Source organism: Nicotiana sylvestris, chromosome 2, assembly GCF_000393655.2.
Source record: "Nicotiana sylvestris chromosome 2, ASM39365v2, whole genome shotgun sequence".
In the NCBI taxonomy this organism is placed as follows: domain Eukaryota; kingdom Viridiplantae; phylum Streptophyta; class Magnoliopsida; order Solanales; family Solanaceae; genus Nicotiana; species Nicotiana sylvestris.
Window position 1 is genome coordinate 186,278,369 of NC_091058.1, and position 72,089 is coordinate 186,350,457.

A 72,089-nucleotide genomic window follows, 5' to 3' on the forward strand; every position below is an offset into this window, starting at 1 on the left:
TCCCTTGCAACCCAAGGGGACTGGACTAGGATTCACATTGAATCCGAACCAGTATAAAAATTCTGGTGTCTTTAATTCCTGTATTTAATTTCAACATCTTATATTCTATTGTTATTGCTGTCAGCTTATTACATCTAGTCGATTGATTGAAAAACTAGTCAACTATCATCAATTAAGTTTAAAAATAAACAATTCACCCCCCCCTCTTGTACTTCAATTGGTATCAGAGTAAGGCTCACATTTTTCTTTTGCTTTACAGATTGTGAAAAAAGATCATGGCAAATCAAGTTATTGTAGGAGCACTCTTCCAGGAAGAAACTTCGCAAGTAAGGCCACCATACTTCAATGGATAACATTTCTCCCACTGGAAAGTGCGTATGGAGATATATGCAAAGGCATACTACGTTAAAGTTTGGAAAGTCATCAAAAAGGGAAATTATCCTCTGCCAGCTCCCGCTCAACCACTTGCTGATCCTAAAGATATAGATTCATATACAAACGAGCAAATGGCAGTGGTATAAGTCAACAATAAAGCAAGAAACTTGTTTTATAATGCTATAAGTGGTGAAGAGTATGAGAAAATCTCAAGCTGTGACACAGCCAAAGAGATGTGGGACAAGCTTGAAGTTACATATGAAGGAACCAGCAAGGTAAAGGAAACACACATCAACATGTTGGTTCGTGATTACGAACTCTTCCAAATGAAAGAAGAAGAGCCTAATGAAGAGATGTTTGCCAGATTCAGCAGAATAATTAGCGATCTAAAGGCCTTCGGCAAACCATATGCAAGTGGTGATCAAGTCAGAAAATTCTCAGAAGTCTACCAACTACTTGGTAGACCAAAGTGGTCACACTTGAATCTCAGGATCTGGATAAGTTATCCTATGATGAACTACGAGGAGAACTCATAACTTTTGAAAAAACACATCTTAAGAAAACAAATCATGAAGAAAAAAAGAATACAGTCGCATTCAAGGCCATAACTGAAATAGCTGAAAATGATATCGATGATAATCCTGAAGCCCTTCAAGAAGAAATTGCTACGATGTCAAGAAACATGGATGGTTGATGATAGGTTATAATTACGTATTTTAGTCGCTTATTACACTTTAATTTACTGCACTTTAATTGAGTTTGAGCTTTAATCGCTAGTGTTTTGCACTAATGGTGTGTTTTACGTCTTGTAGAAGTGATTCCGAGCTATGTAGATATTATGGAATGAATTCAAGTGATTTGAAGCTTTGAAGTCTGAGTAAAAGCCCAAGGAATTAAGTCGGGATCGTGTTCAAAGATCAACAGATGATAGTTAGAACGAACGAAGAATCGAGTAGGCATATCGTGCACTGTCTAGTAAAATACACATAACGTTTTTCTCAGAACTCCATTTGGACTGCACAATATATGGTTGGAAAGCTAACTCAAAGGGATACAACTTGCATGTTTTACATTTTTTCAAATTCCCAACAGAACAGGGTGAAAAGTGCGCATCACGTGCACGGCCGCGCTTGGACCGCGCTCAGGCTGTGCTTGTCATATAGAATCAAAGTGGATATGTGCGGTCTGAGCACAGTCCAAGCGCGGCCGCACACGTCCTGTCCGAAAAATGTGTCTTTTTTCGCGTAGGAGAAGGTGTAATTTTTTGGGCCCAACCCTACTTGGTATCTATACATGGAAAAATGGTAGTTTGAGGAGGTTGGACATACTTTTGACATAATTTAGACCTAAGGAGGCTAAGGAGACCGGGATTCGACCTAAGGAGGCAGACACAATAGGAGAAAGGCGGGGAATTCTTCTACGAGTTTTTCCTTCCTCTTCCTATTTTTCATTGTTGGTTATGACTTTTAATATTGTAACTTTACATACTATTATGAATAGCTAATTGGTTATCTAGGGTTTTGATAGAACCTTTTGTAGGATAAATTCTTGTTATGTTTTTATATAATTGAGCCATTGGATTTCTCTACTTGTTCAACTATGTGTTTATTATTGTTGATTGAATGGTCATCGATTGACTGTGCCTATTTATTATGTGTTGCTTGAGAAAGGATACATATTTAGGTGATTGTTGAACAATGTCACTCCTAACGTATGTGAGAAATCAATACAGCGGGTTTAAAGGCAGGTTTAGAAATAACAAAGCCTTGACGTGGATAGTGAGCGGTTAGATAAAGCCAACTAGCGTAATTCGAAAGAATATGTCTAGTAAATTGTTATAGTTGCTCGAGAGAGAATTACGGCACCTAAAGTGCTCACAATCAGTAGAGAATACATTGGCAAAATTGTAGGGAACATAGCTAGAAGGATTCCGACAATTGGGAAAATCATAACTGTAGACCTCCTTAATTTAGTTTCCAACCCTTTGTCTCGTTAGTTGATAATTTTACCGCTTTGTAGTATTTGCTAGTTAATTAGTTAGAAATATAAATCTCAATCTTTATAATTTAGAAAATTGTTCAAACTTGTCTTCTTAGTGATATTAAACAGATATAGCTAAGCCTTAGTTCTCTGTGGGATTCGACTCCGGGCTTTTAGATCGGATTATATTTGCAACGACCGCTTATCTTTTTTAGGACTAGAGTTTGGCGTGATCAAATTTTGGCGTCATTGCTGGGGAACTAACGGTGTAGTTGTAGCTGTATATATTGCTAGGGTTCAAGTTTGAACTTTTATTTTGTTTTTGTTTTTTATAACTATTGATTTGAGAAACATGACATCTTGGAATTATGGGAATTTAGTTGTAGATAATTCCACTATTGATCTCCATACATATTGTGAAGGAAATCACCAGTGACAAAATTTTCAAAACGTTCCTGAGAGCGAGTTATGTGCACCAACTCTATCTTATTTGTGGAATATATGTGATGTGGGTGGTGGTAAAAATGGTCACTTTTATGGTTGTGCTTATATTTCTTATCTTTCCTCAACCCCTTAATATGATGGTTCTACCTTTTCTTGTAAAGTTAACAGGAACAAAGAACCTAGGGATGCAGACCCGAAGGAGATCAAGGATATGTTAAAGTGCCTTTTGAAACAAAATAATGAAAATAATTGCAGATAGAAAGGCAAGAGGCAACTATTCGCAAGTTGGAGTCTCAATTGAGTCAAGTGGTTGGAGCTTTTAATGCTCAACAAGCCAATATTGAGGATAGTAGCCAAGAAGAGTATGAATTTGAGGTGTTAATTAGGTAGATCAGAGTAGAACATGAACAACCTAGCCAACTACAATTTGAGGATGTCAATGTTGAAGAAGTGAGACTAGAGCCAACCAAGGACTTTGAGGATATAAATTTTGTTGACTCTAGTATCATTGATGTTGAGGATGTTGAAAGTCCTGAAGTTCATGTGTTTGAGCGCATTAGTCCACACTCCAAGCATTTTTTTACATTATGTGTGATGATGATATGGAAATAGAGTCATCCGAACCATATGAAGAGTCAAGGAATGAGGAACAAGGTGCATATATTCTGGAATTCTTCTTACCAGAAAGTCAGGATTACATACCTCATACAAAGGTTAAGGAATGCAGAATACTACATTATTTCCTTGGGCCAATTAGATTCGTTCCATAGCCCTATGACCATAATCATAAGCTTGAATCAAAACTTGGGGTTTAATTCATAAGCTCGAGGTGGAGACAAAAAGTGATTCATGTCATGCCGCGACGTTAAATCAAGTGCTTGTTGAGAGGCAACCCAACTTTCATGCTTTTTTATTTTATTTTTTAATTGTATTATTTTTGTAGTGTCAATTTTTGATCTTCTAGGAACATGGAAAGCAAAGCTATTGGAAGGATGCAACAGCAAACCAAATGGTTGGAACTAAGTGTGAGGTACCCGCACGAAGGACCAAGCTTGGGAGAAGTCTGAGTACCCCATGAGCTGTTAGTGCTTCAGCCTTTGGCCTACCAGTGAGTTTCTTTTACCCTTTTATTAGTTATGGTGTGCATTGGGGACAATGCATAATTTTAAGTGTGGGGTGAGGAGATTGTCTAGGTGACTTTCTATGCTATTTTAGTTGTGTTAGTTTAATTGAATATTATTTTTTATTTTTTTAGAAAAACGAAAAAAATAAAGATTGGACTTTGTCCGACGATGGATCTATTAGACAATTTCTTGAGGGATTTAAGTCTAAAGAAAAAGACAAAAAGATTTTCTTTTTAGGCAGTATAATAATTTCCCTTTGGTTTTCTTTGTGCCACGGTTCTTTTTCAAGGGTTTTATTTGAACCGGGTGTAGTTAGTTTTATTTTTTTAGGAATAGGAGCCATTGTGTTATGTTTTGAATTGAAGCAATATCTCTTGACTTTGTTATGCCTTGAGAATATTGAGTACTTTGGTTGTGACTCTTAGCCTCAGTTTTTGACTCTTGTAGAAGTATCTTAAATTGTATGATTTTAAATTTGCTTAACTGCTTTAACTAGAGTGTCTTGATGAATCCAATTTTGTGTGAGTCATGTGCCATGTGTGTGTGAGGTTAGGTGTTATTCTGTGCATTGCATTTGATGCCTAAAACTTGTCCGGTGTGTTTGCAAAGCAAAATAGTAGTTTTGTTCAGTTTTGGAAGTGATATAGGCATTTCTTTGTTGAGCCAGATATGTATATTTTACCTGCCTAATTGTTATGTATCGTAGTTAACCCCTTTGAGCCTGTAATCTTGTTTCTCTAGCAACCATATTACTAGCCTTACCCATTTGTTTGAATTAACCATCTATTTGAACCAGTGTAACCTCTCATGAGCACTTGAATTATTTATGAACTATGTAAAAGTTAAAGTGTGGGGTGACTGGTTTGGCTTTTGAGTGAAACCAATGAAATAATGAGAAAGGTGCACTGTTTTGAACAAGTAAGAGCCACTTGAATTGAAAAAAAATAGTTGGATTGCTGTGGAAAAAAAAGTATTTCTTAATAAGTGATAACTCTTGATGTAATTGTGCTTAAATAAGTATGGGATAATGTCCATTGATGTGAAGGTGGAGTTTGGTTTGACATAAGTATGGGGTTTGAATGTTAAAGTATATGTATTAAAGTGCTTAGGGAGGTGTAGTCACTCTTACATCTAAATATATCCTACCCGTCCCGCAACCTACATTACAATCAAATAAAGTCCTACTTGATCCTAGACTGAATGAGCTCGATTAGTAGCGTAGTACACTACGGGCAAATCTATGGTGCATCTTTTGTGGCATTTGAATGTTATTTCTGAGAGTGAGTGAATTCTTTCTATCTTGAGTTCTTAAGTGCTCTTAAATTTTATTGTGTGGAACTACTCTCTTTTGTTGTGTGAGGGCACTTGATTCATGAAGGAAAGGTAATGTCAGTGATATCTATGTTAGAGTAAGTGGGTGAGTTGTGAATAACGCGTGGTACTTGTGAGTCAAATCTTGAGGTGAAGATGTTACGCTTTTGTGTTTAGTCTATTTTAAATATTCTTGGTGTGATGAGTTAGGAGAATTGTTTAAAAAATGTCGTGTATATATAAAGTGTAGTTTGATTGCTCGAGGATGAGCAATGGTTTAAGTGTGGGGTGTTGATGATAGGCTATAATTATGTATTATAGTCGCTTATTACACTCTAATTTACTGCACTTTAATTGAGTTTGATTTTTAATCGCTAGTGTTTTGCACTAATGGTGTGTTTTATGCCTTGTAGGAGTGATTCCAAGCTATGTAGATGTTATGGAATGAATTCAAGTGATTTGGAGCTTTGAAGTTTGAGTAAAAGCCCAAGAAATTAATCGGGCATCGTGTTCGGGGATCAACGGATGATAGTTAGAACGAACGAAGAATCGAGTAGGTATATTGTGCACTATCTAGTAAAATACATATGAATTTTTGCTCAGAACTCTATTTAGAATCTACAATATATGGTTGGAAAGCTAACACAAAAGGCTATAACTTTCATGTTTTACGTTTTTCCAAATTCCCAACAGAACAGGGTGAAAAGTACGCGTCAAGTGCAAGGCCGTGCTTGGACAGCGCTCAGGCCGTGCTCGTCAGGCAGAATCAAAGTGGATATGCGCGGTCTGAGCGTGGTCCAAGCACGGCCGCACACGTCCTATCCGAAAAATGTGTCCTTTTTCGCGTAGGAGAAGGTGTAATTGTTTGGGCCCAACCCTACTTGGTATATATACATGGAAAATGGTAGTTTGAGGAGGTTGGACATACTTTTAACATAATTTAGACCTAAGGAGGCTAAGGAGACCGAGATTCGACCTAAGGAGGCAGAGACACAATAGGAGCAAGACGGGGAATTCTTCTACGAGTTTTTCCTTCCTCTTCCTATTTTTCATTGTTAATTATGACTTTTAGTATTGTAGCTTTACATACTATTATGAATAGCTAATTGGTTATCTAGGGTTTTGATAGAACCTTTTGTAGGATAAATTCTTGTTATGTTTTTTATATAATTGAGCCATTGGATTTCTCTACTTGTTCAACTACGTGTTTATTATTATTGATTGAATGGCCATCGATTGACTGTGCCTATTTATTATTTGTTGCTTGAGAAAGGATACATATTTAGGTGGTTGTTGAACAACGTCACTCCTAACGTATGTGAGAAATCAATACAGCGGTTTAAAGGCAGGTTTAGAAAAACAAAGCCTTGACGTGGTCATAGTGAGCGATTAGATAAAGCCAACTAGCGTAGTTCGAGAGAATATATCTAGTAAATTATTGTAGTTGATCTAGAGAGAATTATGGCACCTAAAGTGCTCACAATCAATAGAGAATATATTGGCAAAAATTTTGGGAACATAGCTAGAAGGATTCCGACAATTGAAAAAATCATAACTTTAGACCTCCTTAATTTAGTCTCCAACCCTTTGTCTCGTTAGTTGATAATTTTACTGCTTTGTAGTATTTGCTAGTTAATTAGTTAGAAATATAAATCTCAATATTTATAATTTAGAAAATTATTCAAAATTATCTTCTTAGTGATATTAAACAGATATAGTCAAGCCTTAGTTCTCTGTGGGATTCGACTTCAGACTTTTAGACCAGATTATATTTGCAGCGACGCTTATCCTTTTTAGGACTAGAGTTGGGCGTGATCAAATTTTGTGATGGTTTAATGAGAAGATTCAGGAATACGAGGAGAGGAAGGATTCCACCTAGGCGATCCAGGCAATACAATGAACAAGACAAGAATGATGGAAAATGCTATGAGTGTGAAAGATTTGGACACATTCAAGCTGAGTGCCCAGATCTAAAAAGGAAAATATCCAAAGGCTTTAACAAGAACAAATCATTTCGAAACTGGAGTGATGAAGACAGTTCAGAACACAAAGAGGTTGCAAATCTTTGCTTCATGACAATTCTGGAAAACAAGATAAACAAATCTTCAGGATACTGGACAGACGAGGACACTTCAGATGATGATTTCAAAGACAACAATGAGAACTGTTTCATGGCACGAGGTGAAACAAGCGAGGAACACCACAGGAGAAGCCACAAAGGAAAATGGTATTTAGACAGTGCATGTTCTGTGAGCACGTGATTTTTGTTTTACGCGACAATCACTCCAAAAGAAGCAAAAAATAATAGCGATCGGTCTTGCTGTACAATTTTTGGATTTTTCACGTGGCATTTTGTTAATTATCTATGATTTTTGTCCATTTTTTATTATTATTAAAACAAAATACAAAAAATGTGTGTGTCATGTGCAGTTTGAACCGTAATTCGGTTATTAAATAGAAAAATCATAAATATGCATCTTTGTCCGTGATTGTTATTTTGTTTGATTTTACCTGCTTTAAATATTTTAATATATGTGTGCAAATAATTGTATTAAATGTTTAAGTAATAAATTTTAATTTGATTTACTTAGGTTTTGTTTTAAAATAAAAAATATAATAAAAAGAGAGTGCAGAATTGGGTTGAAATCAGTTTGGGCCTGTTTTCGTTTTAATTCGAGGCCCAAAATCAAACCCAAACCCCATGTGTACCCGGTCCACACCAGCTGACATCCAGAGCATCCAAACGACGTCGTAGTGATCGAGTCTGATATAGACCGTTGATCTCAGATTGATCAACGGCCAAGAATCACTTCCCCATAACCCATGATGAACCCGACCCATTCCACTCGGACCGACCCCAACCCTTTACACTTGAAACGACACCGTTTCCCGTTAGCTGAAGGATCCTGGCCCTTCATCGTGTCTCATCCAACGGCCAGGATCCATTCACCCACTCCATATATAAGCTTCCACTCGTACCCCACCCCCTATCCAAATACCCCTACCTTCCATCGTCCTCACCACAGTCCCCCAAACCCTAGCCGCCCCTGTACACCTTCACCATGAAAGCCGGCGGCATGGACGCTGGTGACCCCCTCTTTGACACCATAGGACCACCTCATTATCCTGAGCATAGAGCTGTTATCCTTTTCCCTCGAATCAGTTCCTAGCTGCTCGAATCTTCATTTAAAGATTCGAGCAGAACCTCAACTTACACCGATGCACCCCAGTTTCATACCAGATAGTCCCCGGACCTCCCTCGTGACCAAACCATGCTTGGTTTGGTCCGAATCTAACCATGGAAGCCCAAGTCCCAAATCTACCATCTACGAACCTTAGAAACCCCAAGCCTGGTCCGTGTCCGTTTAAGCCAAGAGATTAGGGTCTAATGGACCTTAATCGAAGTATTTCTCATTTGAGAAACACTTCGATTAAAGTCCGTTCAACCTTGAGAAGGGTCTGTTCAAACACAAGCTGATTTTTCCAAGGATTTTTAAGGTAAGCTTGTTTCTCTTTGTTTTTATTCATGTCATGTGTTTGTTAAAGGTCTGTTTGTATGGCCGAAATATCTTGTTTAGTTTGTGTTTCGGATTTTCATCAACTGTTGTTGTCCACCTTGCCCGGGCCCTTGCATTTGGTCAAGTCCTTCTTCATTCACTAATAATGTGTGTGTGGTTAAACTGTATAGTCAGTTGAATTCGAAATTGTTCGATTATTTAGTTCCCAAGGGCATTTTGTTTTGACAGTGTAATTTGAATCGCATGTTTGATACTGTTAGATTTCTGATCATGGTCTTTGATTGTATATGTTATAATTAGTATAGTCGAGTCGACAAATGTCGTCAATTAATCTCAGTAGTTAGAATGTTAATAATTGAATCTGTTGCCTGCTGCAACTTTGTTTGAATCAAAGTAAGAATCAAGTATGGCTACTTATAGTTGCTGTATTTGAATCTGAAAATAAAAAGGTTAGATTGTTAGCTGCAATCTGAATTGGAGGGCATGTGCACTTGTGCACAACATGTGCATAAAGGCCCTTTTTGGTTTAAAATAGTTTGACAGCATATGCTGTCAGATTACATTTTGCTGCCCATATTCTGCTTTAGTTCAGAAATAATAAACCTTACTCAAAAGGTAAGTCTGCCAGGGAATATCATGGGGGTGTGTTTTTATTTAAATAGTAAGTGGAAACTGAAAAGAAGACAGCACATGGGAGGGGTTTTCTGATTGATAAACAGGCTGTTAAAGGGTTGAGTTTTAGGCTTATAAGAGGGGGATACACATTGAGATACACACACAGACACACATAGGGAACTCAGATTGAACATTGAGAGCTGAGTTCTGAAAAACAGAGAACACTGAAAAAGAATTCTTTTTGATAGCTCAAATAGATTTCAAGACTGAAAATTGACATTGGATTTTGAAAAGAAAGGAGATAGTGAGAGGGATAAAATATACAAAATCAGAGACTGTTTTCTTCCTGCTGTTTGTTCGATTCTTAGTTGGTTCAACCTGTTCAAATCAGTTCTGTTTTCTCTCAAGTATCAGCTAAGTTTGTTGTTTGGTTCGTATTGGCTGTTTCTCTTGGAATTGGATTGTCTGAATTCTGATTCTACTTCCCTGCTTATTGCTGTCATTTTGCTGCCTCTTCCCTCGTCTATAATTGCATCTTGCACTGGAATTTGTCCTGCTGCTATTTATCTGTTACTGCTGCTGTTTCGTTTACACTGCAACTCAACTGACTCCCCTGCTTTCTTCATTGTAAGCATTTCCTCAGGTACACATTTCGAATCTGTCTGATGTAACTGATGTCGCAATGAAAGTTGAATCGAAAGATCTGAAGGAATTATAATCATCTGTTGCTTCACTTGCAAATTTTTATAAATGTTGTTAAGCTGTGTAAGTTTTAGTCTGTTAGTCTAATAGAGAATACATTAGTAAGTTTGTACTTAATTAAAGTTTATGCTGATCTGAAACTGCGACATTTGACTCGTTTAGTAATATACAGGATGTAAATACAATTCATGGAATGTGCAACTATTTAATACGATTGTTAAAATTAAACTCACTCTTTTAGCATGCTTTGAATAGGTAAGGGCGAATGGCTGTTAAATCTAGCCAAATATAATACAGTTTTGAATCACCCAGTTTCGACTTCCTTAGGCAGTTTATAGGACGAGTTTTGAACATCCTCGGTAACATCCTTTAATAAGGAATTCTATTAATCCTGTTTAAGCAAGTTAATTTAAATCTGACTTAAGGATGTTGTTCGGATTAAGTGTTATATTTCGTCAATCTCGTATGTAACTTCTTTGTCCAATTAAAGCATTTTTCATAAGGTATGACGTCTCTTCATTTTATAAATAATTAATCAAAAATTGATAAGGATCCGGATTAGGCCAAAGCATATACTTGAATTAGCATGTATCTTTCTTCTTCTATTTTTAGAGACAAACGCATTAGAAATATAGTCGCTGTAGGTTTATCCTTTTAAATAAAAATGAGACGAGCCTCGACAAACAAAAATGCACAAGCTGCGGGGCCCTCTAAATGTATATATTAAAATACTTAGAATTCGGGACAGGCCGTTTAGCGAATTTTACGGCCTTCCCAAAATAACAATACGCTAGTTGCTTTAGGCGCACCTTTAATAATTTAACCTTCTTAAACACGGGTGCACATTGATGTGACCCAAATCCGAATCTCAACGGAGTCAAAATGTGTCGACGACCACGGGTGCATTGATTGTGACGTGGTTCGAGATGCATTTTCACGACGTTGCAATTCTATAAAAATAAATGATAATAATAAAAGCGGTTTAAACTTAATAAAAGCACATAAGTCACAACATGTATTTAAATCAGATATTTAGCCATTATAACAATTTAAGCGACCGTGCTAGAACCACGGGATTCGAGGGTGCCTAACACCTTCCCTCGGGTCAACAGAATTCCTTACTTAGAATTTCTGGTTCGCAGACTTCATTTGGAAAAGTCGAAAATTTCCTCGATTTGGGATTCAAGATAAACCGGTGACTTGGGACACCAAAAACCAAACCTTTCCCAAGTGGCGACTCTGAATTAAATAAATAATCTCATTTCGAATATTGTCACTTAAATTGGAAAAACTCCCTCGCGCATTTAACCCTTCGGGGGCGGGCGCGCAAAAAGGAGGTGTGACATGTTCCAGTCACATGACAGGTGATAAAAACCTGTTCAAAGAAGTTATAAAAACTGATGGAGGAAGCGTTAAGTATGGAGATGACTCAAAAGGAAAGATAATCGGTACTGGAACAATTCCTTTCAATAACAATTGCGATATTACTGAAGTTTATCTCGTCGATGGACTTAACTACAATCTCTTGAGTATAATTCAGCTATGCGACTCAGGATATAAGGTAAACTTTAAGAAAACAGGTTGTGCTATTGAAGATGAGACAGGTAAAATAATCCTCCCAGGTAAAAGGTATGGAAATATTTATATTCTTGATGATTTTGAAAATATAGATGGTCATATTTGTTTGACATCCATGTCTGATGATCAATGGTTATGGCATAGGAAACTTGGTCATGCAAGCATGCATTTGATAGAAAAATTATCCAAGCATGATTTGGTTATTGGTCTATCCAAACTGAATTTTTCTAGAACACATATCTGTGATGCTTTTCAAATAGGAAAACAAACTAGAAGCTTTTTCAAAAATAAAGATATTGTATCTACTTCTAAACTTTTGCAATTGCTTTATATGGACTTATTTGGGCCCACTAGAACTGTCAGTATAGGAGGAAAAAGATGTGCTTTTATTATTGTTGATGATTATTCACATTTCACTTGGGTGATTTTCTTATCTCATAAAGATGAAGCATTGAAAAATTTTAAGATCTTCTGCAAAAAGGTTAAAAGAGAAAAGGGATATCTGATTGCAATAATCCAGAGTGATCATGGAGGAGAATTTGAAAGCAGAGCATTTGAAGACTTCTGTAATGAACTGGGATATACTCATAACTTCTCTGCACCATGATCACCTCAACAAAATGGAATTGTTGAAAGGAAAAATAGAACCCTTCAAGATATGGCAAGAACTATGTTACTAGATCATTCACTGCCAAATCATTTCTAGGCAGAAGGTATAAGTACAACATGTCACATTCTCAACCAATATCTCATAAGGCCCATTCTGAAGAAGACTCACTACAAACTATGGAAAGGTAAACGTCCTAATATCAGTTGTTTTCATCCCTTTGGAAGTAAGTGTTTTATTCACAATAATGGTAAGGAAAATCTTGGAAAAATCGATCCAAGAAGTGATGAAGGTATTTTTCTGGGCTACTCATTAAATAGTAGATCTTTTAGAGTCTATAATAAACGCACATTATGTGTGGAAGAATTTGTACATGATATATTTGATGAAAATAACCCCTTGGCCAAGAAAGGAATTACTACAGCTGATGAAGATCAAGCTCAAGAAACTCAGGAGACAAACAAATCTCAAAAGTCGACTGATAAATATGATGCTACGATAGAGTCAACTAATGAAATCAGCAATAGTGTACCAGATCATCCGAAGGAGTCAACTACTCATGTAGTCCGTCCAAATGAATGGAGAAGTGAACCTGAATATCCTCAAAAATTTATCGTAGGGGATCCAAATAAAGGAATGAAAATCAGGGGAGCTCTCAAAAATAAAGCAAATAAAGCATTAATCTCTCAGGTAGAACCAAAGAAGATAGAGGAAGCTCTAAAAGACTCAAGTTGGATACAAGCAATGCTAGAAGAGTTAGATCAATTTGGCAAAAATCAAGTATGGAAACTGATACCTAAACCTGAAAATGTTTCTGTAATTGGAACAAAGTGGGTTTTTAGAAATAAGTTGAATAAGGATGGAAAGGTTGTAAGTAACAAAGCCAGACTAGTTGCTCAAAGATATTCACAACAGGAAGGAGTCGACTATGACGAAACTTTTGCTCTAGTAGCTCGACTGGAGTCTATACGAATCCTTCTGGCATATGCATCATTGAAAGGATTTAGGTTGTTTCAAATGGACGTCAAAAGTGCTTTCTTGAATGGATTTATTGAGGAAGAAGTATACGTGAAGCAACCTCCTGGGTTTGTAGATTCAAAGTTTCCCCATCATGTATATAAGTTAACCAAAACTCTATATGGACTAAAGCAAGCTCCTCGAGCGTGGTATGATAGACTTAGTTCATTTCTTATTGATCATGGTTTTACAAGAGGTAAAGTAGACACTACTTATTTATTAAAAGATCATCAAAAGGTAATCTCATTATTCAGATTTATGTTGATGATATTATATTTGGTAGTGCTAACCCTCTTATGTGCAGAGAGTTTTCAAATCTTATGCAAAGTGAATTCGAAATGAGCATGATGGGAGATCTAACATTTTTTCTTGGATTTCAAATCCAACAATCTGAAGAAGAAACATTTATATGTCAGACCAAATACACAAAGGAACTGATTCAAAAATTAGGCATGAGCAATGCTAAAGCCATTGGCACACTAATGAGTCCTTCAACGAGTCTTGACAAAGATGAACAGGGAATCCCTGTTGATGAAACTAAGTAATGCAGAATGATTTGCTCACTTCTTTATCTAACTGTCAGTCGACTGGATATTATGTTTAGTGTCTGTAAATGTGCCAGGTTTTAGTTAACTCGAATCACACCTGACTACAGTAAAGAGAATCATTCGATATCTTATTGGAACTGTCTCTCATAGACTATGGTATCCTCGCTCTAACTCTTTTAAATTAGAAGGTTTTTCAGATGTTTATCTTGTAGGTGATAAGGAAGATAGAAAAAGCACAAGTGGTACATGTCAATTACTTGGAAAAGCATCGATATCCTGGAACAGTATAAAACAAGCATGAGTTGCATTATCTACCACTGAAGCTAAATACATCGCTATTGGATAATGATGTGCACAATTATTATGGATGACCCATCAACTTGGTGACTATGAACTTTCTTTTAAACCTATACCAATTTTCTATGATAATTCTAGTGCTATGTGTCTTTCTAAAAATCATGTTCATCATTCTAGGGCAAAGCATATAGATATCAAGCATCACTTCATTAGAGATCATGTTCTTAAAGGAAATATAGAAATATATTTTGTTGGAACAACTGATCAATTAGCGGATATTTTTACCAAGCCTTTGTTAGAAGAGAGATTTTGTTCACTAAGAAAATTACTTGGCACTACTTGCATTAATAGTCAAAATTAGGTCCTATGTGCCATTATTTAATTTTGTATGCAAAATATTCCATATCTTTTTTTTCATTAATTACGCCTCCATTTGTCCCTTTCTTTTCACATCAGTCACAAAGTTCAAAGAAGGAAGACGAATCATCGTGTCTGATCACTGAAACCTTTTCCTTTTCTGTACTCAACCGTCAAAAAACCCCTTTTTATGTTGAACTCTCTTATCAATCTCCATCGTCTCTGTCGCCTTCAAACCCTTCTCCGAAATCTTGCTCAACCACCAACCTCCTACAATGGCTAAAAAAAATCCAAAAATCCCTCTGCCTCCACTAGAAAGAGCACCCGCTCAAGGGCAAAACCCCCTTCTCAGCCCTTGAACAAGTAGACCCAGGGTCCGATCACTCTGAGAGGTTTGCTTATTCTCAGGCGGACTTCTCTGATCATTCTCAACCCTTAGGAGAAAAAAACTTGGGTAAAAGACCCATGGAAGAACCCCCTGTCTCCTCCACTCCAAAGAAATCAAACGTCGACCTTTCCAGTTCTCTTGAGTCTTAACTCAATTTCTAGGATTCTCCAAATAGGGACTTCTTTCTTGCCCTAAAAGACAAGCCTATTGCTCATGGGAGGGTAGTCGACCTTGATGACATGGAAGCCCTAAATTGTAAGGTAAAGGACCTTTTCGTCTATCAAGGGTGGTCGAAGTTCTTCTATGTTCCCCCGCTTAAAGTAGAACCCCTAGTAAGAATGTTTTATGCCAAACTTCATTCTAGTCGGTCTGATAAGTTGGAGTCCTTAGTACTAGGAAAGCGTATTGTTCTTGACTGTGCCATATTTGATTCGATTTTTCAGTGCAAGTATTCTAGTTTCCCTATGCTCTTTAAAAATTTCTAGCCCGATGATTTTGAAATTTCCTTTGATCAAGCCAAAAGATGTATTGCTGAGTGTCCCTCTGAATCCCTTCCAAACCAGCTAGGTCCTAGTAATGTTAGTTTTGAGACTCGTGTCCTAGCCCACATTGTGGCAACCACTCTGCTTCCTCGTACTGGTTCTTTTTCAACCTTCTCTCTGTGAGATACTTTTCTAGTTTATTGCCTTGTGACCAAAATCAAAATCAAACTATCCTTCTAGGTCATCAATTTCATGATTGAAAGTGCAGAAGATCCCACTAGTCTACCCTATGGAATGATCATCACTCACATTCTGGAAGCTCATAATATTTCCATTTCTGCATATTCCTTTACCTCTGTTTCAAAATCGTATAACTCCAGAGCCTTTGCAAGTATAGGGTATGTGTGTGTGTGGAGGGTTCATGGGTCAAGAAATAAGAAGGTGATGTCAAAATTGCTCATACAGACTCTAAGCCTAAACCTTCTACTTCCTATCCTAGCCACAGTGACTCTGACCTTGCTGAGAAACTTAGCAACATTGGCAATCAGCTCTCTGCAATCAAAGATCTTCTCGTTGCCACTCAGTCCACTGTTGGTACCATTCATATTATCTCTAAAGAAACAGGGTCTGATGTCTCCAAGATACATGTTGCGGTTCTCAGAGTAAGGGAATACACTGTCAAGGCTTTCAAAGAGGTTCATGACAGGCTTGATGGAATGATAGTCTCATCCAACGCCAGCTTTGATCGATTGAGGGAGGCCATCTGCAACACTCTTACCTATTTTCTACGTCGTTAATGTGGAAGTTTAAGACAATTTTTTTGATGTGCTATTTTTGGACTGAGATATCAGTCGGTGGATAATTTTTCTTTTCTTTCTTTTGTTATGTTCTAACTCTACCGGTACACTCTGCTATAAATTCTGTTTATGCATGCCATTTTTTTATTCCCTCTTTGTTGATGTCAAAAAGGGGGAGAAAGGATATATGTATTGTGTAGGTACTGTATTGTGCAGGTACATAATAAGTCGACTATATATGCCTTAAGCTACTCAGTACAAAACAGAGTTAACTGCTCTTATTGAGGGGGAGCAAACTACAGGGAAGTCAACTTATGTTTATACATATATTATTTTGTCATCATCAAAAAGGGGGAGATTGTTAGATCTAATTTTAATGATGAAAATAATATATTTGCTCTTTGTATAGGAACTCTTGGATTGGAAAAATCAAATAGCAATGATCAACGAACGTATGAATTGACATACATGATTGACCGAATATATCAGAGGATATCAAGGATAAGAGACGCGCTTAAAGGAAGAAGGAATCAATCAGAGGATACTGACGAGATCAATCAAGGCTAAACTAAAGGAATCAAACAAATCAAGTATATTGAATATCCGGCCGAATATTCAATCAAGCATCTAAATATGGAAGATCAATATTCTGGGCTCACACACAAGGAAAGGCTTTACAACCTCTTATTCAAAGGAGCCGCTGCAGAACAACTTTATTCTTGGAAAGAATCAATCTCTTTCCAAAGATCAAATCTCTTGGGTTGGCAAATCTTTCCAGAATTCAAGCCTCTCTCAAAGTCTTTAAACTTGTAATCACACCTTAGCACATATACTTCAATCGGACCAAACACCCTTTCTTTGTTCTACTGTAAACAAACATTGTAGCTCTCTAAGACCTGCTGTGTAACAAGATAGAGAAGAAAGAGAGAACAACACTAGTGAGGCGTTGTATCAAAAGAGACGAGTGACATAGTAACTGAGCTATCACACCATTCTCATTGTACTCGAAGAAACTCATTCACTGAAAAGAACGCCATTGCAACCTAAGGGGGCTGGACTAGGATTCACATTGAATTCGAACTAGTATAAAAATTCTGGTGTCTTTAATTCCTGCATTTAATTTCAGCATCTTCTATTCTGTTGTTACTGTTGTCAACTTATTACATCTAGTCGACTAATTGAAAAACTAGTCAACTATCAGCAATTAAGTTTAAAAACAAACAATTCACCCCCTCTTATACTTTCACCTGTTGCCACGTATTGATGATTTGTTTGACCAGTTGCAGGGTGTCAGGGTGTTATCTAAGATATACTTGAGATTGGGGTACCATCAGTTGAAGATTCGAGATTTGGATGTTCTGAAGACTGCTTTCCGGACTATATATGGCCATTATGAGTTTCTAGTAATGTCTTTCGGTTTGACTAACACCCCCATGGCGTTTATGGATTTGATGAACCGAGTGTTCAGGCTGTATATTGATTCGTTCATCATCGTCTTCATTGATGACATCTTGATCTACTCACGTAGCATGGAGGAGCACGAGCAACATTTGAGAGTGGTGCTTCAAACCTTGCGGGAACATAAGCTATATGCTAAGTTCTCCAAGTATGAGTTTTGGCTAGATTATGTAGCATTCTTGGGGCATGTTGTATCAGGCGAGTGTATTAAGGTGGATCCCAAGAGGATCAAGGCAGTTCAAAGTTGGCCTCGTCCTACTATGACGACTGAGATCAGGAGATTCTTGGGGTTAGCAAGTTATTATCGCCGGTTTGTGGAGGGCTTCTCATCTATTGCAACACCTTTGACTAGATTGACCCAGAAGGGTGCTCCATTTCGATGGTCTGATGATTGTGAGGTGAGATTTTAGAAGCTCAAGACCGCATCGACTTCAGCACCGGTGTTAGTGTTGCCTTCCGGTTTAGGGATGTATATTATGTATTGCGACGCTTCACGCATTGTTTTGGGTTGTGTATTGATACAGGAGGGGCGAGTTATTGCATATGCTTCACATCAGCTAAAGCCCTATGAGAAGAATTACCTTGTACATGATTTGGAGTTGGCCGCGATTTGTTCATGCTCTTAAGATCTGGCGGCACTATCTTTATGGGGTGTCCGGTGAGGTTTACACTGATCATTGCAGCTTGCAGCATTTGTTCAAGCAGAGGGATCTCAATTTGAGGAAGTGCAGGTGGCTTGAGTTATTGAAGGATTATGATATTACTATCCTTTATTATTTGGGCATGGCGAATGTAGTTGCGGATGCCTTGAATAGAAAGACGGAGAGTATGGGTAGTTTGACATTTATTTCAGTAGAGGAGAGGCCACTAGCTTTAGATATTTAGTCTTTGGCCAACAGACTTGTGAGGTTGGATATTTCAGAGTCCAGCCGAGTTCTTGCATGCATTATCAATCAATCTTCACTAGTTTGAGTAGATCAAGGCTCACTAGTTTGATAATCCGCACTTGTTGGTTCTTAGAGAGATGATACTATAGGGTGGTGTCAGAATTAGTTGGAAGAATGAATTTCATGATTGAAGTTTTAAGTTGGGAATTGACCAAGTTTGACTTTTGTGTATTTGAACCCGGAACGGAGTTTTGATGGTTCCATTAGGTCCGAATGATTATTATGGACTTGGGCATATGCCCAGATTTGCATTTGGATATTCCTAGAAGGTTTCGTCACTAATTGGCAAACGTTGAAAATTTGAAGGTTTGAAATGTTCATAAGTTTGACCAAGAGTTGACTTTTATGATATCGGATTCGAATTTTGGTTCCTAAAATTGGAATAGCTTTGTTATGTCATTTGGAACTTGTGTGAAAAATTTGGGTTCATTCCGGGTTGATTTGATACGTTTCGACACGACTTTTGGAAGTTGGAAGATTTAAAAATTCATAAGTTCGATTCGAGGTGCGATTCGTAGTTTTTACGTTGTTTGATGTGATTTGGCTCGAGTAGGTCTGTGTTACGTTATGGGACTTATTGGTATAATCGGATGGGGTCCCTAGTGGCTTGGATGAGTTTCGAACAAGGTTCAGATCGTTTTGGAGCATTTTGGTTAAGGCTGATTTGGCAGAGTTCTGGTGTGTCCGCATCTGCGGAGAGTTGGTCGTAGATGGGAGCCCGTAAATCGGCACTTTGGTCGCAGAAGAGAAATTGGACCGGATAGGGGAAGCCCGCAGAAGCGGAATCATCGATCGCAAAAGCAAAAGGCAGCGCAGAAGCGTGATTTTGGTCGCACCTGCATTTGCGCAAAAACGAAGCTTTTTCCGCAGGTGTGAAAGGCGGGCCTCCGGTGCTTCTCCGCCAAGGCGGAATTTTGGTCGCAAAAGTGACACCGCAGAAGCGGCTAATGTGTCGCAGGTGCAAACATGGCTGGGCAGAAGCATATATTTCGAGGGTTTGAGGATTTTATCATTTTGGAGTTGTGGACCTCGGTTTTGGGCGATTTTGGAGGGGTTCTTCACGAGTTTGATTTGGGTAAGTGTTCTTTATCCGAAATTTATATATTTTATGTTTCCATTCTTATTTATATACTTAAATTAGTGAATTGAATGGAATAAAATGGGAAATTTTGTAAAATCTTTCAAAATGTAAAATGAGGATTTGAAGGGCGATTCGATATCGGAATTTGACAATTTTAGTATGGTTGGACTAGTATCGAAATGGGTGTTCGGATTTTGTAAATTTTTATCAGGCTTCGAGGTGCGGTCCTGGGGTTGACTTTTTAGTTTTAATTAAAAAGAAGCTTTATTATCCTGAATTGTCTCCTATGAGTTTTATTTATGTTAAGAAGTTATTTTGGCTAGATTTGAGCCGTCCGAAGGTTGTTTCACTCGAGAAGGTTATTTTACAATATTGGTCTAGCTTCATTAAGGTAAGTATCTTGTCTAACTTTGTGTGGGGGAACTACCCCTTAGAATTTGAGTCGTTTGTGATATTTGTGTAATGTGAAAGCCTTTTACGCGAGGTGACGAGTGCATACTCGGGCTTATATGTGAAAATTCTATTGGTTTAAACTCTTAGGCATCCTTTATGTATTTATTAGATTTGTTAGCACATGTTATATCTTTTATTCGTCATGTTTACTATTACCTGTCTTATTTGAAGTTGTCGTTATATGTCACATTATTTACTTGCCGAACTTGCTCCTATATGCTTTATTTGGAGTTGTTACCACTTTTACCATTACGTTATTTTCTTTATTTGTTGAGTTGCCATCTCATGGAGATATTTTCACTAATGAGTATATATTTAAATAATTAATTGTAATTGAAGTTATCGAGAGGCATAAATCTATTTTACTTGAAGTGGTGTTTAAAAGAGGTGTGGTTCCTTGTTGAGTTACTTTGCCGTTTATGTTATTATTATTGAAATTCTATACTCGTTGTGTTGAGCCGTGGGCTATCTATTGTGAAATTATTGATATCGTTGAATCTTTGGAAAGGTTGTGGTATACGGGCACTTGTGATACGAGTTGATTATATTGTATTGTTGTGACGATATTACATGTGAATTATTGTGTGATTGGGTTGTTGGTATGCATAATATAAGGGTGGCATTTCATTGTTGTTGTTATACTGGGCATAAGGGTGCATCTCAATGTTGTTAAATGTACGGAGTGATACGGGTGTCTATTGTGTTATTATCCGGGCAGAGTGATAAGGGTGACTATTATGCAGAGTGATACATGTGGCTATATGAGAGATAAGGGTGGCTAATGATATTGTCAGGGCGGAGTGATAAGGGAGGCTATTACACAGAGTGATACAGGTGGCTATTACACAGAGTGATACAGGTGGTTATATGAGAGATCGGGTGTCTAATAATAGTATCAGGGCGGAGTGATACGGGTGGCTATCAGAGAGACAAGGGTGACGAATATCAGGTGGCGAATGTAAGGGATGATATATGACGGTCTGGAAACATTGTGGTGGTGAATTTTGTGTGATGGTATGATTTTTCTTGTATTCGACATACACCTTGCGTGACCTGTTTTGTGGTTTCTATGAGCTATTCAATGTCCTTGATATTACTTGTTGACTTGGGCTGCAGTAGTATACTTGCACAAGCATACATTGTAACATGCCACTTATACTAGCTTGTGAGTACGAAACTTGACATTTATTGATCATGCCCATGTATTCTTGTATTATCCATTTTCATGTCGTTATTGAGCCCGTGACTATGCCGGGCGGTTTGTGATTTGTGAGTCTGTGATTATGCCGGACGGATTGTGATTGTGAGCCTGTGATTATGCCAGGCAGTTTGTGATTTGTAAGCCTGTGATTATGCCGAGCGGATTGTGATTGTGAGCCTGACATTATCCCGAGCTATTTGTGATTGTGAGCATGTGACTGTGCCAGACGGATTGTAAGTATGAACCTGTGACTATGCCGGGAAAATTATGATTTTGGCACGTGAGTTGTCCGGTAGAGCTGTTTGGTCGTCGCAATCCCTTGGAGTTCTTTCCTTCTTTGTACTGTCAGCTTGTATTTGAACAGTACTGTATTTCGATCCTTGAGATTATTCCATGCATTTAACTAGAGTTTGTGACTCTATATTGCCGGTCATGGGAGATTGTTATGATTATTGCCGCGTATGCCTATTTCCACTTTTGTTTCGGTACTTGTATTAAACTTTGTTTAAAAAAAGGTGGCTTAAATTGTTATAGGATCAGCTTACCTAATCTTAGAGAGTAAGAGCTTGTTTGGATAGTTGTTACCTGTTATATTGTACTGTATCGTTACTTTAAATACAATGTTTGTTTTGATTATTACTTTAATTTTATTGTATCATATTGTTAAATCCGTCGTTACGTAACGACGAAATGTATCATTTTATGTAACGACCAATTTGGTGTGGTTGCGTCGTTACCTCGTCTTTTTCTCTCATCTCACCCTTCATTATTATTAAATAATTTTATTTTATTATTTGCCCTAACTTTTTATATATAATAATTTTACCCTGTATCATAATTTTTTTTATAATATTGCAAGTTTATTTTTCATATTGCTGGTGTAGGATATCATGAAACAATGGCAAACGATATAATCTTTCCAAATATTGTATTCATCAAACAATACAGTACCATACAATACAATACAATACGATACATTATGAAACGATATGTAACAACTATCCAAACAAGCGTAAGTGCTATCACGTGGATTTTTGGATGGTGACAGTTGAAGGTTATTTACATTTTGGTGAGTTGCGACTGAGTTTTACATGGCTGAAAATAATGGTATGAGTTTTGAGAAAGAATACGTGAAAATGAAGATGGGAGCAAGGTCTGCAACGACCTCTTTTTTTTTTTGGAGAAGGCTATATAAGCTAGCTACTCCCCCCCCCCCCCCCCAAGTTGGTGAATTAAGGGCAAGAAAAGGAGAAAAATATGGTGTTCCAATCTTTGAGTGTAATATAACGTGTACAAGTGAGAAAAATTCAAAAAAACTAAAATATTTATTATCCTATGTGAATGGGGCGTATGTGCGTGTTGTGCATGTGATTGGTGGAGGAAGGTACCAAATAAAATTATTAATTATCCTATGTGAGTGAGATGCAAGAGAAGTGATAGTGCATCTTTTTTCATTTGTTTTCCCTTTAAAATACTACTCTACCAAATACGCAATATTTATTTGTTAAACTTCTAACTTAGAAAATTACGCTAAACCAAATAAAGATATATTTTTGGAAACTTTTTTTAATCTTTTGCAAATTGAAAGAAAAGTCATATCTAAAAATGCGACTATTTTGTGAGTTTCGATTTCTTTAAACAAAAACTACTAAAATAAAATAATAAAAGGTAAAAGACGAGATTAATCCTAAAAGAAAAATCTAACCGCTAAAAGATAAAAAAATTCAAGTATGGTCAAATATCATGCGTTCACAACTAACTATTCCAGTTTTATTTTATTTTTATATATAACTAAAAAATTTAACCTAATTAATAGCATGTTTGGCTAAACTTCTCAAGACAAAAAAAGTGCTTTTTTTCCAAAAGCACTTTTTTTTCCCTAATTTGAGGTGTTTGGCCAAGCTTATTTGGGGAAAAAAGTGCTTTTGGGAAGAAGCAGAAGCAGTTTCAGAGAAGCAGAAAAAAATAGTTTCTTTGCAAAAGCAGAAGCAGATTTGGCTTTTCTTCTTACCTAAAATACCCTTAACAAAATATAGTATATACCAAAATAACCCTTAAACCTAATACTTAGGATATTAATTTATAAATATTTCTTCTTATTTCTAGGAATCTTTCTAATATATAGTGACATTAGAGGTGAATGCTTTTATATTTGTTGAAGGAATTTTAATATATTTAACTTATATTAAAAGAATTAAGTACTTTTTAATTTTATTTTCATGTTTTACTTAAATAAAATGATTTTTTTAATTATTGCATGTAATAACAAAATTTTGATATTATTTATTTACTTACAATATTAATTATTAAGTAAATCTATTCATATCCTTATTCGTTATTTGACACTTAAAAGCACTTTCTAAAAAGCTTGGCCAAACACAAATTATTTCTCAAAAATGTTTTTCAGACTGATTAGCCAAACACAAATTGATTCTCTCCAAAAGTACTTTTTTCAAAAGCACTTCTCAAAAGTGATTTTCTCAAAAGTACTTTTGGTGAGAAACAGTTTGTGTTTGGCTAATTAATTTGAAAAGCACTTCTGAGCAGCAATTAGTATTTGGCCAAGCTTTAAAAAACTGCTTCTAAGTGTATTTTTCTCAAAAGTGCTTCTCAAAAAAGTGCTTTTGGAGAGAAACTACTTTTTTCTGCTTCTCCAAAACTGCTTCTGCTTCTCCTCAAAAGCACCTTTTCCCTTCCAAAAGCTTGGTCAAACACCTCAATTTTTGCTTTTGGCCAAAAAAAAAATACTTTTGGCCAAAACTAATAGCCCGTTTGGCCAAGTTGCAAAAATGAGCTTATTTTGAGAAGTGCTTTTCTCAAAAGCACTTTGGTGAGAAGCAGTTTGTGTTTGGCTAATTAGTTTGAAAAGCACTTCTGAGCAGCAATTAGTGTTTGACCAAATTTTAAAAAACTGCTTCTAAGTGTATTTTTCTCAAAACTGCTTCTCAAAAAAGTGCTTTTGGAGAAAAACTATTTTTTTCTGCTTCTCCAAAACTGCTTCTGCTTCTCCTCAAAAACACTTTTTTTCCTTCCAAAAGCTTGGCCAAACACCTAAGTTTTTGGTCAAAAGTGCTTTTGGCAAAAAAAGAGGAGAGAAATTCAAAAATAGCTAGATTTACAACTGGTCGTTCAAAAATAACCCAGTTTTAAAAGTAATCGAAATTTAGCCACTTTTCATGTAAAGATAAATCTGAGCGAAAACACTGTTCGAAACCTAAAAAATACGCCAGTATATTATACTGAAGTTCCAGCATAAGTATGCTTGAACTCCGACATATTATACTGGAGTTCCAGGATAAGTATGCTGGAACTCGAGCATAATATGATGGAGTTCCAGCATAAGTACACTAGAACTCCAGCATAATATATTGAAGTTCCAGCAAGTATAATTGTCCAGTATAATATACTGGAGTTTGGAGCACCGGTGCTCCAGTCTCCAGTATATTATACTGGAGTCAGCAAAGTATACCGGTCCAGCATAATATGCTGGAGTTCATACACAGGTGCACCATACTCTAATATATTATGTCGGACTGGTCTCTGTTGCAGCAAAATAGTGGTTATTTTTCATTGACTTCTTAAACACTGGTTATTTTTAAATTATCAGTCCGAAAACTAGCTATATCGTGCTATTTTTTCAAAAAAAAAAAGTACTTTTGGCCAAAAAGAAGCTTGGCCAAACAGGCTATAAGCTTGGCCAAACAAGCTATTAGTCCTACTCCAACTTCTTTTTTGTCCTAATTTTATATGTTGACCTTAAAGTATTAATTATAATTTTTCCTACAGAATTTTCTAATGGACTTTAAGTACGTGTTGGACAAAATTGTAACTTTGAAACCTATTCCTAATATGAAATTGCATAGAATTGTAATACCAATCAATTACTATCCTCTAACCTATTGCGGTAAAAATTAATTATTTCTTTAATACAATACACAAAATCGTAAACTAAACAGATTCATCTTAAAAGTCAAATAACTCCAAGGTACAGTTGTCATCCAAATTAATTCACTTTTTAGTTTGTTTTGTCCGTATATGTTATCCATGATTTGTTTTATATTTGTTTAGGTTTGTTTTAGAACAAAGACTAAAAAGTCATGTGAAGTCCAAGTTAAAATATCTAATCACTGAATTTACTTTTTTCCTTTTTTACAAGAATAGTAATGTATTACCAATACAAAGAATTCTTATGAAATTAATTTTATTAAATATTCATACATATTATTAATAAGAATTTAAATAGAAAATTTTATTAATCTTAAAATCTTAAAAATTTAAAAGTTTAACATAAAAGGTATTATAGTCCAAAAATAAGTTATTACAGTTATGTCTGTTCCCATAAAGTTATTTTGTTTAATATTTTAGAACTATTTTAGTCTATCAATATTGTATTCATACTTTTACAATAATAATAATAATAATAATAATAATAATAATAATAATAATAATAATAATAATAATAATAATATAAGCTATCCTTTTTCTAAGTTGAAAGACTTAATAAAATTAATTTCACAAGAATCCTCAATATTGGTATACATTACCACTATATAATATTCATACCAAGAAAAAGTAAAAGAAATGCTAAACAAACTGCATAAATCGTTGAAATTGAGAAAAAAATTTCAAACGATAATATCTTATTATATTATATTTGAACTGCTTTTCTGCTCAAATAATATTTTTTTAATTATTAATTTTTCATGTAGTATATAAAAATATACCAAATTATTAAAGAACAACTAAGAAATTTTTTAAGAATATAAATGTGAGAGAAAAGAAAGAAAAAGATTGGTAAGAGTCAATACTACTAATATAATATTAATAGACCAAAATAACTGTAAAATATTAAATGAAATAACTCATAGGGAAAGGATATAACTGCAATAACCTATTTTTTTGGACTGCAATACCTTCTATACTAATTTTTAATATTTAAATATTTAAAATTAATAAAATTTTATCTATTAAATTCTTATTAAAAATATGTAGGAAGGTTTAATAAAATCAATTTCATAAAATCCTCCGTATTGGCAATACATTACCACTCCATAATGTCCAGTAGCAAGAAAAAAATAAAATTAATATTAAATGAAATGTAAAGAGTTGAAAGTAAGGAAAAAAATATCCCCACGATAATATATTTGTATATTATATTTGAACTATTTTCCTACTCAAATAATATTTTTTATTAATTTTTCGTGTAATAATTAAAAATACCCAATTATTAAACAATAAATAAGAAAATACTTAAGAATATAAATGTGTGAGAAGAGGAAAAAAATAGTTGATAAGAGTCAATACCACTAATGATTCTACAAACATAAATATCTAAAGTGAAATGTCATATCAATCTTTTACTTTTTCAAAATAAAATTTATGATGGGTAAAATTATAATTAAGATTAAATATTCAAAACAAGAGATGAACTAATATTGAAATCTGCATCAACATAGAATAAAATTACTTTTTATGGTAAAATCAAATAATTAGATCTTTTAATTAATTTAGCAAGGGAATCCAATTTAATTTTTTTTTAAATTCATCATATGAATAAAATTCTTATTCAAGTTTAGAAAAAATCTTGGGACACATAAATTTATTCCATAATAAGAGTGTTAGAGGTTTAAAAAATTAGAACACAAAGTAAAAATATTAGTATATTACTAAGAATCAAAATGATATACAAGTGTCTGAGGAAGTACAATCAAAGCTAAATCCTAAACAAGAACAAGCTTTCAAGACAATATTATAAAGAGTTGACTCTGGTATAGCGGGATTATTCTTTGTAGATGCCTCCGACGGAATCAAAATAATATTTCTATGTCATGCATTACTTGCAAATATCATATCAAGAGGCATGATAATGTTAGCAATAATAGCAAGTAGTGTACCAACAACGATTTTATTGTGAGACCACACACTTTAGATTAGATATACCTCTTCAAATAAATTAAATAACCATCACAAATATATCAAAGCAGAGTAAAAATACTAAATTTATAAGGAAAGTAAAATTGATATATGGGATGAAGCACTTATGGTTAAGTATCAAACGATCGAAATAATTGCTCGGAGTTCTAGAGATATACGGGATATTAATGAACCGTTTGGTGAAAATTAATGGTTTGGGAGGTGATTTCTGTTAAATACTACCAATAGTTCCAAAATCGACAAAGGCAGAGACTGTAAAAGCTAGCTTGCCAAAGTTATACTTCTAGCCTCAAATGAAAAAGATTCAACTAACAAGAAATATAAAGTAAGAACAAATCCGGTATTCAGTATCTTCTTGCTTCGTGTCAGAAACGAAGAAGAGCATCCAATAAAAGATGATTTGGTTCTTCCTGAATACTTGGTTATCAATCCCATTGATAATAGTAGTGCATTTAATAAGAGAAATATTTCTATCATTAGATTAAAATGTAATTTGCGCAAATCGCATGCTAGATTAAAAAACAATCTTAGCTATCAAAAATGAATATGTTGACCAACTAAATAAAAGGTTGATTGCAAAATTTTATAGTAAAAATAAAATATTTTTCAGTTTTTGACTCAACAGAAAATAATACCAATAATTACTACCAAGAAGAATACTTAAATACTTTAATATCAAATGGCTTTCTACCATACATGTTTGTTGTCAAGTTTATTATTTCTTACGCATGTTAGTGTCACTGTATATATAATAGACTAAGTTAAAATTGATCTTCCGTTGTATATAAGTTGATTTTGAAGAAAATATGTCTGTCATGCTACTGAAAAACTTAGATAAGCTAAATAACTTTTGTAATAACACACAAATGGTATATAGAAGTTTTGACAATAACGTCATACATGTAAAATTTATGATACTGGTCAACGTGCTTCTAAGTATATTATTATCTCTGAATTAAACTTTGGTCTTCCGAAACTAAGGAATATATTTTTAAATTTGTGTGAAAATAATTTTTAGTATGTTTATGTTTTGCAAATATAATATATAAAGCACAAGGACAAACATCCTAAATATTGAACTATATCTACCACAATATTTTTTCTTGCATGAATAATTATATGTTACACTTTCAAGAGGGATATCAAGACCGACAACCAGAGTTCTAGTTAAGGCAGAACAACTAAATCATTAGGAGGAAACATACACACAAAAAAATTTTGTCCACAAAGAAGTGTTCAGTAAGATACCATCATATTAAATACTTTTAAATTATACTCCCTCCAGTCCACTTTAAGGTTAATGTGGTTAATTATATTGTTAAAGAATGTTAAAAGGTGGATTCCTTAATATGTGCGAAAGCAACCTAAAAATCACTTAAAGTGGACCAAAGGAAGTAATACATAATTATCTAACTAACATGACAAAATTGATCATTTGTGTAAGTTTTGATGATGTCCTTTTATTTTAAATTCATGTATTATGCTAATTAATAATATTTTTCAGCATTTAGATGTTTGTTGTATTATTATACATAAAATTTCTTTCATTAATTAAATTTTATTATTCCTTCATATAAATAAATGTTTAAACCATCACGTGCCATTATTAACGTGCAACACAAGTTCATAGATACTAGTATATATATATATATATATATGCAACGCACGTTCATATATATGAACGTGCGTTGCATATATTTTTCTATGAACAAGCCGCTAGTTATCTATGAATATATATATGTGCGTTGCACGTTAATAATGACACGTGATGATTTAAACATTTATTTATACGAAGGAATAATATATAGATATATATATATATATATATACCAATTAAGATAAAAAGAACAAGAAACAGAGAAAAACCAAAGAGTAATCAAACTTTAGTTTTGATATTATATTCCCAAACGTAAACTAAGAAATATCTATAGTTTTATCGAAAACATAAAAATAAAAAAGGGAAGCACTTGATGGGTAATTGCATGGGAAGGATTTCCCTAACATACATCAAAAAGCATTCTTTACCCAAATTATTTGGAGCAGGAAATTACTCCAAATTGTCCAAATTACAAGACCCATAATCACAATTTGCTATCAAAGTAAGTATACTGACTATACACTACTAGATGAAAGATATTTATATAGGTAGCGGTGAAGTATACTGATAACACAAGAGAAAGTCGCAAAAACCAGAATAAGGATGACAACCACTTCAAAAGCTGCTCGTATATGCTTCTCGGAGGTTGGACGACGATCCGTGCCATGTTCATTACAATTAGGAATATTGTCCTAATCTTCAAGTGGAATTAGGAGACGTTAGTGTTGTGGGGATAATGGTAGTAGTAATATTTATATTATTATTTGATGATAGGAGTAGTTTTCTTACGGTGGAAGCGGAAGTAATTAGTAAAATAAATACAACTAGTATTATTTTTGTGAGAAAAGAAGAGGGAGCTAATACTATTGTAGCTGCCATTGTTTGAGATCGTAAAAAATTACATGTACCTTTGCGATTCACTAGAGTCGCATTATACAGAGGAGACAACAATAGGCTTCCTTCTTTATTTTTTATTGTTTGTGTTGGATTAGGACTTGGTTCTCTCCCTTTTCCTTTCGTTTTCGGCTTCCTAAAATTAGTACTAATACGGTAATCACAAAATTCAAACAGATTAAGGAAACAGGATTTTATAGGCCCATTGTTTGAAGAGCAGGGATATTTTTGATACCAAAAGATAATGAAGGGCAAAAGTAATCTATTTTCGATAGTTGAAGGGTAATTTTGACACTTTATCGAGGAAACATTGAACTTTTCCTACGAATACAAATTCGGAATTTCTGTGAGAAGTTACACATTTTCAGTTGAAACCCATCACCAAAAGTCCAAAATCACAAATTTCCAGACGAAAGCTATAGTGTTGAGAACACCAAAATGGTTGATGAAGTAGAGAAACCGGTGTCGTTAGAGGAATCGAAGACTAATACTCGTGAGGTGGAAGAGGAAGGAGAGATCGTGGGGGAATCAGACGATACGATGTCGTCTTTAGGGAACCCAAGCATGGCAATGAAACACGCGCTAGAACATTCATGGACATTTTGGTTCGATAACCCATCAGGGAAATCAAAACAGGCTGCTTGGGGTAGTTCCATTCGACCAATTTACACCTTCTCCACTGTCGAAGATTTTTGGAGGTACCGTACGCTACCCCTTACTTTGGTTTCTTGTATTTTTTTCTTTCTTTCTTTCTAGGGGAACTCAATGTTTCTTATTCCACCAAGTTCTAGCTAGAAAGATTGAATTTGTTGGATTAGGGTTCACAATGCTCTGATTAATCGTCTTCTTACGGTGAATGAATATAGGGTTAAAGATCTTGTTTGATCTTCGCTTTTATTTTTTTTATTTTTTGTGGACTAGTCCATTCAATACATGATGCCTCCCACCAGTCTGGCACTGAGTCGGATCTCTATAATTGTGCGATCTTCTTTTCATTTTCGTAGTTATACATTTTTTCTTAGGGTGTGTCGAGGTTATACATTGATCTTACTTTGTGTTGCCAGGGTTGGTAGAGCTTCATTTTATGGAAGTTTTATTGGGTCTGCATAAGACTTCTAGTTTGTAAATGAATTAGGCAGAAATATATGTTGCTTTCTTTCTATTTTTGTTGTGTGTGACTGCTTCTTTTACTTCTTTTTTTGTTTTATTTTGGGTCATTAAGATTACTAGGAAGGCCATCTTTTATTTATTTATTTTTAAGTTGAGAGCTTAAATCGTTAACAGACCCCAAAATAGAGGTGATCTAAAGTAGAGGTATGGTGACTTTTGGAATGAGGTGTGTATCAACTGTGGCAGATTATTAGCTGGTGTCTTTGTGATAAATAAATGTATAATGACTTCTCCTATGCTGGTGGAGGTAGCAGGTATCTGGTGGAATAGTGGAATAGGCAGTTTGAGCTAGCTAGTCGTACACTGCCATTATAAAAGATATTTAGTGGCATTTTTTTCGTATTTGCCGAACACAAATATTAGCAACTAGGCATATGTTGCAAAATATACTTCCGGGTTATTAGGTAGTGGAATCCATTCTTAAAAAGTGCAGTACAAACAATTCTCATTGGTTGATTTCACCATCCTTTCCGTTGTAATTTTTTTTTGCACTTAATTCATTTTCCCTCTTCCAGTTTACTCTCATAAGAAAAAATGTTTGGTTGCTATTTTCAAATGTCTAGCACTTCTGAATTCCTCGGTACATGTTTACGAGGAAAGTCATGTTTACTTCTTTTGCAATGATTTGAGCATTTGTCATCCTTTTAGGAACAGCTATTTATGCAACAGAGAATTGTGATTGGTTTTTTATTTTCTGGCTAGGGATAATTACACTTATATCTCATTTGATGAATATACACTTCTAGTGCTGGATCACTTTGATGGAGTTGGGCTTATCATCTATGACATATACTTTTCCATCAAATCGATGATTTGGTGAATGTATTGTAATTATGGGATTTTGGTTTAGACCTTTGAACACGTGTTCCTAAATTGGTTATTTCTCTAATCATCTTCTTCCTCAAGACGCTCAGGTTATCATTCAACTAGTGCGTGTGTGTGTACCCCCCAAAACAAAAGAATAATAAGGTCATGAAGTGAGCGTGTTAGACCCCCAAAAAAAAATAATAAATTGAGCATGTTTGGCAGCATTTAATATTCTAAGATCGTGGACTGGATATTGATCTATGGAATCTTTTCCTGCATACAGTGTGTACAACAATATCCACCACCCAAGCAAATTGGCTGTGGGGGCAGACTTTCACTGTTTTAAGAATAAAATTGAGCCAAAGTGGGAGGATCCTGTCTGCGCCAACGGAGGAAAGTGGACAATGAGCTTTTCGAGGGGTAAATCTGATACCTGCTGGCTGTATACGGTATGCCCATGATGCGATATCTGATTCTTAATCTTGTGTCCACTCTGGTTGTTTTTTTTTTCCGCGGGGATGAAGTTTGTGCTCATATTTTCTGCCATAAATTAATTATAGCTGCTGGCTATGATTGGAGAACAATTTGACTGCGGAGATGAAATTTGTGGAGCTGTTATTAATGTTCGAGTTAGACAAGAAAAAATAGCTTTGTGGACCAGGAATGCTGCCAATGAAACAGCTCAGGTAATTTCTGTAAACAAAATGAATCTATGTATTTATTATTTTGAGGTTCATTATTTTGAAGGACGAAGTTGAGAAACAGAAAAATATAGTCTAACGTTGTCGTGATCTTCTTAAGATCTCTTAATCCATTCGGTGACTCCATTTAACAATAATTTCAGTAGAGAATACTAGGATTAACAGTAGATAGTGTTAAGCTTGACACTGAGAACATCTGCCAATTTTTTTTAATTTTTGTTTTTTTTTAAAATCTTTTTGGAGTAATGGCATTGCTCACAATTTTAATTTGAATTCTTGAAACTTTCGAAATAGACTTTAAATCAACAATGAGGGATGTGCCAAAGGGAAAGATTGTCGGAAAGGGTCATATCTGCAGTGGCAATTTTAATTTGAATTCTTGAAACTTTCTAATTGGTCTTTCATGGAAGTGTATAAACATCTGGAGATGCATCAAGAGAAGACAGTGTCATCAAGAGTAAAACACTCGGTTCATGTGTCTGTAGTCTTTGGCTGTTTACTTGTGAAATAGCATACACTTACATGCAAAGTTTTAGTTTTTCTATGTATATTGTGCTGTATGCATTCTCTCTAGTATTTTGGTTAAATATATGTGCAAAAAGGCAGCCTAGTGCTGAAGGTTCCACGCATTGATATCTTATGCTCATATTATATAATTGATCACATCAGGTATCTTTAATCCTTTAATAGAGACCGTTCTTAAATTCCTGGAGATAGCCTGCTTTCACAACTAGAAACTAATATGTAGTTCCTAACAGGATGTATTTTATCAATTTATTTATGATATTATTTGATGGAGTGAAATTGTTCAGGTATGAAGCCACATTTTCATCCATGCATGAATGTAGCCTAACAGTCAATGAAGTTGAGACAAAAAGAAAAGATCAGTATTTAAGTCCTAATATGTTTGGTGATTTCTTCGCCTAAGCCTTGGTATTTTATTTGGTGCATGTGTGGTTGGGAGACAGTATTCAAACATCAGCATCTTATCTATTTGTCAAACCTAATTTTTAAAAGGAAGAATATTTTTCTAAAATATAGCCTTTAATGTATAGTTACTTTATTTCAAAAATATTTAATTACTTTTAGAAAAATAATGAATTGCTTTGATTTTATAAAAGCCAAAGATGTAGCTTAAAATTGAATTAGATTTTCTTGTGGACGAGACAAAAAGTGGAAGTGTATTTAATACTCCCTCTTCTATTTATGTGGCACTCTTTCCACTTTAATTTTCCGAAAAAGGCCATGTTTTTTATATTTGGAAACAATTTAAGCTTAAAAATTTCATTTTACTTTTATTGACAAGCTTTAATAGCCACATAACTATCATGGCATCATGGCATGTTTAAGTCCACAAGTTTCGAAAGTCAGTCTTTCTTTCTTTCTTAAACTTTGTGTCCTTGTGTCCAATCAAACACCGCATATAAAATTAAACAGAGGGAGTAATATGTTAAGATAGTCTTTCATTTTATAGTTATAGAAAGAATTGGTCTCTGCTGAAGGCCAAATGATAGCAGAGGATCTTAAACTCTCAGCAAACCTCAGGCAGTTGTACTAGTTTGAGATAAAAAATCCTACAATATCTAAAAAGTATCAAATTTACCTTTATACTGTTTTGTAATGACCAACCTTGAAGTCTTATTTTGGTGTCACAACCCCTGTTGTGTCATCTACCTTTTGTGAAATACCTTTTGTGAAATGTTGAAGTAAACTATTGTTGCTAACTTTTCACCATCTGTGGTATTTGTTCTTTAGCTGATAGCAATAATAACATGGAAAAAATAATAGGGATGTAGTTTTAGAATTGCATTTTCATATTCGTACCTAACTCTAATACGTTCATTTTAAACCCATTAAGATGTTTAACAGGAATGATAAGAAGAGCTTTGAAACAGGAAGAGGTTTCAAGGTTTTAGCTATGATCTGATATCAAAGTAGAAAGTTTATTCTCAGAAGTTAGTGTTAATTATGGTCGTTTTGGGTTTCCCTCCTTAACGGGACGTGGTCCAGTTGTAGCCTTTCTTTTTAAATTTGTTTTCCCTGAGAGACCTTTATTTCTTAAAAGGTATGTTAAGCTTTGCTCCTGCTTGGTATCAGTGTCACCGAAGGCAAAAAGCGAGAAAAAAGCGCTGAAGTCAATTGGGGCTTTAAGTGCAAAATGCCAACAAAGCGAGGGCTTTAATGAAGAAAGGCGCAATGGAAGAGAATGATTAAAGAAGAAAGTACTTCAGGAATAAAAGTATAACCCACGTAACAATTAGCTAGAAAACAAAATTGAAAAAGAATTACGGTTGGATAAAATATTTATAGTTTATTTTCGCTCTCCTCAAGACAAAGCCCATGGGCTAGACGCACACCTTAGCACCTTGGTGACTACACTGAAGTGCCGCTTAAGCGAGGCCAAGTGCACATCCTATTTTTCGCCTAGCTTCAGTGCTTAATGACGCCTCAAGTGAGCCATTGGCAACACTGCTTGGTATGTCGGTGTAAAGTCATAAGTGAGATTTGTCATCATTCCTCGAGTTGCAGCATCAGAGTCTTGTAAAGTAGCTTTCTTTCTGCTTCATAAAAAAAAGTAGCTTTCTTTCTGATGTTTGTGATGTTAATGATTGATTTTTACCAGAGCTCTACCTAGTTGCAGTGAGAAAAATCTTATGAGAATAAAAATGTAACAATAAGTATTTTTGCCCCAAGTTTGCTGGGTATTAATTCACTGTGTGTGGTTGAATGTACTTGGTCCATCTATGCAGTGGCTAAATATCTTTGGATCCTTATTCTGAGATATGTAGTGCAAGGTTGTCTCTTGTGGTTATGCTCAACCAAAAACCTCTTCTTTTATTCACTAGCGTTATCCACCTGCATCTAAATGAGTTTTTCCATTGCAGGTGAGCATTGGTAAACAGTGGAAGGAATTTCTGGATTACAATGACTCGGTTGGCTTTATATTTCATGTAAGATTTCTTTGTTATTTAATGCCTTGAAATCATTTGCTTGTTCATTGATTTGCTCAACTCATCAAGAGCCATCATTTTGCAGGATGATGCAAAGAAGCTAGACAGAGCTGCCAAGAATCGTTATTCTGTGTAGTTCTATCGTTACAATAGGAATTGTGAACGACACAGTTACTGAGAAGCAGTCACCTGTGGCTGCCTGTTTTGACCGCTTACATTGGTATTCACAGTTTTCATAAGGAAATTTGTTTGGTTTTGAAGCATCTAATGCCTTTACAACTTTGGGCATATATGACTTGCATTAGTACTGATACCACACAGGATTTAGTTGCAACATCTTTGAAATTGACAGCATTTGGCATGTTGTGCATGCGTTTACTTTCCTTTCCAATCCGCCTTGCTCTTTGAAGTAAACTACGACCTACTTCGCCGACTTATAATTGGGCTACTAGTATAAGAGGCCGAAAGTGGCCAGAAGCAGACATGATTTGGAAATTCTAAACTCTTACAAACATTTTAAAAGCAAATGATTGGTTCATTTAGGTTTTTGAAAATTTTGGTTTGGCTGGTTTTCGTCTTTGTAGAATTGTTGGTTCATTTTTTCTTAATGTTGGTTCGGTTACCCCTTCGATTTACAAGGTTTATTTGCGTTTCATTTGCATTTGTCTTGGCTTTTGTTTAAAATACGAGTTCTCAAAAGTTATACACATCTTATTTCTTGATATGGAATTTGTAAGTAGCAATGGGCTGACGTGTCAAGTGATGTGCCGTTGTTGCTTCCAGTCATTTATTCTTTGAGCAATTCACAAGCTCAGTTATTTGTGACAAAATAATCTTGTTGACTTATAGTTAGGTTAGAGAAAAGGTTATTTCTGCTATAAGGGATACTTTAAATATCAAGATAATTCAAATGTAACAAGGGATCACTTTGACCGATACAACAGACTTCGAATTGTTTCAAGTCAATATGCTAAACATTATACGTAAACCACTTCATTATGAAAATGAGGAATGTCCTTATTTTCTGTTATTACATGTGTTATACAAGACTCAACCTGATAAGATTTAAAGGGAACGATCCCCAAAAAAATAAAGGGTTTCACAAATTAGTTGGTGAGACATTTTAAAGGACTAGAAGGACAGTAAATAGTATGAAAGCTCGTTCAAAATATTTAGAAGTAAATAGTGTTGTCGTCCCATTTTGCAAATTCAAAATAAAATTTCCTTCTTGGGTAGAGTATTTCCATCACATCCTTTGAAGTACAGTTCTTCCTCAGATCCTGCGTGATTGCGGGATATCTATTTCCTTTTTAGGGCAAATTCAAAAAAAAAAAAATTTCTCCTTAGGGTAGACTGTCTCCATCACATTCTTTGAAGTGCGGGTTTTCTCTGGATCGTGCGTGATTGCGGAATATCTATTTCCTCCTTAAGGTAGATTGTCTCTATCACATCCTTTAAAGTGCGGTTCTTCTTCAGATCCTGCGTGATTGCGAGATATATTGTACGCCGGGCTGGAAAGTAGAAGTGGACAGTTACTAATAATGTTTTAGTTGGCCTTCTGTATTGGAAGCCAACGGCTAGTGGGATGAGAACAACGTTTATCCAATTTTACGAGTGGGAGGCACCCACCTTCTACACTTTGGATAGTCAGATATTGACAGATTATTGGGTCATTGATGTCTTATGTGATCAGGTCGGTAATCTGAAGATTAGTTTTCCTGAAAGGCCTCTGAAGTTGATCCACATTTCCGCATTAATCCGAATATCAATATGTTATATAAATGATTTGCATTAATTAGTTAGGATGCAATACAAAAATAAGGTACGTAATTATCCGTTTTAATAATGGTACTTCTTAATTAAAGATATGTTTACTTTATTTCCTACTTCATCAATTAAAGATATGAAATGTCACAAGAATTATGTTGGGCTTATAAAAGTGAGTTTTAAGATCATCTAACATCTAATTCAGGATGAGACAACTGGTGTATTTCTCATGGATTTCTAGATCTAAAATATAGATTTTTAAATTGAAATTTGGGATTTGTCTACAAGATAAAAAAAAGTATTTTAGGATTTTGAACACCGATTTGAATTCGGATTTGGAAAGTAATTACATATTTGAATTCAGTAGGTCATGGATCATCAAGATTAGGTATTGGTTTCGGATGTATGCATGCCGGTTTGACTTTTGTTGACTTTTTAGGAATTAATCAAAGACCGAAGCTTTATTGACTGAGATTGTTTCCTATACCATTGTTTGACTTTCTCAGATTATGTTTGGCTTGGATTTGCATGATTAGAGGGTTAGAATGAGATTTTGACGCGGTTTGAAGTTTAAGACTAGCCCGTTTGAGGTAAGTGTCTTTCCTAAAGGACATTTTTCCTAATAATTGATGTTGTTTGCTACATGTGGGGGTGATGTATTTCTGTGGTGACGAGCATATATACATATGCCATGGGTATTCATGCTCGGGGTAGATTCTAGATTACTCTATATCTTGTTGGGTTGTGTGTTCTACTTGATTCTATGTGTTATTCAATTGATTGACTATGTGAGTATAATACCATGCTCGAGCTAATGTTAAGGTTATTGGTGCCTTATTTTTAACATGATAAACCAATCCTGAGATTGATGCTATACTTGCCTCGGACGTAGTCACATGTATGTTATGAACACACACCCATACTTGTGGCTCTTGTGTTGTGCCTTGATTTGAACGTGTGCTCTATGCGATATATGTGCGATCATTTGCATGACTACACGAGTTTATCTTTTCATGCTAGAGACCATATCTTTGGATTTCTATTTCCTAATTAGCCAAGATGAGCATTTGTTGAATCATTGCTAAATTGATTTAGCCGCGGTTATGTCTTATATCTTGAGCACACACCCGCACTATATTATTTTCATGTCCTTGTGTATTTCATTGATGACTAATGAATATATACCTCTTGATGGTAATTTGTTATCTTGTACTGTTATGATTATGGTACATGTGGACATATTGGGTGTTGGCACGAGAATTTTGTCTTGCGATTCCGATTGTTATTGTTATTGTATCGGGTCATGGAAAGATAAGGGTACATATTGTTATTATGTCAGGGTACGGAGCGATAAGGGTGGATATTTTTATTACGGAGTGATAAGGGTAGATATTATTATCACGGAGCGATAAGAGTAGATATTATCGTTACGGATAAGGGTGGTTATTATTGTTACAGAGCGATAAGGGTGAATATTATTACTGTGTCGAGGTAAGGAGTGATAAGGATGGATATTTTTATTATGATAAAATATGGAGTATGAAGGTGGTATTCTTGATTATGCAAGTGAATTTTTTATGCTTGTCGTGCATTTTACATGTTTCCTTCATTGCATCTAACATGCTATTCTATGTCTCTATTGTTATTTGATGATATGGCTGTCAAGATGGATTTACCTATGATGGGTTGATATCTCATGTTTGTAGAGTTATCGGTAGTGTACCGAATTTGTGTAAAAAGAAAGTTGTCATCATGTATTGACATTTATTAATTCTTGTAAAGTTCTATCGAGCATGTTAATTGATAATTAATACGGAATCATATCATGTTGGGCACATGCTTACAGTCATGTATGAGTATTTGAGCACACATATTATTTGGTGCATGTCTCTTTGTGAGCGGGGTTGGTGCAATTTGTTTTTTTTTGGGTCCAATGTTGGTGCAATTTGTATTTGCTTGAACTGTCTAATTGGGAGAGTTTGTTTATTTTCCCTACCCCAGTTGTGCACATTTACTGTTGCCGTTCTTTATTCTGTAAATGTCTTTTCTGGAGTATTTCTCTGTGTCATATATGTTATTGAGCTGCATAGATTATACAAAGTGAGTGTCTTTTAACTTAAAAACTTCGTCACTACTTCACCGAGGTTAGTCAAGATATTTATTGAGTAGATGTGGTCGGTTGTACTCATACTATACTTCTGCACTTTACGTACAGATTTGGGAGCTGAGCTACTATGGATGATGAAGGCAGGCATTGAAGTTGTAGTTGCAGTCCGGATTCAAGTTACCATTTATTCATGGTAGTTTCAGACTTCATATATGTTTATATAAACTTCAAACATATATTATATATATTCTCCTACCATCTTTGTAAATTTGAATCATAGTAGCTCATGACTTGTACTACTAGTCCTTGGGGATAGTTGTACTATTTTTTTTTTTGTAGTTTTTATTTATAATATTGATGATTTCTTATTATAGTAGTGACTTAAGCTGTTTGACTTACCTAGTAAGTTGAGTTTAGGGGTGGGCGTCGATCGGTTCAGTTCGGTTTTGCTAAAGTTTGGTTCGATTTATTCAGTTTTCGGTTTATGATTTTAAGAAGCAAAATTGAACCGTAATAATTTCGGTTCAATTCGATTTATTCATGTTTGGTTCGGTTTTAATCGGTTCGGTTTCGGTGTTCAATCCTTGGCAAAAATTATAACCAAACAATGATAAGTTAATTGACAACACACCATGAGGGATTACAGTATGTGTTAATATGTAATATTTCTGGTATCGAAGATTGTGCAGGCTATGTCTCTCCTGTAAAACTTAGTTTTGATATAATATTGTAATACTGTTGGATGAGATTTTGTCATAAATACATTATTAGTTAATTACTCCTGAAGCTCTTTCCTTTCTTGCTTTGTTGCAACTGACAACACTTCCTATGTTAGTTAAAATTATCTAATTTGCTTGGAATCTTGGATTGAACACCACTAAAAAATTACTCACCACCAGTAACCTTCGGTTTAACCAAAAACCGAACCCTTAATACTGATAACCGAACCGAACACCGAATTTTTTAAATATATAAACCGCAAGCTGACCGAATAAATCAAAAAATCGAGACCGAATAAACTGAAATTTTCGGTTCGGGCAGTTTTCTCGATTCGGTCGGTGTTATGCCCATCCCTAGTTGGGTTAGGTGCCATTACAACTTGGTAAAAATTTGGGTTGTGACAAGTTAGTATAAGAGATCTAGGTTCATAGGTTCTACGAGTCATGAGAAAGTTCCTAGCAGAGTCTTGTAGATCGGCATGATGACGTCCATACTTATATTTTAGAGGCTACAGAGCATCTAGGAAACTTCCCTTCTTTCTTTCCTTATCGTGCGACCTTGTTTCAGCTTGAAGCTTGTATCTCTGATTTTTTTCCCATTCATTAGTATGTGATGTTGAACACTCAGTATCAGTGTGCATCGACAGCTTGTGATGTTGCGGATGGGCTGCGAAGCGCTATAGATACTTGATCATCGTCTCGATGTGTTGTGCGGTTTTGAGACGTGGATGTGTTGGTAGATCTTTCAATCTTTTATTTGTGGGATGAAGCGAATTCTTATATCTTGTTAATGAGTGTAGACTCGGGAAGCTAAATTGAGTGCATAGTAGTTGTGACCATGGTAGGGTCATAGAGAGATGTCAGTTGGAGGCTATGCAGGTGGATTTTCTCCTGCGAGAATGTTTGAGGTTGTGTGATTCTTATGAGGGATTCTATGAAGAGTTTTCCTTCTACCAAGTGGGATGTATGTGCTACGATCAGAGTTTGGATTGCTTGAAGAAGTTCGCACGACTTTCACAAGGGCGAGTATGCACTTGATAGTCTTTTGAGTGTTTTATGACTAATGTTACATGAGTTTATAAAGTATTCAACTGATTAATATTGCGAAATCGAGGAAGCTACGAAGGAAGGGTACTATGGGTTACAGATGATATGTTCTATGGCTTCGAGCTAAGTGGGAGAGTCCTTGATGCCTGCTTGTCCTGTTAATCTAGAGTTGACATGTCTCTTACCTACCATGAGTTCTTTTGGTATTATGACTAATACTCAGCAAGTTAAAGTTTCTCATGCTCAACTAAGACATTGCTTTTGTAGACTATGACCACTAGCCTGTTTGTTATGCAGTTTGCGATCATATTTTCACTAGGAGACTTTCATGTGAAAACTGCTATTTCACTTGTTCTTGTCTATGATTCTGCTAGACCTTCATGTCTAAAGTCTTTCTAAGTTAATTCTGGATCATGCTTTACTTTGAAACTCTATTTTGAGTGGTTTGCTAGCTTATGATGTTCAATCCTGTCACCTTGAACTTGTTTATGGAAATATAGCATAAACCTACCTTATGTATGCCTTGTGTGCCTGCCAAGACTTCGTGTAATCATGTTTTTGTGTCTTTGGTCTTGAAATGCCGCTAGCTACAACCTTAAGAACTAAGTTTGTGGATTCTATAGGCTATTTAATTAACCTAGTATGCAGTTTGTCATTTGTATGGTTAAGTTTGGTATCTAATTGGGAAGTAAGGCATTCGTTTGGGCCTAGTTTGTTGGGCTGTATGTGTTGTTGGACCTGGGCATTGGATTCGGGCATACTCCAATTGTCCTTGTGAGCCTGAGATTTAGGTCTGCTAGTTGTGTGAAAAGTAAAGGTGTTGAAGGCCCATAAACGTTACTAGGTTATTTTGTGTTGGACATGTAACCGTTCTGTTGGGCCTATAGTTGTTTCATTCTATAACTTGTCACATTTGAGTTTGTATTATTTCATTTGGACCTACAATAATTTGTAATAACGAACAATTGGGGATTAGTAAACCTGTCTATAGGGCTCTAGCTGTCTTATTTGCTTGTCATGCCCCATCCTTTGGGAATTACCTGTACAACATGCTGATTAATTCACCTATTCATTTAGAAAACATGATTTAGGGATAATTTAATGTCTTAACTTGCAATGTTAGAAGAGCATGCCTATATGATTTAAACTGGACTTGTTTGTTGATTGTTTAACTATGTCATCTCTGCACCTAGATATCATGTCTATAGGATGTCAATCCAAGTAATCAAAACTGTTCCTATTGATATCTTCCTTATGTTACATGGCCTCCCTAGAAAGCATGCTTATAGGAATAAACAAACAAACCTACACTTTCAATAACTTCGCTGTCCAGATATGAATCATTTAGAGATTATGTCTATAGGATGCTATTATTCACCTAGAAAGCATGGCTATAGGATCATTTAACAGAATTATGTTTTAAAACAACTTTCATCGTTAAATCTGGTCATTTAGAAATCATGTATATAGGACTTTACATTAACCATTGAATTGCTTAATCGTACCCACTTGTGTAGAAATCATGCCTATAATATTTCAACGATTTAGTATGGTCCAATTCCAAGTCTGCCTATTCATAGCTGCCCGCCTACCTAATCTTGAATGTAGTTAACATAAGTAACAACTGTTCGTTTAATTAATTGTGTGCACCTGAGTCTATATGAGGAGATCGAACTTGAGCCTTTTGTGTTACCTATTGTGTAAAGTCCTACTTTTTGTGATTGTGCGCGCTTAGTTTTATCATTTTTGAGCAGCCTAAGGGAGTCTAGGACCACCAACATAGTAGGTCCAAAAGCCTCCTGGACCACAGGCATGGGGCGGGTAAGCACACATAGCGCGACTTAGAACTGAACTAGAATGCTTTAGGTAAACAACTTCAAGATAGTAATCGGGTAGCAGGAGAAAATAGTCTGTGCCCGCTGAATAATATGAGCAACCCTTATACTTAAGGGAGTACGAAATATTATTTATGTTGCACGGGGTGATCCTTTAGGCTAAAAAACGTAGGACCCCCATACATGGTTACCACTGATGGTAGGCTATAATCTTGTGTTTTAGTCGCTTATTGTACTCTAAATTACTGCACTTTGATAGAGTTTGAGCTTTAATTGCTAATATTTTGCACTAATTATGTGTTTTATGCCTTGTAGGAGTGATTCCGATCTATATAGATATTATGGAATGAATTCAAGCTATTCTGGAGCTTTGAAGTATGAGTAAAATCCCAAGGATTAATTTGGGATCGTGTTTGGGGGTCGAGGACCAAGTCTGGAGGTCAAAAGTCAAGGAAGAAGCATCATTTGAAAAAATACACTAGTGCGCGCAACAATGTAAATTTATGTCAGAGATTGATAAAGTTCAAAGGCTGCCCAGGTGCGCGATCGTGCACTGGGCGTGCAAGTAGACAGAAACTTTTCAAAATGCGCGGCCATATGCACGAGCACACTCCCAGGTGCGTGGCCGCGCACGTCCAACTCCGGAAAGTGTCCTATTTCGCGTAGGAAAAGGTGTTTTCGCTTGGGCCCGACCCTACTTAGTATATATACATGGGAAAATAGTATTTTCTGGACTTTTTGACACATAGAAGAACTAAGTAGGCTAAAGAGAAGTTGGAGAAGCAAGAGCACAAGAATTTCATTATTCAATCCTAACTCAAGACAAGGGTTTGGATTTTTTTATGTTTTTCTTTACTTTAAACATATTTTTGATGAATTACTCCATATCTATGGAGTAGTTATCTTTAGGGTTTGATGGATTTGGTGTATTGATATTTGTTTCTGGATTATTAAATCTAGTTTATGTATTAAATCGTTTTGAGGTTTTAACTGTTGCATCTATATTCACTAGTTCACGTAATCAAGAGAGGCATAACTTGTGATATTTTTGTGTTGTATTTTGATGGTTAAATTCACTAATTATTCTCAGTAATCAAAAGAGGCTAGTTGAATTGTTGATTAACTTAGTTAGGAGAATAATCGAAAGAGGTTTTCCTAAAGACCAATCCATTACGAATTCTTGCATATCTTCACCGAGCTTAATTTAGTTCATATTGTGAGGTTGAAACTTAATCGAGAGAAGAGTTTCTGCTGAATGTTTGAACAAATAATTGAGTAAATTCGAGAGACTCACTTAACATTAGAAGTGAATTATCTAGAGTTAGACCCCGAACAATTGTCTTGCACCTATCCTATCAATCCTTATTTTCTCACATTGATATCTTCCTTTGCTCATTACTTGCGTTAATTGTTATTAGTCAATAGCTCTAAATTCTTAGCTAATTTTAGTATTAATTACATAAACCTCAATTGTTGATCTTCTTGGATAGCAATCTAGCTACAAATTACGATAATACCGTTTAACTCTAATCCCTGTGGATACGATATTATATTTTACTATATTCGATTAGCTAGCATATTTAAGTGTGTGTTTTGCGCTCGTCAACCACTTGTACACTTGTTTATTGAAATTAGATTGGACTACGATGTATATTGTAATTCTCAAAGAGTTGTACCAATTACTTATTAGTGAACGAGTTACTTCTTTCGTTTATGTGTACTTGCTGGTTTCCTCCTTTCCTTGTATTATTCAATTAGTTATTTGGCTCTCTACTCTTCTTTAGTTGACATGATCATGTAGTGTAATTATAATTTGATAATCCATATAGTGTAAAATTCGACCGGAAACTACAGTTGTAGAACTCAAAATGTGCCTAACCCTTACTCTTCGAGGTAATTTGAGTCCTCGCCTGATCTTTGGTGATACAGACTAGTTAAAATAGAGTTATTTGCAAATAGGTGCCCTAACGCACCTTAAAATTGTTAGGTGGCGACTCTTCTCTTTTAACACCCATTTAAAAGAGTTGACACATGTTGAAACCCGCTTTCACGAGAAAATGAAATGTGACAAACGGTGGAATACAAGGGTTCACTTTTATCATATCCTTAGTAGGGTGATCTTATTTCTGAAGGCTCGATGGATGTTTGAGAAGGGATGTTTGGAGTATCTGGATTTTGTTAGAGATACTAGTGTTGAGACCCCTATTGTTGATTCAGTTCTAGTAGTGAGGGAGTTTTCAGATGTGTTTCCTGCAGACCTACCGGGTATGCCAACCGATAGAGATATTGATTTTGGCATTGACTTGGTATAGATCACTTAACCCATATCCATTCCCCCATATTGTATGATACTAGTTAAGTTGAAAAGGTTAAAGAAACAATTGTAAGAGTTGTTGGATAAGAGATTCAGCAGGCCTAGTGTATCACCTTGGGGTGAACCGATGCTGTTTGTGAAGAAGAAGGATGGTTCTATAAGGATGTGCATTGATTATAGGCAGTTGAAAAATGTGACTATCAAGAACAAGTATCCATTGCTTCATATTGATAACTTATTTGATCAGCTTCAGGGTGCTAGGGTGTTCTTGAAGATTGATTTGAGATCGGTTTATCATCAGTCGAAGATTAGGCTTCTAACATCCCTAAGACAATATTTAGGACTCGTTATGGATATTATAAGCTCTCGGTGATGTCCTTTGGTTTGGCTAATGCTCCAGTGGCTTTATGTATTTGATGAACAGTGTGTTCCAACTATATTTGGATTCTTTTGTCATTGTATTCATTGATGATATCTTGGTATATTCCCGTAGTTGTCACGACCCAAGTTCGCCCTCCGTGAACTGTCGTGACGATACCTAGTTTCTACAACTAGGTAAGCCTAATGATTTGCAGAAAAAGAAACGAAAGATAAAAACTAGCCGAAAACTGCGGAATAAACATAAATAAAATGTTTAAGATGCCGCTCGGCATATACAAATATAAATTCTCAAACTAAATCAACTCCCAAAATCCAGAATCTCATGAAATCACAAGCTGTGGAATAACTACGAAGTGTTCTTACTCCAGAATATCTAAACAAAAGTAAATACAAGAGAGCTAAAGATAGAAGTGAGAATAGAGAGGGACTTCTCGGTTTGCGGACGCGGCAAATATAACTCAAAGTCTCTAAAGACCGCCTCGCCTCACTGGAAGTATGGTTGAGCCGAAGAACCTGGATCTGCATACGAAAAACATGTGCAAGAAAAGGCATGAGAACACTACAGTGGTACTCAGTAAGTGCCAAGCCTAACCTCGGTCGAGTAGTGACGAGGAAGGATATGGCCCTACTGATTATAGATGAAAAACAAGGCAAAAAAGTATAGAATATGACAACATAATAAAAATGCTAACATTCTATAATGAATAAAATCATAGAAAGAATCTAACTCAGTATAAAGAAATAGCAACAGGGGATCTCCCAGGATATCGTCCCGTAGTCCCAAACGTAAATGTCCAGAGGATCTCCCGGGATATCGTCCCGTAGTACGAATCATAAATATGCAGAGAAAACTCCCAGAATACCAATCCGTAGTCCCAAAGTAAATATCCAGTACATGGGATCTACCGGGTGCTGTCCCGTAGTCCCAAATATAAATGTGCAAGGGGATCTACCGGAATACCGATCCGTAGTCCTAAAGTAAACATGCAGGGGGGATCTCAAGGGATATCGTCCCGTAGTCCCAAAGTAAATCACACAACAATCTCAAAAGAATTTATAGTTCTATTCTAGAATTTAAGTAGGAAATTCTACTCTAACATGCTGCACAAAGTACAAGTAGGCAATTAAAGCAAGTAAGACCGTTAAATCACATAAGCATGCTTTTCCTAAACTAAGCAAGAGGCTTCAAGTATAAATATTGCTCAATTACAAGAAAACATAGGTATTAACTTAATAAAAGTGGGATTTCAACAATTAACGCGTGTATGCACTCGTCACCTCACGTACACGGTATTCACATAACACAATACCAAATCCTAAAGGGGGTTCCCCCACACAGGGTTAGGCAAGCCACTTACCTCGAACAATCTTAATCAACTCGAAATCATGTTCTTGTCACGAGTACCCGACTCCAAATGGCCCAAATTTATTCAAATTAATTGCAAAAATGTAAATATAACTTCAAGTAACTAATTTAACTAATTAATTCGAAGTTAACACGTGAAATTAAGAAAATCGCCCAAAAAGTCCCCCGGGACCACGTCTCGGAATTGGATAAACTTTACAAATTCAGAACCCTCGATCACCCACAAACACAATCGAACAAAAATCACCAAAATCCGATGTCAACATCTCACTCAAATCTCGAATTTTCAATTGGGGAACCTTTCTCCCATTTTCAAACCTTCACCCCCAATTTCCTTAATTAGAAGAGGAAAACAACTATAGATTATAATTCTAGGATCAAAATCAAGATAGAAAACGTTACCCAATGTTTCTCCTTCAAAAACCCTCGAGAAATCGCCCTCAATCGAGCTCCAAATCGATTTTCCAAGTTTTGAGTTCAAATCTCATTTTTTCCCTTTTTCTGCCCAGCGATCACGCTTCTGCGACCATGGGACCGCACCTGCTGTCCCGCTTCTGCGGCAAATAGACCGCTCCTGCGACTTTTCATTAAAGCCTAAACTTCTGCACCTGCGCTTACAAATTCGTAGATGCGGTCCGCTTCTGCGGTACTTGGGCCGCATCTGCGACCAACTCCACTTAAGCCTTAGTCCGCACCTGCGATCCTCATACTGCTTCTGTGGTGCCGCACCTGCGGTCCTACACATGCAGGTGTGCTTATGACAAGTTCAACCAACTTCAGATTTTTTGCTAAGTCCAATTCAACTTTCGTTAAGCACCCGAAACTCACCCGAGGCCCCCGAGGACCTCAACCAAATATGCCAACCAATCCTAAAATATCATACGAATTTATTCCAACCCTCGAATCGCATCAAACAACGTTAAAACCACAAATCACTCTCTAATTCAAGCCTTATGAACTAGGAATCTCAAGAATCCTACACCCGATGATAAAACCAACCAAACCAAATCTGATTGATCCCAAATTTTGCACACAAGTCACATTCCACACTATCAGAGCTACTCCAACTCTCAAAATTGGATTCCAACCCCGATATCAAAATTTTACTATCGAACCAGAAAACTTCCAAATTTTAACTTTTGGCATTTTAAGCCTAAATAAGCTATGGACCTCCAAAACACAATCCGAACATGCCCCTAAACCCGAAATCACCCAACGGAGCTAACGAAATCGCCCATTCCGAGGCCGTCTTCACAATGCTCCGACTACGGTCCAAATTCTAAAGCTTAAGCTCTCATTGAGGGACTAAATGTCCCAAAACACTCGAAAACACAAAAAGAATCTTCCCGACAACTCAAAATAGCAGAAACAAACTCGGGGAAAGCAGTTAATAGGGGACCAGGGCGTTAATTCTTAAAACGATCGGCTAGGTCATTACATCCTTCCCCTCTTGAAACATTCGCTCGTCCTCGAACGAGCATAGAGATATACCTGAAGTAGTGAAAAGATGAGGGTAACGGCTGCACTTATCCTGCTCGGTCTCCCAAGTTGCCTCCTCGACCGGCTAACCCCACCACTGAACTTTCACGAATGCAATGTTCTTTGACCTCAGCTTTCGACCCTGCCTGTCCAATATCGCCACCAGCTCCTCAATATAAGGTAGATCCTTATCAAACTGGACCGAACTGAAATCCAACACGTGCGAGGATCACCGTAATACTTTTGGAGCATTGAAACATGAAATATCGGATGAACTCCTACCAAGGTGGGAGGTAAGACAAGCTCATAAGCAACCTCCCCAACATGTCGCAATATCTCAAAAGGACCAATAAACCTCGGACACTATTTTCCTTTCTTCCCAAATCTTGTAACGCCCTTCATAGGCGACACTCAAAGCAAGACCCGCTCTCCAACCATATAGGAAACATCACGAACCTTCCGGTCCGCGTAACTCTTCTGTCTAGACTGGGCTGTACGAAGTCTATCCTGAATCACCTTAACCTTTTCCAAGGCATCCTGAACCAGGTCTGTGCCTAACAATCTAGCCTCACCCAGCTCGAACCAACCCACCAAGGATCTACACCACCTACCATACAAGGCCTTATACGATGCTATCTGAACGCTGGACTGATAATTGTTGTTGTAGGCCAACTCCGCCAATGGCAAGAACTAATCCCAAGAACCTCCAAACTCCATCACATATGCATGGAGCATATCCTCAAGAATCTGAATGGTGCGCTCGGATTGTCCGTCCATTTGGGGGTGAAATGCTATGCTCAACTCCACCCGAGTTCCCAACTCCTGTTATACGGCACTCCAGAACCGTGATGTGAACTGAGTACCCCTGTCTGAAAAGATGGGAATTGGAATACCATATAGAGGAACAATCTCCCGGATATAAATCTCCGCCAACTGCTCCGAAGAATAGGTTGCATACATATGAATGAAATGCGCGGACTTGGTCAGCCGATCCATAATCACCCAAATGGCATCGAACTTCTTTAAAGTCCGTGGGAGTCCAACTACGAAGTCCATGGTGATCCACTCCCATTTCCACTTCGGAATCTCTATCTGCTAAAGTAACCCACCTGGTCTCTGGTGCTCATACTTTACCTGCTAACAATTGAGGCATCGAGCTACAAACCCAACTATATCCTTTTTCATCCGCCTCCACCAATAGTGCTGTCTCAAGTCCTAGTACATCTTTGCGGCACCCGGATGGATGGAATACCGCAAACTATGGGCCTCCTCTAGAATCAACTCCCAAAACCCATCAACATTGGGTACACATACCCGACCCTGCATCCTCAATACCCCATAATCACCAATGGTCACATCTCTGGCATCACCGTGCAAAACCTTGTCCTTGAGGACGAGCATATGAGGGTCACCATACTGATGCTTCCTGATACAATCAAATAAGAAAGACCGAGAAACCACGCAAGCTAGAACCCCACTGGGCTCCGAAGGTCCAATCTCATAAACTGACTAGCTAAGGCCTGAACATCCATCGCTATGGGCCTCTCCGCTACTGGTAAATAAGCCAAACTCCCCAAACTCTCCACCTGACGACTCAAAGCATCGGCCACCACATTGGCCTTGCCTGGGTGATACAAGATAATGATATCATAGTCCTTCAGCAGCTATAATCACCTCCTCTAGTGCAAATTAAGGTCCTTCTACTTGAACAGATGCTGCAAACTCCGGTTCAGTATAGATCTCACAAGGAACACCGTACAAATAATGATGCCAGATCTTCAAGGCGTAAATAATAGCAGCCAACTCTAGATCATGAACAGGATAATTCTTCTCATGTACCTTCAACTATCTGGACGCGTAGGCAATCACCCTATCGTCCTACATCAATACCGCTCCAAGGCCAATCCTCGAGGCATCATAACAGACAGTATAAGACACCGAACCTGTAGGCAATATCAAAATTGGGGCTGTAGTCAAAGCTGTCTTGAGCTTTTGGAAGCTCGCCTCACACCCTTCCATCCACTAGAACGGAGCACTCTTCTGGGTCAGCCTGGTCATAGGTACTATAGTCAATGAAAATTCCTCAACAAATCAACGGTAATAACCCGCCAAGCCAAGAAAACTATGAATCTCTGTAGCTGAGGAAGGTCTAGGCCAACTCTACACTGCTTCCACTTTCTTCGGATCCACCTGTATACCCTCACTCGATACCACGTGACCCAAGAATGCCACGGAATCCAACCAAAACTCACATTTCAAGAACTTTGCATATAACTTCTTTTCCCTCAAAGTCTGAAGCACTGTCCTCAAGTGCTGCTCACGATCCTCCCGACTCCGGGAGTATATCAGAATATCATCAATAAAGACAATGATGAACGAGTCAAGATATGGCCGGATAAACTGTGCATCAAATTCATGAAGGATGCTGAGGCATTGGTAAGCCCAAATGACATAACAAGGAACTCGTAATGACCATATCGAGTCCGAAAGGTAGTCTTCAGGATATCTGGCTCCCGAATCTTCAACTGATGGTAACCTGAACGCAAACAATCTTAGAAAACACTCATGCACCATGTAATTAGTCAAACAGGTCATCAATACGAGGCAAAGGATACCAGTTCTTCATTGTAACTTTGTTCAACTGGCGATAATCAATGCACATATGCATAAAAGCATCCTTTTTCTTGACAAACAAGACAGGAGCACCCTAAGGTGATACACTAAGCCGAATAAAACCCTTATCAAACAATTCCTGTAACTAATCATTCAACTCAAGAGGGGCCATACGATACGGAGGAATGGAAATGGGCTGAGTGTTCGACCACAGATCAAATGCTAAAATCAATATCTCTATCGGGCGACATGCCTGGAAGGTCGGTTGGAAACACATCAGGGTAGTCCCGAACTACTGGGACTGAATCAACTGTAGGGGTATCAACACTAACATCTCTCATATAGGCCAGATACGCATCATACCCCTTCTCAACCATTCGCTGAACTTTTAGGAAAGACATAACTCTACTGGGAGTGTGATCTAAAGTACCCTTCGACTCTACTCGCGGTACACCTGGCATAGCTAGTATCACGGTTTTGGCATGACAATCAAGAATAGCATAATGGGGCGACAACCAATTTATGCCTATTATAACATCAAAATCTACCATGTTGAGTAATAATAAATTGACTCTGGTCTCAAAACTACTAAGAGCAACCAAATACGATTGATAAACGCGGTCCACAACAAAAGAATCCCCCACATGAGTAGAAACATTAATATGGGAACTCAAAGAATCTCGAGAATGCCCAAATGCGGGGCAAAATAAGAAGACACATAAGAATAAGTGGAGCCTGGATTGAATAGAACCGATGCATCTCTATGACAAACCAGGACAATACCTGTGATGACAGAATCAGAGGTGACATCCTCAGTACGGGCAGGAAGGGCATAATATCTGGCCTGGCCTCCCCCTCTAGGGTGACCTCTACCTCCCCGACCTCTACCTCTAGCTGGCTAACCAGGTGGGGTAGCAAGTGGTGCTGTAATCATAGCCTGGGAACTCTGCAAGGCATGTTGCGGCTGAGAAGTCTATGGAGGTGCACCCCTCCTATGTCTGGGGCAATCCCTTACCATATGGCGTGTGTCACCACACTTAAAACAAGCTCTGGGAGGATGTAGTGGCTATGCTGGCTCGGGCCAGGTCTGTTGGACTGACCACTGAAAGCACCCATGTAGGAGGCGCACTAGATACTGGGGGTGCATAATAAGGCTCCTGAGGTCTAGGAGGAGATGAAATATCACTGGCTACTAGAAGCGCTGAATGAATGGGGCGACTCATATAACCCTTACCGTGATGAACTGCAGCTGGGGCATGAGTTCTAGAATAATGGCTCGACTCTCGAGACCTCTTGGCCTCCCTCTCCTCTCTGTCCTGAGCATGCATACCCTCTACTCAACTAGCAATGCTTACCACCTGCTGATAAGAAATATCCATATCTAACTCATGAGCCATGCTAGACCTGATGTTGGGAATGAGCCCCTCAATAAACTGGCGAACTCTCTCACGAACTGTAGAAACTAAGGCTAGTACATGCCTAGCCAAGTCAGTGAAATGGACAACATACTCCAAAACAGTCATAGTGCCCTAGTGCAAATGCTCAAACTCTACGTGCCATGCGTCCCTGAGGCTCTGAGGGACAAACTCTCTCAGGAACATATCTGTAAACTGAGTCCAAGTAAGGGATGTTGTCTCAGCTAGACTGTCCAACTCAAAAGTGCGCCACCACTAGTAGGCTCCTCCTTGAAGCTGGAAGGCAGTGAAAGAAACCCCACTCGATCCTGATATACCCATAGTGTAGAGGATATGGTAACACTCCTTCAGAAATCCCAAGGCATCATCTGATGCTACACCACTGAATACAGGAGGCTTATACTTCTTGAACCTCTCAAGCCTCTACTGCTCATCCTCTAAAGCCGCTGCCCTATCCTCGGGCTGAACTGGGGCCACAGGCGGTACCGGTATAACCTCTAGGATCTGATTGACCTGGACTCGCTGCTTGGGAGTGCAAGCGGCAGGAGTCTGTGCTCTTCCCCCGGCCTGGGTTGTGGCTGTAGTAAGGGGAATTAGCCCTGCCTGAGCTAGAGTGGTGTACATGATCACGAACTGTGCAAGAGTCTCCTGAAGAGCTGAAATAGTAACAGCAGTAGGCGTATTAGGTGCCTGGACTCCGGCTGGAGCTGTGGGTAGCTCCTACATGGCAGCTCGCGTGGGTGCTCTGGCTGTACCACAGGTGCGTCCTCGGCCTCTACCCCGGCCCTGACCTCTAATGGCTCTAGCAGGGGGCACGGGTGCCTGGTCATCTCCGGTAGCACGTGTCTTTACCATCTGTGAGAGAATAGAAGACAAAAGTTTAGAATTGTGATATCAAAATCTCGCATGACAAGGAAACCAAATGAAGTGGAATTTTTCTAACAGTTACATAGCCTCTCGTAGATAAGTACACATATCTCCGTACCGATCCCTGAGACTCCAATAACCGACTTGTGGTTCATGACTCCTATGAACCTAGAGCTCTAATACCAACTTGTCACGACCCAAGTTTTCCCTCCGTGAACTTTCATGATGGCACCTAGTCTCTACGACTAGGTAAGCCTAACGATTTGCGGAAAAAGAAACGAAAGATAAAAACTAGCCAAAAACTGCGGAATAAACATAAATAAAACGTTTAAAGATGCCGCTCGACATATACAAATATAAACTCTCAAACTGAATCAACTCCCAAAACTAGGAATCTCATGAAATCACAACCTGTGGAATAACTACAAAGTGTTATAACTCTAGAATATCTAAACAAAAGTAAATACAGGAGCGCTAAAACAAGAAGTGAGAATAGAAAGGGACTCCTCGGTTTGCGGATGCGGCAGATAAACCTCGAGGTCTCTGAAGATCTCCTCGCCTCACTGGAAGTATGGTTGAGCCGAAGAACCTGGATCTGCACACGAAAAACATGTGCAAGAAAGGGCATGCGTACACCATAACGAAACTCAGTAAGTGCCAAGCCTAACCTCGGTCCAGTAGTGACGAGGAAGGTTAGGGACCTACTGATTATAGATGAAAAATAAGGTAAAATAGTATAGAATATGACAACATAATAAAAATGCTAACAGTCTATAACAAATAAAATCACAGAAAGAATCTAACTCAGTACACAGAAATAGCAACAGGGGATCTCCCGGGATATCATCCTGTAGTCCCAAATGTAAATGTCCAGAGGATCTCTCGGGATATCGTCCCGTATTCCAAATCATAAATATGCAGGGGAAACTCCCGGAATACCAATCTGTAGTCCCAAAGTAAATATCCAGCACAGAGGATCTACTGGGTGCTGTCCCGTAGTCCCAAATATAAATGTGCAAGGAGATCTACCGGAATACCAATCCGTAGTCCCAAAGTAAATATGCAGGGGGGATCTCCCGGGATATCGTCCCGTAGTCCCAAAGTAAATCACACAACAATATCAGAAGAATTTATAGTTCTATTCTAGAATTTAAGCAGGAAATTCTACTCTAACATGCTGCACGGAGTACAAGTAGGCAATTAAAGCAGGTAAGATAGTTAAATCACATAAGCATGATTTTCCTAAACTAAGCAAGAGGCTTCAATTATAAATATTGCTCAATTACAAGAAAACATAGGTATTAACTTAATAAAAACGAGATTTTAACAATTAACGCGTGTACGCACTCGTCACCTCACGTACACGGTACTCACATAACACAATACCAAATCTTAAGGGGAGTTCCCCCACACAGGGTTAGGCAAGCCACTTACTTCGAACTAGCTCAATCAAATCGAAATCACATTCTTGCCACGAGTACCGGACTCCAAATGGCCAAAATCTATTCAAATTAATTGCAAAAATGTAAATCCAAATCGTTTTTCCAAATTTTGAGTTCAAACCCTCATTTTTCCCTTTTTTTGCCCCGTGATCATGCTTCTGCGACCATGGGACCGCACCTGCAATTCACTTCTGCGGCAAATAGACCGCTCCTGCAACTTTTCATTAAAGCCCAAACTTCCGCACATGCGCTTACAATCTCGTAGATGGGGTCTGCTTCTGCGGTCCTGAGACCGCATCTGCGACCAACTCCACTAAGCCTTAGCCTGCACTTGCGATCCTCATACCGCTTCTACAGTGCCGCACATGCGGTCCTACACACGCAAGTGCGCTTATGACAGGTTCAGCCGACTTCAGATTTTTCCTAAATCCAATTCAACTTTTGTTAAGCACCCGAAACTCGCATGAGGCCCCCGGGACCTCAACCAAACATGTCAACCAATCCTAAAACATCATACGGACTTATTCCGATCCTCTAATCACATCAAACAAAGCTAAAACCACAAATCACTCTCCAATCCAAGCCTTATGAACTAGGAATCTCAAGAATCCTACACCCGATGATAAAACCAACCAAACCAAGCCCGATTGACCCCAAATTTTGCACACAAGTCATATTCAAATCTACGGAGCTATTCCAACTCTCGGAATTGGATTCCAACTCCGATATCAAAATTTCACTATCGAACCGGAAAACTTCCAAATTTCAACTTTTGGCATTTCAAGCCTAAATAAGCTACGAATCTCGAAAACACAATCCAAACACGCCCCTAAGCCCAAAATCACCCAACAGAGCTAAAGGAACCGACGGAATTCTATTTTGAGGCTGTCTTCACACTGCTCCGACTACGGTCCAAATTCTAAAGCTTAAGCTCTCATTTAGTGACTAAGTGTCCCAAAGCACTCCAAAACACAAAACGAATCCTCCTGACAACTCAAAATAGCATAAACAAACTCGGGGAAAGCAGTTATCAGGCGACCGGGGTGTTACTTCTTAAAATTACCTGCCGGATCGTTGCAGTAGTAGAGAGGAGCATGAGTAGCATTTGAAGATTGTGCTTCAGATTTTAAGGGAAAGGAAGCCATATGCTTAATTCGGTAGCATTCTTGGTCACGTGGTTTATGGTATCAAGGTTGATCAAAAGAAGATTGTGGCGGTTCAGGGTTGGACTAGACCTACGATAACTATAGATATTAGAAGTTTCTTGGGTTTGGCTAGCTACTACCGTCATTTTGTAGAGGGGTTCTCATCCATTGCAACCCCATTGACCAAGTTGCCTCAGAAAGGTCTTTCTTTTAAATGGTTTAGTGAATGTGAGGAGAGCTTCTAGAAGCTCAAGATTGCTTTGACTATAGCCCGAGTTTTGGTATTGCCCACAAGTTCAGGGACATACAAGTATATTGTGATGCTTCATGCATTGGTCTTGGTTCAATATGGATATAGGAAGGTAGGGTTATTGCTTATGCATCACAACAGTTGAATCCCCATGAGAAGAATTGTTCGGTTCATGATTTAGATGTTACACCCCATACTTTCATGTTAGAATGCATCTTAAGCGAATCAATATGAGCCGTAGAATTTAAGAACCTTTACAATGATAATGATGGGTTAAAACAAGTGTTAAGGAAGTATTGTGAGGGTTGGAGGCTAAACGAATCAAAGATTTTATAACCCATACATTTGAGATAAAACTAGGAGTTCTTAGTATTCTAATGAGGTCATGTTTTAAATTAATTGAGTCATATAATATTTGCATGTTAAGTTTTGAATCCAAACAAGTTGTAAAACAAAAGTCGACAAAAGTTATTGCAAGTTATGTTCATAATTGTACTGAAATTTGGGTCTAGTGTCATTGAGCTTTTCTTCCAATATACTTGGATTTACGGGTTCATTCACCCACCAAATTGAAGGTCTACGAGTTTTTTTAACGCATTAAACCGTTCATCCATATGATTTTGGAATGGATAGATATTCACATTTTTACGAGGCTGCACAGGCAGCCCTTTTGGGACCTACTTGAGGCGGTGGAAACTTTTAGGTTGTATAAAGAGCGATTTCAAATTGTTTTGACTTATATTTCTTGCCAAAATAATACCCAAAACATTCTTAAACACTATCTAAAGGTTCCCCTTTCACCCCATCCATGATCTACAAGTTTATGACATAATTTCACCCAGGAAAGTTCATATAGATTATATTACTCCTTTCCTCGTCTTTGCTTGTGATTTGGAGGATTCTTCAAGGTTAAGTAAGCTTGGATTCGGGTTGAACTTGATGTTTTAAGGTAATAATATCCCTCTTCATCTTGTATTAAGTGTATCTAAGTTTGGCTAAGCTATTAAAGCTAGAACATGCGAATTGACGGCCGAGAATCTTATATTGAGTTGTTATGTGATGTTGGACTGTTTTAAGGTGTTCTTGTGATGTTAATGTTACCGAAGTTATGATAATATATTATATATGGTATGTTTATGTTGATGATATGAATATTTAAGGAAGGAGGAGTGTAGGGAAGAGTTGTGTTACTTGTCATAAGCCGAGCTTGCCGCTCGACAAGTTATGTACGAGTTACCATTTAGGTGTTGTTATATTGTGTTGTTGGAATGTTATGGGGTATTTTTAAGGCTTCGTTCTGGCTGAAAATAAGTATGAATCTATTAATACATTGTGGTTAATATTGTTAACAAATTTTGGAAGGAAAAGGGGTTTAAAGCTATAGTTTGTTTAATTGTAAACCGAGCTTGCCGCTCATTGTACTATTGCTTGAGTTGCTAATTATTGATGTTATGGCATAGCTATGTTATTTTTTTGCAATTTTTCTGGTTGTTGATGATGGCCTTTTAAATTGGGAGGAAGTGAGAGTTATAGGGGAGGTACTGCCCAATTTTCTAGAAATGAGCTACTAGATTAGAAATTTGTTTTGAGTTGTTCTGTAGCTTAATCATAGTTTTAATGTCTTAATGTAGGTTGAATTACATCGGATAATACATACATACATAGATTAAGCTGTTGACTAATCAACTTATCCCTTTTCTTTCATTGGCATGAATCTGTAGTAAGTACGATTTGGATGAATCTCATACGAGAAAATCATATTGTAGAGATAATGTCCCAATAGGTGTTACATCTTCCCGTATACTTCTACCGTATCTTATTGAGAGGGTTTCCTATATACTTTATGTTATTCCATGATGTTGTACAAAGATAGAGAGTTACATATGTACCTTCGTACATCCTACATTACACAACATACAATATATATATATATATATATATATATATATATATATATATATATATATATATATTTTCTGTTGGCTGGCCACTTGGTCAGTGAGAGATATTATTGCATGGCCACTAGGTCAGTGAGATATCCTATTGCCTGGCCTTACGATCAGTGAGATTTTTTCGATGCCTGGCCCCTTGGTCAGTGAGAGATATTATTTTTCGGCCACTTGGTCAGTGAGAGATACTATTTTCTGGCCTTATGGTTAGTGAGAGTTTATATATGCCTTGCCTTATGATCAGTGAGAGTTTGCTATTGCTTGTCCACTTGGTCAATGAGAGATATACCGAGCCCTAAATGTGGCAGGTTAGCTATGATATCACTATATTACATTATGTTGGGTCAGAATAGGTGAGTATATCTTATAGAATTCTTTGGCTTCCAAATTACTATGTACTTCAGTTCACTTTCAATTTTCAGTTATTCTATTCCTTTACATACTCGATACATTATTTTGTACTGACAGTACTTTAGTCGGGGAATTTGTATTTCATGCCTACAGGTTCTAATAGACATCCTGATAGGCCTTCCCAGTAGACATAACCTGGCATCAACTTGATTGGTAAGCTCCATTCATCCAGAGTTACTAGGTCTAGATTTTTGAGTGCATTTTGTATGTACTGGTTTGATAGGTAGGTCTAGGCCCTATCCGAACCATGGTACAATTATGTTATCTTTAGAGGCTTGTAAACGAATCTTGTATACTTTGTATGTCAGTGTAGTGGCCTTGCCAGCCCGAGTATATGCTCACTTTGGTATTGTTGTTGTAGACGTTATGGAGGCATCATCGTCCAGCACAGTTATATATATGAGGCTTTGGGTATGTTTACCCTTCAGATGACATAGACGTTATTTTTAGATGATTCAGAATACGGCCTCGTCTGCCTAGTTGGTATTGTCTGTTTGCAAGTAGGCCTTGCCGGCCTAAGTTGAAGGTTACACCTAGTGTTACAATTATAGAGTGGTACGCTCGAGGTTAAGTATGGCATCGGGTGCCGGCCATACCTCCCTTAGTTTAGGACATGACAAACTTGGTATCAGAGCAGGTCTATCCTAGGGAGGCGCACCTTTAATAATTTAACCTTCTTAAACACGGGTGCACATTGATGTGACCCAAATCCACCTCAACGGAGTCAAAATATGTCGACGACCACGGGTGCATTGATTGTGACGTGGTTCGAGATGCATTTTTTACGACGTGGCGATTCTATAAAAATAAATGATAATAATAAAAGCGGTTAAAACTTAATAAAAGCACATAAGTCACAACATGTATTTAAATCAGATATTTAGCCATTATAACAATTTAAGCGACCGTGCTAGAACCACGGGATTCGAGGGTGCCTAACACCTTCCCTCGGGTCAACAGAATTCCTTACTTAGAATTTCTGGTTCGCAGACTTCATTTGGAAAAGTCGAAAATTTCCTCGATTTGGGATTCAAGATAAACCGGTGACTTGGGACACCAAAAACCAAACCTTTCCCAAGTGGCGACTCTGAATTAAATAAATAATCCCATTTCGAATATTGTCACTTAAATTGGAAAAACTCCCTCGCGCATTTAACCCTTCGGGGCAGGGCGCGCAAAAAGGAGGTGTGACAGGCGTATCCCTGATTTGGTAGAACTCTGGGAGCCACTCTCGGCGGTGCCGGAGGAGAGTCTAGAATATTGTTGTTCTCATTTGCATTTACATTGGCATTTCGGCCTCTCCGTGGAACTTGGGTAAGACCTCATCTTGTTCTAGATCCTCTACCTCCTCCCCCGCTATCACATTGCCGAGAGGGTCATTTGCATTAAGAGCCATTGTACCTGATAGTGATCGACACAAACAAAATTAGTAAACAAGAAGGAAAGAGAAGTAAAACACAAAACTAACTAAATAGATAGTCAGCACTGTAAGCTCCCCGGCAACGGTGCCAAAAAGTGATCGCTGCCGACTCGACACTACACTATGGTAGGAAGAGCTGGTCGCAATAGCTTTTACCTGAATAGAGGTCCGGGATCGAATTTCCACAGGGAGCTAGTAGTGGAGTTGTATTTTCTGTCTAGCCTAGAGTTGCAATTGTGCTTCTAATGTCACTTCAAACATTTCTTGAGTTTTTGTATTTATAACCACTATTATAAAACTAAGGATTAAAGCTAAATTATGCTAGGAGAATATTGCTAAGTTGTAATTAATGGGAAGAAGAGCTCTAGGGTCGAAGCATCCCCTAGGTGGCTAATTGACGGGTAGATGTTACTAGGGATAGATTGACATATTTGGGAATTATGCTGAACCCGTTGCACAATTGCATCCACTCTCACACCTCTTAGTAGAGAGAGTGATTTTGCCCAATTGACTCTCTCGAAACCAATTGGATAGGCCAATGAGACCAAGCAACTAGGGTTCAAGTAGGGTGGTTACTCTCTTGAGATTTAACCCGTTAATTGGGACTGCCATTTCTCATGGGTCCATCCAAATTTCTTGTTAAGTCAATTTTGGGGTTATGGACTCTCTTTCTCAAGAAGAGTTAAACCCACTAAGCTTGAATCAGCGTTTGCAACCACCAATTCTTGAATAAAAACATAAAATCAACCCAAATATCAAACACCCAATATCAATCTAACCTAGATGGCAACACCCATCAATTACCCACACTAGGGTTGAGCCACAACCCTAGCTGATGGGTTTAGATACACATAATTAAGGAAAAAACTGAAGAAATAGATGAAGAACTAAACATATTAATTAATTACTAATAAGAAACTACAATAATCTATTGTTAATGGGAAGACAAATATGCCAAAAATGGCTACAACACCAAGCGCAGCTTTTGTCTCAAGTTCCCCAGATAAAAACCGACCCTAATAATGGTAAAATGTTCTATTTATACTAGGCTGGAAAAACTGGACAAAAATACCCCTGCGGGGTCAGTGCGGGCCGCACAAAATGGACCGCGGCTGCACTGGCTCTTGAGATTCAACTGTTTGATAACTTGAACTGAGGAACGCGAACCGCGTGGAAGTGTACCGCGGCTGCGATGGCAACTGGCGCGGTCCGCGCAGTCGTTAACGCGGACCGCGTGATCAAAAGTGCCCTTCTCTGAACCTTATGAACGTGGACCACACAAAGCAGGAGTGCAGCCGCGAAGCTTCACTGCGGACCGCGAAAATCCTACCATGGCCACGTGTATTTAAGCCTGAATATGTCATGTCTCTGAACCTCCTAGTGTGGCCGCGGTCACTGTTATGCGGTCCGCACTAGGCCCTTTCTTCTTCAATTCTCTTGGTCTTTGATACTCGAGTAGGTTTCACTCCTTTTTGAGCCGATCTTTGACATTTCGTCACTTTGTCGATCAAACCTGCAATCGAGCACAACTTGTGAGCATTTTGGGACTATTTTGTATCAATTTATACTCCAAGCATAGGCAAGTAGGGGCATAAACACGTAAAAATCCTAAGTTATCACGTACCCGAGCTATTTGTTGAAAAACCCCATTTTCATTAAGCAAATATCTATTTTTCCTTTAATTGAGCAACACTAGCATATGTAACTATCCTTTTTAGTTTAGGAAAGCATGCCTACGTGCCTTAACTGTCTTAACTGCCTTAACTGCCTATCTGAATTTTGTGCAGCATGTTTTAGTGAAATTTTCTATTCTTCCTTGACTTAGACTTAGTCCAAATATTGGTTTCTTGTTGTAACTGTTATCTCTGTTTGGTTGAGCTGTATATTTACTTTGGGACTACAGAACGGTATTTCGGAGATCCCCCTGTACTGCATATTTTCTTTGGGACTATAGAACGGTATTCCGGGAGATCCTCCTATACATTTATGTTTAGGACTATGGGATGGTATCCCGAGAGATCCCTTGTTGCTATTACTGTGTTCTGAGCTATTGGATCATTGAATTCTATTCCTATTTTGTGAAGAAAAAGGATGGTTCTATGCGTATATACATTGATTATCGTCAGTTAAACAAAGTTATAGTGAAGAACCAGTATCCTTTGCCTCATATTGATGACATATTTGATTAGTTACAGGGTGCCCGAGTGTTTTCCAAGACTGATTTGCGTTCAGGTTATCACCAGTTTAACATTTAGGAGCCAGATATCCTGAAGACTGCTTTTAGGACTCAGTATGGTCATTACGAGTTCCTTGTCATGTCATTTGGGCTAACCAACGCCCCAGCTGCATTTATGCATTTGATGCACAGTGTATTTCGGCCTTATCTTGATACATTCTTCATTGTCTTTATTGATGACATTCTGGTATACTCCTGGAGTCGGGAACATCATGAGCAACATCTGAGGACTGTGCTTTAGACTTTGAGAGAGAAGAAGTTATATGCAAAGTTCTCAAAATGAGAGTTCTGGTTAGATTATGTGGCATTTTTGGGTCACATAGTGTCGAGTGAAGGGGTCAAAGTGGATCCGAAGAAGGTGGAAGCAGTGCAGAGGCTGCCCAGACCATCCTCAGCTATAGAGATCCAGAGTTTTCTTGGTTTGGCAGGCGATTATCGTCGATTTGTTAAGGGATTCTCATCTATTGTAGCACTTATGACCAGGATGACCCAGAAGGGTGCTCCGTTCAGGTGGATGGAAGAGTGTGAGGAGAGCTTTCAGAAGCTCAAGACAGCTTTGACTACAACCCCAGTATTGGTATTACCTTCAGGGTCGGGGTCTTATACAGTTTATTGTGACACGTCGCAAGTTGGCCTCAGTATGGTGTTGATACAGGACTGTAGGGTGATTGCCTATGCGTCCAAACAACTGAAGGTGCATGAAAAGAACTATCTTGTCCATGACCTTGAGTTAGCTTCTATTGTTCATGCCTTGAAGATTTGGAGGCACTATTTGTACGGTATCCCTTGTGAGATCTATACTGATCATCGGAGTTTGCAGCATTTGTTCAAGCAGAAGGATCTTAATTTGCGTCAGATGAGGTGTTTAGAGCGGCTTAAGGATTATGATATCACTATTTTGTACCACTCGGGGAAGGCCAATGTGATGGCCAATGGTTTGAGTCACTGGGCAGAGAGTTTGGGGAGTTTAGCTTATCTACCAGTAGCGGAGAGGCCCATGGCGTTGGATGTTCAGGCCTTATCCAGCCAGTATGTGAGATTGGATATTTCTGAGCCTAGTCGAGTACTGGCTTATGTGGTCTCTTGGTCTTATCTTTATGATCGTATCAGGGAGCGTCAGTATGATAACCCCCATTTGCTTGTCCTTAGGGACACGGTCCAGCACGGCGATGCTAAGAAAGTCACTATTGGGGATGATGGTGCATTGAGGATACAAGGCAGGCTATGTGTGCCCAAATGTTGATGGTTTGCGAGAGTTGATTCCTCATGAGGCTCACAGCTCGCGGTACTCTATTCATCTGGGTGCCGCGAAGATATATCAGGACTTGAGGTAGCATTATTGATGGTGTAGTATGAAGAAGGACATAGTGGAGTATGTTGCTCGATGCCTAAATTGCCAGCAGGTGAAGTATGAGCATTAGTGACCGGGTGGGTTGCTTCAGAAGTTAGAGATTCCGGAGTGGAAATGGGAGTGGATCACTATAGATTTCGTTATTGGACTCCCACAGACTCAGCAGAAGTTTGATGCAGTTTGGGTGATTATGGATAGACTGACCAAGTCAGCTTATTTCCTTCCTATGATGACCACATATTCTTCTGAGCAGTTGGCTCGAGTTTATATCCCTGAGATTATAAAACTTCATGGTGTACCGGTATCTATCATCTCTGATTGGGGCACATAGTTTATATTATGGTTGTGAAGAGCCATACAGTATGAGTTGGGTACTCGGGTGGAATTAAGTACGACATTTCACCCTCAGACGGACGGACAGTCCGAGCACACTATTCAGATTCTTGAGGATATGCTCTGTGCATATGTGATGGTGTTTGGAGGTTCTTGGGATCAGTTCTTGCCACTTGCGGAGTTTGCCTACAATAATAGTTATCAGTCTAGCATTCAGATGGCACCGTATGAGGCTCTGTATGGTAGGCAGTATCGGTGCCCAGTAGGTTGGTTCGAGCCGGGCGAGGCTAGATTATTGGGCACGGTCTTGGTTCAGGATGCTTGGAGAAGGTTAAGGTGATTCAGGATAGATTTCGCACAACCTAGTCCAGATAGAAGAGTTATGCAGACCGAAAGGTTCGTAATGTTTCATTTATGGTTGGAGAGCTGGTCTTACTTTGGGTTTCGCCTATGAAGGGCGTTATGAGATTCGTAAAGAGGGGAAAATTGATACCAAGGTCTATTGGTCCTTTTGAGGTGTTACTGCGCATTTGGAAGGTTGTTTATGAGTTTGCCTTGCCTCCCAGTCTAGCAGGAGTTCATCCGGTATTCCATGTTTCTATGCTTCGGAAGTATCACGATGATCCGTCTCACGTGTTGGATTTCATTTCAGTCTAGTTGGACAGGGATCTATCTTATGTTAAGGAGCCAGTGGCTATTTTGGATAGGCAGGTTCGAAAGCTGAGGTAAAGAACATTGCAACAGTAAAGGTTCAGTGGCGGGGTCAGCTGGTCGAGGAGGCAACTTGGGAGTCCAAGTCGGACAAGCGGAGTAGATATCCCCACCTTTTTACTAGCCCAAGTACTCTTTTATGTTTGTTCGAGGATGAACAGTTATTTTAGAGGTGGAGAATGTGATGACTCGATAGGTCATCTTACGAATTAAAAACCAAATTATTTGTTCTGAGGCCTTAAAAACCTCATTTTATCCCTCCTCGATTTACATGTACAGTCCGGGCATGGTTCTAGAAAGCTTTTATGTCAAAGGTTTATAAAAATAAGAATTTTTTATTAAAAACTTCATTTGAGTTGACTTCGGTCAACATTTTTGGTAAACGGACTCGGATTCGTATTTTGACAGTGGGTCCGTATCAAAATATGGGACCTGGGCGTATGCCCGGAATCGAAATCGGAGGTCCCTAACTCGAGTTATGAATTTTTGTTGAAAATTGAGAGTCTGAAAACTTAATGGTTTTTAAGAAATTCTTTATGTTTGATCTTGTTGGTATCGGGTCCGTATTTTGGTTTCGGAGCCCGGTATATGTTCAATATAATATTTAAGGCTTTTCTGTGAAATTTGATGAAAAACGGAATTGGTTTGACGTGATTCAGACGTTCGGTTGAGAAAACAAAAATTTCAAAGTTTTCTTGTGAATTTCATTTGATTTGGTGCTAAATTCGTGGTTCTAGGTGTTAATTTGGCGATTTGATCATGCGAGAAAGTTCGTATGATGTTTTAAGACTTGTGTGCATGTTTGGTTTGGAGCCCCGAGGGCTCGGGTGAGTTTCGGATAGGCTATGGAGTGTTTTGAATTTAGAAATTTGCTGGTGTGCTTCAGTTCGTGTTGCAGAGCCTCTAGTCTCGCAATTGCGAGATAAAGCTTCGCATTTACAACCACTGTTGGGTTTGCATTTGCGACATACTCATCACATTTGTGAAGAGTAGCGATGGAGGCCAATGTTCGCAATTGCGAACAATTACTCGCAATTGTGATGGGAACTGGGAAGGAGTGCTTTTCACATTTGCGATCACATGGTCGCAAATGCGGTCTTGCCCATGTTCGCATTTTTGAACTATTACTCACATTTGCGAACAATGTAGAGGTGAGAAAGGATTCGCATTTTCAATGCGTCATTCGCATTTGCGAAGCCCATGTCGTATTTGCGACATCTGTAGCTGGATAAATGAGACTTGGACGAGATTTCTCATTCATTCTTCAAATTTTCAAAACCTAAAACACAAGAGGTGATTTTCCAAATACTTCTTCTTCCCCAAATCATAGGTAAGCGATTCTTAATTTATTTCTTTCAATCTTTCACTTCAGTTTACAAGATTTCAACCTAGAATCTAAGGTTTTCATGGTGGAATTGAGGATTTTTGAATAGAAATTTGGAATTTCGAAGTTTGGGGATTAGACCTCAAATTGAGGTCGGATTCCAAAACCAATTGTGTATCCGGACTCGGGGATGAACGGGTAATCAGGGTTTGGTCCGAATTTTGGTTTGGACCCAGCGAGCTCGGGTGTTGACTTTTGTTGACTTTTTTAATAATAACCTAAATTGAGTCCTTTGTTATTGTGGGTGATTCCTAAGGCTTATTTTGAAACATTTGGTTGGTAATTTGCTAGATATTGTTGGTTCGAAGGCGTGGTTGAAAGGCAAAGCTGTGATTGAGTTTTGAGTGGCCTTTGGTTCGAGGTAAGTGGCTTTCCTAACCTTGTGTGGAGGAATTCTCCTTAGGATTTGGTACTGTTTGATATATGAGCGCTGTGTACGTGAGGTGACGAGTGCGTGCATGGGCTATTTGTTGAAAACCCCCGTTTTCATTAAGCAAATATCTGTTTTTCCTTTAATTGAGAAACACTAGCATATGTAACTATCCTGTTTAGTTTAGGAAAGCATGCCTACGTGCCTTAACTGTCTTACCTACCTTAACTGCCAATCTGAACTTCGTGCAGCATGTTTTAGTGAAATTTCCTGTTCTTCCTTGTCTCGGGCTTAGTCTAAATTGTGGTTTCTTGCTGTAACTGTTATCTCTATTTGGTTGAGCTGCATATTTACTTTGGGACTATAGAACGGTATTCCGGGAGATTCCCCTATACTGCATATTTACGTTGGGACTACGGAATGGTATTCCGGGAGATCCCCCAGCACTGCATATTTACTTTGGGACTACGGAACAGTATTCCGAGAGATCTCCTTGCACATTTACGTTTGGGACTATGGGACGATATCCCGAGAGATCCCCTATTGTTATTACTGCGTTCTGAGCTGTTGGTTCACTGAATTTTATTCCTGTTAGATTTTCCATATTTAGTTTTTACTGTAATATTCTTTCTGTCTCATTGCATTATATTTATACCAGTAGGACCCTGACCTAATCTCGTCACTACTCGACCGAGGTTAGACTTGAAACTTACTGGGTACCATTGTGGTGTACTCATGCCCTTTCCTGCACATATTTTCCCTGTGCAGATCTAGGTACTAGTTATCAGCCTCGAGTCTAGATGTGTGATTGCTGCTTTAAGAGACTTTAAGGTACATCTGCCGCGTCCGCAGACCTCGGAGTCTCCTTCTATCCCCTATGTTAATTTTTCTCTTTTCCGTAAAAATGATGTATAGAACAGCTAGGACTTCTTGGAAGCTTGTGACATTGAGACATTGCGACATTCCGGGTTTTGGGAAAAGTGATTATTTTATATGCCAAGCGGCATCGTTTCTTCTTATTCACTATATTCGTTATCTGTTATCTTTGTGTTTTTATTTCATTTCCGCAATATTAGTCTTACCTAGTAGTATAGACTAGGTGCCGTCACGACAGTTCACGGAGGGGAAAACTTGGGTCGTGACATGAATAAATGCAATCTCATTCCTTCGCCTTTTTACCACATTCTTCCTTTCCCATTCTATATTTACTTGAAACCACTTAACTCCAACCTAATACCATATCACATCATCTTCCCCCCTTTAGGGGACTAACATTTAATGCTCTAAAGTTTTACTTGTAGATGTTTTACCTTTTCATCTTCGGCATCCTTTCACATTTTCAATGACCCTAACTCGACTTACGTCAACCCTTTTGTACCAGTGCTAACTGAATTTCTTTCGCACGAGGGTGATACTAGTGTAACTGGTACACTTAGTCCCTAAAGTTTAACTCTGCTCACAATGCTTGCTTTAGGGAAGCATCTTCCTAAATAACCTTTAAAGGTTATTCTTCTGTTATCCATTCTATAATTATCGGGATGAGGTCTCTAAAATTCTCACGATGTCGACTATTGTCAGATCCTTCGGTCCCTAATTCTTGTTCAGTTTATCTTAATTACTAGCCCATACTGAGTTTTATTACTCTAGGGGTCTAACATAGCCTTCTGGTAATCATGTTAGAGTCACCAACTCATTTCTCAAAATGAGGATATGACTTTATGGCTTATACTCTTTTATAATCTCAAGGCCTGTCTCCTCGTATCTTTTTCTTCATTTGACTGTAAACTCTATTATCATGTCATATTTTGATTAACCGTTATCACCTATTTATCACATCTTACTCATAATGCTTTATTTACTCTTTTCTTATTATCTTGCTAATGTTTTTATCTATTACCTTATTCTGAAAACTTTAACAAAATATTCTTTTGCTTTTAACTCCCCTCGCTCCATCTCACTGGCTCTTCGGGTTACCTAGCATTCTTTATTTTCTAGGAATGGGAGCCATATTACTGTAAATATTTATCCCTTCTAGGATTCCAATGCCTATCTTCTAAATTTTCTGAACATTCTAGTTTCATATCTAACTGTACTATTCTAGAGTGCACCACCTGGGTGTCTCACAAGGAGAACTATTATCACGTTTGCAATATCCTTTTGGAAATGTCAGCTAATGCTAACAATCCGTCCACAATTTTGGGTTACTCCAACCTAGCTGGATCCTGTTATCCGATCCTTCTCTTAAACTATATATGTTATCTCCCATAAGGCATAACTGAGATGGGTGTGGCATATTGTACTTACCTTTATTAGTGTTGAAAGTAAACTCACGATGCTTATATTTCTATACCTGAATTATAAATACTGATAATCTTCACTAACTGGGTACCTCGTTCCCTTCTTAATCTTGCTTCTTTTACTTATTGAAACTCGTATCTACCTTCTGATGCTTTCGTAGCTTTTTACCATATAGTTAGATAGATATTCATGCCTTAGGACTCCTTATCAAGAAGCTTACACATCTTAGTACACACATGATTTGCTGAAGACCTCACATTTACTCATTATAAGCATGAATCAAAATCGAGTTCATTTGACTCAACTCTTCTACATCTACATTCAATCTCTTAACAACCATCTTCTTTCTATATGTAGGCATCAATATATTACGAAGAAAATAGAATTTAGGAGTTTGAATTCTTACAACTGAGCTTTATCGCACAAACTAGAGTAAAAAGAATGAGTGACAGTCCTAAATGTCTCGTAGCCTCATGCTTATAAGTATGGTACACAACACACCCGAAGGTTAAATTATTAAAGGTGCGCCTAAAGCAACTAATGTATTGTTATTTTGGGAAGGCCGTAAAATTCGCTAAACGGCATGTCCCGAATTCTAAATATTTTAATATATACACTTAGAGGGCCCCGAAGCTTGTGCATTTTTTGTTTGTCGAGGCTCATCTCATTTTTAGAAGGGTATCCTACAGTGACTACATTTCTACTACGCTTGTTTCTAAAAATAAAAGAAAGGATTACGTGTTGATTACATGCTTGACCCGCTTTGGATCCTTACTTGATTATCCGATTTTTATGAGGCGTGAATTATTCAGTGCCTTATTTCATAGATGAGCACGTTGTTAAATTGTCAGAGGAAATCACCATACAAGATTAATATAACTGTTAAAAAAGGAAGCTTATGATAAACGTTCTTCAGATCTAAGTTTGAAACTTGCCTATTTAAACAAATCAGCAGAATTAAACTTTCGGAACCTATTACTAATAGAATTTGAATGTGAACCTGTGAGCTATCTACAAAGGTTCAATAAAACTAAACATCATATTTGGCAAAACTTAAAGCAATCTTTTCTATACATGCGGAATGTCAGCTAAAAGTTACCTAATTATCTATGTGTTAAAGAAAACTCATGCATTCCTCATTAGACAACCCCTTAAACAAATGAAATCACAGTTTAGGACGAACTAAACTATGGTTAAGTACAAAGCTATCTAAAGTGTTTCTTTATCGAATTACAAGCTAAACAAATTGCACATATCTTAATAACGTTTGTAAAACTGTAACTGCAGCAAACGAATGATTAAACTCCTGCACATCTTTGATTTCATGCTTTCATTGTTACATCAGATGCAAAATCTTAGTATGTACCTGGATGTCGGATACAACAGAAGAAAGCGAGGGGTCAGCAGGACAACAGAAGCAACACCAAACAACAGCAGTAAAGCAGGAACAAATAGGACAACTCCCAGTGCAAGATACAGTTAGAACCGGCAAGAAATGGTAGACAGGTAGCAGCAAAAATGCAGTAGGAACAAAACTCCAAGACAGACCAATCCAGGGGAAACGAACAATATGAATCGACCAATGAACTCAGCTTTCCCTATTTTCTTTCTTTTCAAGCATCCAATATCAGACTGCTGTTTTGAACTTATACTTATGTTATCAGAAAAAGAGACCTTTTCCAGTTTTTTTTTTACTATTTTCCCCCAGAACTTCAATTCTCAAGATTTCAGTTTAGGCTCCCCTGTGTCTCTCTGTGTATGCCTGCGTGTGTATACTTCTCAGTGTATATTTCAGCTCTCTCTTTCAAAACTCCTCACCTTCTGTGTATTTTCTTTTACAGCTCTTTTTTTCAAAACTTCTCACAGTGTGTGTATTTTTCTTTTTTTTCAGTTCTGATTCTCTCTATCTTTTTTCTTATCCTAATTCTGTCCCTCTCTATATCTCTGTCCCTTTCCTAATATCAGATGGTCCTCTCTTTATAAACCCCAACCTCAAACCTTTTACAGCCTGTTAGATTAATCAGACACCCCTCCCATGTGCCCATTACTTTTCAGTTTCCACTCAACTATTTAAGTATTAATCCCATGACATTCCCTTAGCAGGCTTTAACTTTTTACTTTATTATCAAAAAGCAAGTATGGGCAGTAAAATATATCTGACAGCATATACTGTCAGATTGTTTAAAACTTAAAAGCTTCGTAATGCAGAAAAACAGGCTGTGCACAAGGCACATGAGGTGCACCAATGCACATGCTGTGCACGAGTGCACATGCCTTCCAATTCAGGATTTAAACATAAACAATCCCTTTTTTACATTACTGATCAATTCAACAGCTATAAATGAACAAAATTGGTTCTTAATTGATTCAAAAATGTTTAACAGAAGCAAATCGATTTACTATGCTCAGACAGTTGAAAACTAATTGACGACTCATGTCGACTCGACTATATTAGCATTAACATACACAATCGTAGCCAAAAATCAGACATTCAGAAGTATGGGACACATGACTCAACTTATACTGATTAAAACAGAATTGTACTTTGAGGAATCAGTTAGTCAGTACAAATTCGGAATACCACCAATACACATGCCTTATCAGAATAGGAGGGGAGGGATTCAGACAAACACAGAGGTTCAAACAAAGTGGACAAACAAAAGTTGATAAAATTAAAACAAATATGAACAGTCTTTTAAAACAAATCACACGGACTAAAACAAATAAAGGAAAGAAAGCAGACTCACCTTAAACTTGAAAAGTTAAAAAGTTTGAACCCGGATTTGGACAGACCTTTCTTAAGGCTGAACGAACTTTAATCGAAGTGTTTCTCAGATGAGAAACACTTCGATTAAGGTCCATTAGACCTTAATCTCTTTGGCTCGGACTGGCATGGGCCAGCGATGAAGAACTACAAAGTTCTCAGAACTCAGATCTGGGATTCATGCTTCCCTGGTCAGATTCGGACCAAACCAAGTATGGTTCGGTCACGAGGGGGGTCTGGGGAGTATCTGGTGTGAAGCTGGGGTAAAACCGTGTAGATCGAGTTTGACTCGAATCTTCAAATGAAGATTCGAGGACCTGGGGGGTGATTCGAACCAAACGGCTAACAGGTCTATGTTCAGGGTGGTGAGGAGGTTCCATGGTGTTCAAGTGGAGGTCATCGGCGTTCAGGCCGCCGGGTTTTTGGTGAAGGTGTGCAGGGGCGGCTCTAGGGTTCGTGGGTTTGGGTGAAGACGACGAAGCTGGGGTATTGGATAGGGGGGGTAGGGTAAGGATTTGGGCTTATATAGTTAGTGGGTGGGTTGATCTCAACCGTTAGATCAATCTAGATCTACGGTTTGGATCTGATGGTCTTAAGTGAAACGGTGTCGTTTCAAGTGTTGAGGGTTTGGGTTTGGTCCGGGTGTAAACGGGTCGGGTTTGTTGATGGGTTATGGGGATTGATCTTGGACCGTTGGATCGGCTTGGTTTAAACGGTTGTGATGGGTTGGCATCGAAACGACGTAGTTTTGGTGTTAAGCTACGTCGTTTCATGGCCTGGG

General features: G+C 37.6%; 1 protein-coding gene and 1 long non-coding RNA gene across 2 annotated transcripts; both read left to right on the plus strand.

Moving 5' to 3' along the window:
* The first annotated feature begins 30,143 nt into the window (after nucleotides 1–30,143).
* Nucleotides 30,144–35,470, plus strand: EIF4E (eukaryotic translation initiation factor 4E). Its single transcript, NM_001302583.1, has 5 exons — nucleotides 30,144–30,403; nucleotides 31,966–32,131; nucleotides 32,243–32,368; nucleotides 35,269–35,334; nucleotides 35,420–35,470. The coding sequence occupies exons 1-5, from the start codon at nucleotides 30,144–30,146 to the stop codon at nucleotides 35,468–35,470; spliced, it is 669 nt and encodes a 222-aa protein (NP_001289512.1).
* A 2,085-nt stretch (nucleotides 35,471–37,555) lies between these two features.
* Nucleotides 37,556–43,261, plus strand: LOC138886550 (uncharacterized). The gene is made up of 3 exons (XR_011405557.1): nucleotides 37,556–37,691; nucleotides 39,317–39,401; nucleotides 43,125–43,261. It is a non-coding gene; the product is annotated as an uncharacterized lncRNA (long non-coding RNA).
* The last annotated feature ends 28,828 nt before the right edge of the window (nucleotides 43,262–72,089 follow it).

Bases quoted from the DNA above. Each gene is read 5' to 3' on its own strand.
- EIF4E (NM_001302583.1), top strand. From the start codon at position 30,144: ATGGTTGATGAAGTAGAGAAACCGGTGTCGTTAGAGGAATCGAAGACT. The intron at 30,404-31,965 runs GTACCGTACGCT...TCCTGCATACAG, and splicing joins ACTGTCGAAGATTTTTGGAG to TGTGTACAACAATATCCACC. The intron at 32,369-35,268 runs GTAATTTCTGTA...TTTCCATTGCAG, and splicing joins CTGCCAATGAAACAGCTCAG to GTGAGCATTGGTAAACAGTG.